The 70,776-nt window shown below is 42.5% G+C and overlaps 2 protein-coding genes across 4 annotated transcripts; one reads left to right on the top strand and one right to left on the bottom strand.

Annotated features, from left to right (window-relative positions):
* Positions 1-22,338: 22,338 nt before the first annotated feature.
* APEX2 (apurinic/apyrimidinic endodeoxyribonuclease 2) lies at positions 22,339-39,847 on the top strand. 2 transcript variants are annotated; one of them, XM_074203943.1, is made up of 6 exons: positions 22,339-22,463; positions 22,885-22,968; positions 26,248-26,428; positions 35,929-36,075; positions 37,151-37,220; positions 38,725-39,845. In XM_074203943.1, the coding sequence occupies exons 1-6, from the start codon at positions 22,349-22,351 to the stop codon at positions 39,577-39,579; spliced, it is 1,452 nt and encodes a 483-aa protein (XP_074060044.1). In that variant the 5' UTR covers positions 22,339-22,348; the 3' UTR covers positions 39,580-39,845. The 2 variants fall into 2 exon arrangements, with proteins under 2 accessions (XP_074060044.1, XP_074060045.1); XM_074203944.1 differs by lacking the exon at positions 22,885-22,968 and having other exon boundaries at positions 38,725-39,847.
* Positions 39,848-43,135: 3,288 nt separating this feature from the next.
* On the bottom strand, positions 43,136-57,874 carry ALAS2 (5'-aminolevulinate synthase 2). 2 transcript variants are annotated; one of them, XM_074203940.1, is made up of 11 exons: positions 57,789-57,874; positions 54,226-54,401; positions 53,886-54,008; positions 52,297-52,419; positions 51,267-51,492; positions 49,190-49,374; positions 48,341-48,520; positions 47,147-47,311; positions 45,458-45,726; positions 44,291-44,453; positions 43,136-43,564 (listed from the first exon to the last, which is right to left on the bottom strand). In XM_074203940.1, the coding sequence occupies exons 2-11, from the start codon at positions 54,392-54,394 to the stop codon at positions 43,401-43,403; spliced, it is 1,767 nt and encodes a 588-aa protein (XP_074060041.1). In that variant the 5' UTR covers positions 54,395-54,401; positions 57,789-57,874; the 3' UTR covers positions 43,136-43,400. The 2 variants fall into 2 exon arrangements, with proteins under 2 accessions (XP_074060041.1, XP_074060042.1); XM_074203941.1 differs by lacking the exon at positions 52,297-52,419.
* Between the last annotated feature and the right edge of the window lie 12,902 nt (positions 57,875-70,776).

Below are 70,776 nucleotides of genomic sequence, written 5' to 3'. Positions count from 1 at the left end.
AAAATACTAGCTAGAAGACTATAGCAATATATCACAAAGATTACATACATTGTGACCAAGTGGAATACAGGGCTGTTTCAATAAAAGGAAAATTATTAACATTACTGATTATATCACAATATCAACAAAAATAAGAAAAATCATTTGATTATCTCAACAGATGCAGAAAAATTGATAAATACTTATTCCTATTAAAATACTTGAATGCATAGGTATAAATGGATTTTTCCTCAAAATGATAAAAAAAGTATTTACCTAAAACTATTAGCAAGTATTATCTGTAACAGGGATATATAAGTTGGAAGCCTTCCCATAAAGAACAATAGTGAAACAATTATACCCATTAGCAGCAATATTTATTCAATATTGTACTAGAAGTATTAACAATAGCAATAAAAGAAAAAGAAATTGAAAAATCAGAATAGGCAAAATTAACTCTTTGTAGATGGTATGATGGTATACTTTTTTTTTAGGCTTTTGCAAGGCAAATGAGGTTAAGTGGCTTGCCCAAGGCCACACAGCTAGGTAATTGTTAAGTGTCTGAGACCGGATTTGAACCCAGGTACTCCTGACCCCAGGGCCGGTGCTCTATCCACTACGCCACCTAGCCGCCCCAATGATGGTATACTTGAAAAATCCTAGAGTTCCAACTAAAAACTTTTTGAAACAATTAATAATGCATCAGGATAGAAAATAAACCCATATAAATTATCATCTTTTCTATCACCAACAAAGCCCTGAAAAAAGAGATAGTTCATTTAAAATAACTGTAGACATTAAAAAAAATACATGGGAGTATACCTCCCAAGACAAATCAGAAAACTATAAGATTATAATTGTAAAACATTTTTATACAAGTAAAGTAAGATTTAAATAACTGGAGAAGCATTATTTTTTTATGGGTGGGTTGAGTTAATATAATAAAAATGACAATGTTACTTAAACTAATCTATTTATTCAGAGCCTTCCCCATTATACTACCAAAAATTATTTTGTTGAACTAGAAAAAATAATAAAACTCATTTGGAAGATAAAAGGTCAAGCATACTAAAGGAATTAATGAAAAATGTAAAGGAAGGAGGTCTGGTAGTGCCAGATCTTAAAATGTATTATAAGACAGTAATTATCAAAACTATCTGGTATTGGCTAAGAAACAAAAAGGTAGACTAGTAAAATAAAGTAGGTATACAGAGCACAGTAGTAACTGATTATAGCAACCTTGTGTTTGACAAATGTAAAGATCTAAGCTTTGGTGATAAGAACTCACAATTTGGTAAAAATTGCTGGGAAAACTGGAAAGTTCAAAACGGATACATGACTTAGACATAAAAGGAGATATCATAAGTAAATTAGAAGGATATAGAATATAATAGCTACCAGATTTATGAGTAGGAGAATATACAAGAAACAGAAAGTACAGTGAGGTGTAAAATGGATAATTTTGTTCACATTAAATTTGAAAGTATTTTGTATAAATAAAAACAAGGCATCCAAGATTAGAAGGAAAAACAGGAAATTAGGGGGAACAATTTATAACAGACCTCAGATAAAGGCCTCATATCTCAAATATTTATAAACGAGTAAAATTTTAAGAATTGAGTCATTCCCCAATTAATAAATTGTTAAAGAATATGAACAGGCAGTTCTTCAATGAAGAAATCAAAACAAGAAATCATCATATAAAAAATGCTCTAAATTATTATTTATTAGAGAAATGTTAAATTAAAACAACTTTGCAATACCATTTCACAAATATCAGACTGCGGACAGCTAGGTGGCTCAGTGGATAGAGCACCGGCTCTGGGGTCAGGAGTACCTGGGTTCAAATCTGATCTCAGACACTTAACAATTGTCTAGCTGTGTGACCTTGGGCAAGTCACTTAAACCCATTGCCTTAAATAAAAATAAAAATAAATGAATATCAGAGTAGCTTAAAATTACGGAAGAGATAAATATTGACAGGGATGTGGAAAAATTGTGACAGCAATATACTAGTGGAACAGTGAATTGATCCAACCATTTTGGAGAACAATCTGAAATTATGCTCAGAGTTATTAAACAACGTACATGCTCTGACCCAGCCATACCACTATTAGTTCTATTTCTCAAGGTAATCAAGGAAATAGGGAAATAACCTATGTGTTTAAAAAAATTAGGGGTGGCTAGGTGTGCAGTGGATAGAGCACCGGCCCTGGAGTCAGGAGAACCTGAGTTCAAATCTGATCTCAGACAGTTAATAATTACCTAGCTGTGTGGCCTTGGGCAAGTCACTTAACCCCATTGCCTAAAATTAAAAAAGATAAAAATAAGTAAATGAAAAATTTAAAAATAAATTAAAAGGTAGGAAAAAATTTAAATTTCCATGTCAAAAAAATAAACAGATCAGTTAAATCAAACTCAGAGATCATAAGAAATCTCAAAATTTATTCTAAAGACATTTTTCCAATTTACAGGCATCTCAAGTTCCTCATCTTTGTGTGGTAATGACTTCAAAAACCTCCCTCAAACCTTTCTTTCCATAAAACAAACTAGTACTTCTCATTGCCATTTTCTTGTGCCTCTCATTCATACCATATCAGTATAAACAGATTTCAACTTCCTTTTTTTTCCATTCATTCTCCTTTAAACTCAACTTGCTCAGACTTTCTCTTGTTTAGTTTTCCCTATGGACTTTGATTAAAGCCCTACAAACTTTCACATTGCATCTCTCCTTTTACACTCTGATTTGATCTTTCACTTCTCTTCACTGTCGTCCCTCTTAGTTTTATTCCCCAATCTCACACTCCACTGAGTTTCTCCTTTGCAAATTTAGCACAGATTTTCTTATGTAATACCAATCAATTGCAAAACGTTTATTGGGGGGCGGGGTTCTTAATATAGTCTATTCCCATTTCTTTTGGATGACTTTCCTTTTAATTTATCTAAACAGGTAACTACTGTTAAATCGTTCATGGAAGAAAATATTGCGGTAAAGTAAAACCTCCAAAGATAAAATCTTGCTCTATTCAAGTTACTTCTTGATTGAAACAAGAATCTTTCTTTTCCAGGTGGAGAGAAGAGTTCATAACAGGTGATTCTGAAGCACCAGGTTAGTTAGTAAACTTCAAATTGCATTTACCCCCCCCCCCCAATTTTTACTGCTTTAAAGTTTTCTTAGCATTTGCACACAGTGAAATCATCTTCTTCCCTACACTCAAACCATGAGTCTTATCACTGTCAGGGACAGAAGAATGCTTTAAACATTAAAAAGGGTATAAATGCTGTTTGCAGAGAACAGTCCTGAAGGCTACACACCTTAAAAAAACAAACTCTAGGACGTTTGGATGCTTAGAAAAATATTCAAACCATAATTTGGAAGGTACAGAAAAGATAACACATTTTAAATTCTAGTTTAGTCTCTAATTCATTTAACAATTCCATAAATTTCTCCAAATTTCTCCAATTCTCCAAAATGATTTTTGTTTTATCTTGCCTGTCTTTATCTCTATGATCATAACCTGGCCAGAATCAAAAAGACAGAGATGAGACTATCTTTTGAAAGTTATGGAACATTTGATAGTTTTTCTTGCTTATTTTAATACCTTATTTCCTAACTGAAAGTCAAACCAAAAGGTCACTGGAAGTCTGTTTTGGGGGGGAAGCATTTACTATCAGTTGCAGTAATTGAAGACATTACATAAAGCTTACTTAGATATAGTTTCATCAATTAGCCTAAACTTATGCAAGTTTTTAATTTTAAAATATCCTTCCCAGGGTCAAAGATATTTGGTCCCATCAGTTGTTCTGTCACTTAACCTTATGCTTAAAACCACAGAGGTTTTAAACTGTGTCTTAAACAATTTGGGCTGCTTGCAAGAAATCTTTTTTTCCAATTAGCTAGGAGACAGCCCAAAGCAGTCAAAAAAATGGACTGACCAGCTCCTATGTTTGGGAATAACTTTTTGAAAAACAGTTATCATTGGACCAAAAATTCTGGAGGACCCAAAAGCAAAATTATGTGGAATCAGATTTTTATCCAGAATGATTGAAACCAGTTCAATGAACCCTTCAAAATAAAATGTTTATGTCAGGCCAAAGAAAAACTTTGTTGTAATCGGGAACAATTTTGGGCTGTCTGCAAAGGAGAGTACCATCTGTATCCAGATAAGGAGCTGTGTAGTTTGAACAAAGTGCAAGGACTATTCCCTTTAATTTAGAAAAAAAACCAGATAGCTTATTGTCTGATCTTGTTACCTCCTAGACTTCGCTTCTCTTTAAGGATATGATTTCTCTCTCATCACACCCAATTTGGATCAAGGTACAACATGGAAACAAAGTAAAGACTGACAGAGTGCTTTCTGTGGGGGGGAGGGGGGAGGGAAGCAAGATTGGGGGAAAATTGTAAAACTCAAATAATATCTTTAATAAAAATAAATTAAAAAAAGAAAAGAAAAGAAAGAAAAACTTTGTTGTTAGCTGCAAAAATGCTGCCAAACAAACAATTGAAACAATAATCAGAAATAATGCGATCCCCTGGGGATTTCTGACTCTGAGGTTTATAGTATCAGAAGCAAAATCACACCTAAAAGTTGATCTCTGATTAAACCCATTACAATGTCTCTAGCAGATCAGAGCCACTTCCCAGTGTTCAAAGCAGAAACCAAGGTGTTCAATAATTAACAAGACCAGGACTGCAGCCAATGTGTTTGAATCAGAACCACAGCAAGACCCTATCGAGCTCCAGTACTGGAGACTCAGAACCAGAGGTTAAAACCCAAGTTGTTTGGGGGGTTTTTAACACACAGGCTCAGGAAAATACCTCTGACCCTTGACTAGGGATCTCACCAAGCTTGAGGAGTTTCCAATTATGGAAGAAAGACAAAGAAATCTTTTTTGTTTTATGGCCTTCACAAGGGAGACGGAATCTCTCACACATTAACCAAGGGACGGAGAAATAGTTGTACAGAGATAAATTTAAGGAAATTATTTTTCAAGGTTAGGCTGATTTGATTTACTCTGTTGAGTTACATTTATAATGGGCTCATTGAGAAGGGAGCTAGGTACAGGTGGAGGCCACTTGGGGTCCTTCTAGGAAGAAAGCTTGTCTGAGCCCCCCAAATGTTCACACCCCATGGGACAAGTTTTAGCCAGTCTCAACAGGAGAGGTGGCCATGAATCCCAAATGATAAAATTCAATAAAAAGAAATCTCAAGTTCTTATGACAGTCATTCTCTCTGCCCTACACAGAAGGATTACCTGCCTCCCACCCAAAGTGAGGTGCAGGTGAGTAACAGCTCCCCCACCACCATGTTACCTAGAGGAGAGACACTTGGAAAGATCCTGACTATCTTCCTGCAGTGGAGGCTTGTCACAGGGATCGGCTGCCATGACTGGAGGGCTGGAGGCTGCCCCCCCTTCCAGTTGCAGCTCACAGCCCCTCCCCTAGCTGGCCTGGGGAGCAGCAGGTGTAGGGGTAGGGGTGGAAGCCTGGCCATGTGACAAATGGAGATTGCGGGAAGCCAATTATAATAGTTTGAACTAAAGGCCTAAGCTAGGATGGTGGCTTAGTGAGAGGCAAGAAGGCGAATCTCTAAGAGATGCTGTGGACCCAGAAATGGAAGCATTTGGCAGCACTTGAGGCTGAACCTGAGGTAGCAATGCTGGCCAGCTTGGGGGTAGGGGAGTCTGGGGGAGAAGAAACCAGTTGTGTTTTGGCCTTTGCCTCCAGGCCATGAAGCTGGCAAGAGTTAAGGGGCAGTTGGTGATGAAGAACTAGAGGAAAATAGGGCAAGGCGTCAGTCGAGAGAAAACAAGAGGCCTGGGAAGAGCTTTGCAGGGGTTCCTGAGCCCCAAGCCCGTGCACTATGCCAGGCTCTATTTGAATGCTGCCTTTTGAGAGTCCCTGGTTTTCAGTTGGGTCTGACTTCTCCATGACCCCATTTTGGATTTTCTGGGCTGAGCTACATAAGGGATTTGCTATTTACTTTTCTAGTTTATTTTATAGATGAGGAAACTAAGTCAAATAGGGTGAAATGACTTGCCCAGGGTCACACAGGAAGTGTCTGAGACTGGATTTGAATGCAAAAAAATAAATTTTCTGATCTCCAGACCTGGTATTCCATGCACTGTGCCATCTACTGCACTTAATGCTTCCTTATTAGCACCCAAATAAACAATTGTTCTTTTCTTTAAAAAAAGGGGGGGCATGCTTGGGGGCAGCTAGTTGGCACAGTGGATGGAGCACCAGCCCTGGAGTCAGGAGGACCTGAGGTCAAATCCAGCCTCAGACACTTCATAATTGCCTAGCTGTGTGACCTTGGCCAAGTCACTTAACCCCACTGCCTTCAAAAAAACAAAAACAGGGCGGCTAGGTGGCGCAATGGATAGATCACCGGCCTTGGAGTCAGGAGTACCTGGGTTCAAATCTGACCTCAGACATTTAGCAAGCCACTTAACCCCATGGCCTTGAAAAATCTAAAAAAAAAGGCACCATTTTGTTTTTTCTCTTCTCTACGTTCTTTACATATCTTTTCTCTATGTTCCCTACATTGAACTAGAACAATTTAATAGATATCCCCAAGGTAAATGTTACCTTGTCCTTCCACTCCTAGACAGTCAGATCAGGCCCAGGATAAATTAAGGAGATCTTTACCATAAATACTTATCAACGTTGCTGTCTGGCAGTCAGTAATAAATTAAATTCTATTATGTATCAGATACTGTATTAAGGGCTGGGGATGCAAAGAAAGGCAAAAGACTGTGTCCTAGACAAGCAAAATAAGAAATAATCAGCAGAGGCAAGGCCTGATGTAAAGAGGGGTTGGAGAGGCTTCTGGGAGAAGGAGGGATTTGAACAAGGGCTTGCAAGAAATCCAAAAGCCAGGAGGAGTAGATGAGGAGGAAGGCCATTCCAGGCCTGGAGCTGAGAGATGGAGGAACTTGGAATAGCCAGGAGGTGGGAGGAGAGGTGAAATATGCCTAGAGAAGGGAGGTTGAAGAAAGCTGGGAAGCAAGGAGGGGGCAGGAAAGCCATGAGAGGGGTTTGAACAACACAGAATTTTGCATTTGTTCATAGAATGGTTAGGGAACCACTGGACTGGAAGTTGGGGGAGGATGGCAAAAAAACAAGTAATTTTGATGATGATGTTTGTCCTTCATTCTCAAAGAAGACATCAGGCAGATGAAGCCATGATATGTATGTGACTCTAGAATCAGGATGACTAGAGATGGCCTGGGCTGTGAGGCGACCAGGTTTAAATGACTTACCCAAGGTCAAACAGTTATGAAGTGTCAAGTGTCTGAGGTAAGATTTGAACTCAGATCCCCCTGACTCTAGGGCTGGTGATCTATTCATTCACGACCTAGCTGCCCTAAGTGGTTCTAATGACAAGAGTGATCTGCCAATTTCCATCCATTTCCTGGGAGAGAGAGTGCCGTAGACTAATACATTTTGACCTATGATTGATAATGGGTGTCTATTGATTTTAAGAAAAGGTACTATGCAAGATGTTTAAAGATATAAAGAGGTCAGCCTCTGCTTTCAAGAAACTTCAAAGTCTAGGTTTTCAGTGGTGGATTAGATGATAAGAAACTGTTAAAGAAAGGCAATATAGGTCTTTGTTCACTTAATTATCCCAGTTATATAGAGAGCTAACAACTATTTATCACCTGATTCATTGTGGACCCTGAAGGACTATGGGGCCAGTGAATAGATATGGACATTCAGATCCTGTGAACAGTGAGAATGCGAATATTACTGATATATAAGTGTTCATGTCCTGAAATCAATCAAAGTCATGAGTTAAGGAATAAAGTGTTTGAAACTGAGATAACATGATGGGAAACCTGCCACCCTAGAGGATGTCCAGTGGATTTCCCAAGCAAAGAAACTAATGAGAAAGTTTTTATAGTTTTAGAAGGAGGTCAGGGGAGGAGGTAATGAGTTAGTAAGGCCTGGTCGTGTGATTCCAGCCACCCTCAATAGTCCAAGGAAGGAGAACCACTTCATCCTGGCTGTTTTGCCCTTCGTGCCATGAATTCCAATGGAAGGGAGCAAGGACATCAGAGGTTTAGATCTAGCTTGAATTTAAGAACCTGTGGGTTCTTCCATATCTGGGAGCTGGGTTCCCCAGTGGAAGAAACACAGCTTTATATGGGCTGTGATGGGGTTAAGCTTTGGACAGGTGTACTTACTATCTCTCTCCAAGAAGGGAGATCATTAATCCTTGGAGGAAGCACCTCTAACTGCCCTCATCTTGAAAGGATTATTATAAACTATGAGAATCATATGTATTGGATGTCCTCCTACTGGTCTGATTGCTTCTCCTCCCTCTCCCAGTTTCTTCAGCATTTGCTCAATTTATATGTATCTGTTGAGGGTCAAGAATTTGCATTCTATCACATGACAGCTAGGTGTTGCAGCAGTACATAGAGCTCTGGGCCTGGAGTCAGGAAAACTCATCTCAGACACTTTGTGACTCTGGGCAAGCCACTTCACCTCTGTCTGTCTCAGTTTCCTTATCTGTAAAATGAGCTGGAGCAGGAAATGGCAAACCGCTCCAGTATCTCTACCCAGAAAATCAAAAATGGCATCACAAAGCATTAGACATGACTGAGTAACAAACAAATATTTACAGGACACGGGGGAGCAACCAGATTATAGGGGTGAACAAATTAGTGTCCATTGGAAAATATGTGCATTTCAGACTTTGAAAAATTAATGTGTGTAAAAGTTAAGTTTTTATAGCTTTACAATGCAGATCAAAATTGGTTTCTCAGCTTCGAAATAAGGTTTATAAGTCTGAATGTAAGTCATATATCAGAGAACAGGCAAGAAAGAGTGGAGGTAAATACAGCTACTAATAGCGACTGTGGGAAAAATATTGAAGCAGTTTCTTTAGCAGACTTATGATAAACAAGGCAACTCATCCCAGACACAGTCATTGGAATCTGAACACAGACCAAAGTACATTTTTTTTTCACTCTAACTATTCTTGAGGTTTCTCATCTTCTTGGTGGGGGAGGGGGTTATGGTTACTCTCATAACAAGATTATTGTAATAATATAAAATAAATCAATTACATCTTTAATATAAAAAAAGAAAAAAGATTATGAGACTACCTTCTGTGGGGGGGGGGAGGGGGAAGGACAGTGAAGGGGGAGGGGATGTGTAAAATTCAAAACCTTACCAAAATGATAGATAGAAACTACTATTGTATATAATTGGAAAACAAATAAAATATTTATATAATAAAAAAAGAAAAAGAAAATCATACCCTTGGAAAGAGGTCTGTAACTTTTCTACTCCCTGCTCTATTTCAAACTGAACCTTTGTTTCCTAGCCAATTTGGATGGACAGATGCCTTCAAAGAGGTAGACTCCTTCCTAACAATACCTCAAAAGGATCCTCAGAGTTAGGACAGATTTTGAGCCTGCCAAAAAATATATAGTAGTCTTGAAAGGAGACGAATCTAGCACTTTTCAACTCAATTGTTTTATTTTTGAACCACTGTTTTGGTTGAAGGTGAAATATTTTCAAGGATTTTACTTCTGGTTTTCTGGTGCCCTTCTGGCTGGTTCTGTAGTAATTATTTGTCTGCTGTGTCTCTGGGACCCCCTAGTGTGAGAGCAAATCAGGTTCCCCTGTTTGGGTCTTTTTTTAAATTGTTTGTTTAGTTGTGTTTCTGGAATCCTCTAGGTTGAGGGTAAAGTGGGCATCCCCTGTGGATTGTTTTGTCTGTTGGTTATTTTTTTGTTTAATTAATAATGATGGGTAAATCAAAAGTTACATTAAAGATCCAGCAAACACAACAGCAGCTTTTCATCTAGCCCTACTGGCCTCTTCCCCTTTGGGGGAGATATTCTCTGTCTCAGCAAAAAACCTGGCTCTGCTCAGCTCAGCTAACTTTCTGTGTTAAATGCTGTCACTCACCTCTGGATTCTCATAACCCTCTCTGTCACTATGAGTCTAAAGTTTTAAGAGCAATCAAGATTTAGCATGAAACAGCAACTCCTTCCCCACTCTTGTTTGCAGAAGGCTATTGTGCTGCCCAAACAGGCTAGGGGTTTTTGGTTGGATATTTTTAAAAGTTATGAATGTAAAATGTACTTAATGTTGTTATTGTTTACTCACCATCCAAGGTGCTGTAAATTATATGGAACTCTCATCCATTTTAAATACTGATTTTTTTTGATCATTTAGAATCTTAGGAAATGTCTTGGTCCCATACAATTAATAAAGTAATTTGAAAATGTTTTTTGTTGTTAGGCTTGTGAATATTTTAAAGGGTTAAAAACATAATTAAAAGAATTTGGCTGTAATTTTTATCTTTTATGGGATATCTGAATTGTAGCAAAATTTTTAAAAGATTGTATATTATGGTGTGATAGACAAGTTTTAAAATGTAATTACTGTTTGGCTGTAAAAGTAAGATTTATTTAATAACTATATTGCTAAAATCATAAAAAGGAAAAATCAAAGGAAATAGAAGGCTGGGTTTTCTGAACCATGATGTATGAAAGATGGTCTTAAGCATATTAAAGAGAGTATAAAGGTTTAATTTTGTTTAAATAGAAAGAATGATTATGAAAGTTGCGTTAGTTGATTTTTAAAGTAAATTAAAAATATGAGAAAGAAGTTGAAAAGATGAATAAAATCTTAAAGAATTTAGATATATAGACCTCTGGAGAAAACTGAATGGGGATAGAAAAGAATCTCACTTTTTCTCTGCAATACATGACGCCTATACCAAAGATGACCATGTACTAGGGCATAAAAACCTTACAATCAAATGCAGAAAAGCAAAAATAATAAATGCATACTTTTCAGATCATGATGCAATAAAAATTACATGTAAAAAGGGTCGGGGAAAGATAAGCCAAAAATTATTTGGAAACTAAATAACTTAATTTTATAGAACGAGTGGTTCAAACAACAAATCATAGAAGCAATCAATAATGTCATCCAAGAATTTATGTGATGCAGGCAAGGAAGTTTATAGGAGAAATTTTATATCTCTAAAATGCTTATATATGAATAAAATAGAGAAAGAGGAGATCAATGAATTGGGTATGCAACTAAAAAAGCTAGAAAAAGAACAAATTAAAGATCCCCAATTAAATATGAAATTAGAAATTCTGAAAATCAAAAGATAGATTAATAAAATTGAAAGAAAGAAAACCATTGATGTAAGAGTTGGTTTTATGAAAAAACCAATAAACTGGATAAACCTTTGGTTACTCTGATTTAAAAAAAGGGAAAGAAGATAACCAAATTACCAGAATCAAAAATGAAAAAGGTGAACTAACCACCAATGAGGAAGAAATTAAAGAGATAATTTAGAGCTATTTTGCCCAAATGTATGCTAATAAATTTAATAACTTGAGTGAAATGTATGAATATTTACAAAAACCATCCAGATTAACAGAAAAGGAAATAAAATACTTAACCCCATTTCAGAAAAAGAAAATTCAAGAAACCATCAATAAGCTCCCTAAGAAAAAGTCTCCAGATCCAGATGGATTTACAAGTGAATTTTACCAAATATTTAAGAAACAATTAAGTCATATTCTACATAAACTATTTTTAAAAATAGGAAAACAAGGGGTTCTGCCAAATTCCTTTTATGACACCAATTTGGTACTTATACCTAAATCAGGAAGAACCAAAACAGACAAAGAAAATTATAGACCAATTTCCATAGCGAACATTAACACAAAAGTCTTAAATGAAATTTTACCGAAGAGATTACAACAAGTTATTACTATAATAATACACCATGATCAAGAAGGATTTCTACCAGGTAGATAGAGATGATTCAATATTAGTAAAACACTGAGTAATTGAACATATAAATAACAAAAACAACAGAAATCATATGATTATCTCAATAGATGCTAAAAAAGCCTTTGGCAAAATCCAACATACATTTATATAATAAACACTAGAAAGTATAGAAATAATAAGGCGTGTCTATCTAAAACCATCAATAAATATTACATGCAATGGGGATAATTTAGGAGTATTTCCAATAAGATCAGGGTGAAATAAGGATGCCCATTATCACCATTACTATTCAATATAGTATTAGAAATGTTATGTTAATCAATAAGAGAAGAAAAAAATCAAAGGAATCAGAATTGGTAATGAGGAAGCAAAGCTTTCACTCTTTGCAGATGAGATAATGGTATATTTGGAAAATCTGAGAAAATAGTCTAAAAAACTACTTGAAACAATTAACAAATTCAGCAAAGTAGGATATAAACTAAACCCACATAAATCATCAGCATTTCTATAAACAACAAAACCCAAGAGCAAGAGATAAAAAGATAAATTCCATTTAAAGTAACTACTGAGACAACATGAAATACTTGGGAATCTACCTCCCAAGACAAACCCAGAAATTATAGGAACCCAATTACAAAGCCCTTCTCACACAAATAAAGTCAGAGCTAAACAATTGGAAAAATGTTAATTGATTATGATTAGGTCAAGCTAATATGACAATTATACCCAAATTAAATTACTTATTCAGTGCCATAACAATCAATCTACCAAATAACTCTTTTACAAAGCTAGGGAAAATGGTAACAAAATTCATTTGGAGCAAAAAAAGGTCATGAATATCAAGGGAACTGACAAAAAAATGTAAAGGAAAATAGCCTAGTTGTACCAGATCTTAAACCATACTATAAAGCCACAGTCATCAAAACTGCCTGGTCCTGGTTAAGAAATAGCATAATAGACCAGTGGATTATCATAGGTTCAAAAGAAACCACAGTAAATGACTACTGTAATATACTGTTTGACAAACCCAAAGGCATCAGCTTCTGGGTTAAACAATCACTATTTGAGAAAAATTGTTGGGAAAACTGGAAAACAGTATAGCAAAAACTAGGCATAGACCCACATCTCACACCCTGTACCAAAATAAGTTCAAAATGGGTACAGGATTTAGACATAAAGTGCAACACCATAGGCCAAGAAATACTCTGTCAGATCTTTGGAAAGGGGAGAAATTTATGACCAAGCAAGAAATAGATGGGGCGGCTAGGTGGCGCAGTGGATAGAGCAGTCAGGAGTACCTGAGTTCGAATCCTGCCTCAGAAACTTAATAATTATTTAGCTGTGTGGCCTTGGGCAAGTCACTTAACCCAGTTGCCTTGCAAAAACCTTAAAAAAAAGAAAAAAGAAATAGAGTACATTATAAATTGTAAAATGGATGATTTTGACTAAATTAAGTTAAAAAGCTTTTGCACTAATAAAACTAATGCTGCTAAAATTAGAAGGAAAACAGAAAGCTGGGAAACAATTTCCACAGCTAAGGGTTCTGATAAAGGTCCCATTTCTAAAATATATAGAGAATTGCATCAAATTTATAAGGTTACAGGTCATTCCCCAATTGATAAATGGTCAAAGGATATAAACAATTTCAAAATGAAGAAATTAAAGCTATATATAATCATATGAAAAAGTGCTCCAAATTATTACTGATTAGAGAAATGCAAATTAAAAGAACTATGAGGTTCCACCTCACACCTTTTGGCTAAAATGACAAAAGGGGAAAACGATCAATGTTGAAGAGGTTGTGGGAGGATTGGGACATTAATACATTGTTGATGGAGTTGTGAACTGATCCAACCATTCTGGAGAGCAATATGGAACTATGCCCAGAGAGCATTAAACTGATCATACCCTTTGACCCAGCAATTCCAATACTAGGCCTATATCCAGAAGAAATCATAAAAATGGAAAAAGTCCCAAATGTTCCTAAATATTCTGAGCAGCTCTTTTTGTAGTGGCAAAGAATTGGAAATTGAGGGGATATCCATCAATTAGGGAACAAGCTATGGTATATGAATGTTATGGAATACTATTGTTCTATAAGAAACCATGAATGGTCAGACTATAAACAAGAATGCAACAAATTAAAGGAACTGATGTTGAGTGAAGGGAGCAGAACCAAGAGAACACTGTACACATTAACAACAGCATTGTGAGATGATCAGCCCTGATGTTTATAACTGCTTTCAGTAGTTCAGAAAGTTGGGACAACTGTATTAGAGCAGCTACAGTGTTATCCCTATCCAGAGGAAGAAAACAAAACAAAACAAAAACCTACAGAATCTGAATGAACACTACACTTACTTTTTTGAAATTTCTCTTCCGTATTTCCTATCTCATGGTTTTCTTTCTTTTCCCTTAATCCTAATTACTCTTACCTAAAATGACTAATTTTTAAAACATGTTAAACACAATTGTAAATGTACAATATTCACCTGACTGTTCACCACTGAGGGGAAGGGGGGGAAGGGAGGGGGGAAGGAAATTATGTAATTTAAAAATATGCACATGGGGATGAATGTCAAAAACCTTTCATAACATGTAATTGGAAAAATAAAATATCAATTAAAAATATGTGATATCCTAGTTGTGTGACCTTGGGCAACTCACTTAAGCCTATTGCCTAACAAAAACAAAAAAATATGAGAACTGTAAATCAAAGCTTATATATTCTTTTTGGAATCTAAATTTGAATGGAATTAAGTTATGCTCTGATGTAATAAATAAGGTAAGATTAAATCCTAACATCAGACTGCCATTTTTACAAATCTCTAGTAATGAATCAGCTGGGAAATAATGAACCCCAGGAATACTGAATGCTTGGGAAAATGTAACTTCTAAAATGTGAAATAGCCTTTTAACCTTTGGGGCTTTTAAAAGACTAATTTGGAACTGATGATCAGTAGTATATTATTATCTGATTTTAAGATTTTAGGATCTAGTCCCTTGCTAGAGTATAAAAAAAGAATCTAGTGATTTGACTTCAGTAGGAACCTGCAGAAAGAAAAGTTTGGGGTCTATGGTTCTTTTTTGTAAAGAGTTTTGGTAACTAGGCGTGATTTTTTCAAACTGTTCTTATAAGGAAGAAAGAAATACTACATTAGAAATTAAATTGTTATAAATCTAGATCAAAATTTAGTCCTGAAGGGTACAAGAATAGGGTTACCTAATAATTTTCATATTTGACATTAAGACATTTAGAATCTATACAAAACAAAAAAGTTCCCTCTACTTTAGGTTCTTTTTCTGTAAGGAGAAAATAGACCCATATTTTTAGGTCATAAAAGTATAAAATGTGTGACTTGAAAGCAAATGTTAACTTCTTTATTATCTCTTCACAGATAACTTTATATATATGGGCTGATGTTCTGTGTAATATAATCTGAGAATACATTTTAACTAAATGAAGGAGATTTCAAGTTTTGAAAGTGAATAATTATGATTATGATGTTATAATGTTCCTAAATGTTCTAATATTAAGAACTATTGCTCAATAGTTGTATCAGCTATGATTATTAGAATAAATTCTCTTGTAAACGAAATATTGGGAGTTTAAAATTGTGCTGTTAACAACAAACAGAATGAATGAATGAAGAAAATTTAGGTAAAATAAATATGAATATTTTTTAAAATAATTTTTATAATTATTGCTTATTTTAACTAAAGATTTTTGGTTATAACTTATGAATTTCACAAGACTGTTAAGTGAAGTACACAGAAAACCTTGTAATCCTCAAAAGGGATTTTAGAACCATCTGGTCATAAAGCTTTATTAAGAATTTTCTGTGCAGCAGAATTTCTACCAAGGAAAGGGAAAATATAAATAAATAAGGGAATTTTTCCCATTTCTTATGCCCTTGGTCAGTGTAGTAAATTGCTGTAAACATGTCAGGTGATCAATTTAAAAGCAAGTATAGAATTTAAGTCATTTGGCCTACAGTTATCCAAATTCTAATAGGCAGCCTAGGCAAGTGCATAGTTTTGGCATATGTTGTCAGCTACATGTTCCTGTAATAATTAAGATCTTTTAATTTTTCAGATTGCTAAAGATTTTGTGCCATACAGATACAATTCTGTATTATAACAGTCTACATTTCTGTTTTAAGCAAAGGAACGCTAGTCAATTAAGTATATCAAAAGAAGGATGACCTGTGGTCTATTTTTAAAATATTTTAAGAGAAATCCAATTCCAGGTAAGGGTTTTTGATTCATTTTTAAACATTAGCAAAAGGTTAAAACTTTAATTTGTGAATCACTTACTGCATCCATTCCGTTCTAAAATGATTATCACATGTATATGTTACAAGTGCAAGTTAATTTTGTGATTTTTAATGAATTCACTTATGTATTAGAACTCATTTACTTATATAATTGATGTATTAGTGGAATCTAAGTCCTCCAAATGGGTGAATGAATAAATCATGCCAAGCATAAAACTAGTTTTTAAATTTCTATTTATAACTGAATTTTCTATGCATATCAGCATGGCAATTGGAAAATCAAATTGTAAATCTTCATGATCTAAGGGGTTCCCAAATGTCATTTTAAACACAAGTTTTGACTGATTAAAATTTGCATTGAGAAGTTCTTTGACCAGAGAAAAAGATCTCTACAAGTAACCTGGATTGAAGAGGAGATCTGGAACAACATCCAAAGCTACAGAACTGCATCAGCTGGATAGGAAGCTGTGCTTCCTATCTGTATGGTCTATAGAATCAAAAGTTTTGCCCCCTTTTGATTTCTGCAATTTGCCCCTTTGACATTGTAAATGCATCACCCACCTTCATGTACTGTTATGGACCTTACATTGCCAGATCATAGCTCTTGGTAACTCTAGGTCCCCAAAATATGTCATTCTGCTTCCAATATGCCCATTATCTCCCTACATCTTTATTTGATTGATCTACAATTGACACCAATGTGTCAAACTTTGATCAAAATGGGGGGATGTAAAAATCAAGTTTTTATAACTTATATTGCAGATAAAAAGTTTTGGTTTGTCAACTCCTAATTAAGGTTTAGAAGTCTGAATGTCATACTCTGCCCTTCTAAGATTTGTGTCTCTCTAGTTATAAATCTGAAGACTGGCTCTGTCTGTGTAAATTAGCCTGATCCCCCTCAAATTGCAGCTAGAAGTTTAGCTTTCACAGTTGTGTCAGCAATTAGAAAAATACTATTCTGAGAATACAGGAAACTCTTCTGTTTAGTTCTATGAGAAAACTTAAATAAATTCCTATATTTATATATTTATGACATTTTGGAAAGGGAGAAATCCCAATGTGCCAAATGTCTATAATGTTTGATAACAACATAAAATATCAAATCAGAAAAGTAGTCACTAATCTTGCTGTCAGTTGGATCTTGGTCAGTTCTGACATAGAATAGACCTTATGGGTAGGCAAGAGGATCGTAAAGTAATTGAGGTCAACTTCATGCATTAATGTATAACCTGATTGGTTGGTCACCAAAATTTTATGACTCTTTATGTGATATTTATAAATGCTCTTCTATTATTAGACTCTGGGTAGGCACCTTTAATGATGTCTTCCAGCTATAGGCTTTTTGGTAAATCATAGAGAATAAATTTCATGCATAACCTAACTTTTTGTTTGTCATTTTTAGCCCTAAATAATTAAGGTTGAGGGGTGGCTAGGTGGCGTAGTGGATAAAGCACCAGCCTTGGAGTCAGGAGTACCTGGGTTCAAATCTTGTCTCAGAAACTTAATAATTACCTAGCTGTGTGGCCTTGGGCAAGCCACTTAACCCCATTTGCCTTGCAAAAAAACTAAAAAAAATAATAATTAAGGTTGATTTTTGTCTAAAAAGTCTTCTCCTGCTTTCTATATCGTATGTGAAAAATTTGGACCCTAAAATGGTTTGAACAAGTTTTCTGGAGAAAAAAAAATTGCTCTGTATAAATCTCTTGGAAAATAAGACAATGATATTTTTGAGCAGTGGATACACCTTCATTCATGCAGAATGAGTACTGTCTTGGCCAATACTTGGAGGGCTGCCCCTGTGGCATGGGTATTGTAGAAGACCTGGAGCCAGGTGCTAAATCACTTCCCAAGTACCACCCTTGGCTAACCCACTATGGAAATGCATTTAAGTAAGGGGCCCCAAACTTTCTTCTTCCTTCTTTCCTTCCCTTTGCAAGATAGCCACTTTCTCTAAGCTAGAACCACATGCTCTGGCCTAGGTCACTGGAAAACTACATTCTCTATTCCCTTCACTCTCTCCTGTGGGCACTTTGTCTAAACCTTTGTTATTCAACCTGTCCTCAAGCTGCTTACAAGTAGCTTGCTGTCTCTTCAGGAAAAGGTTTTAACTTGTGAATTTTGCAGACTTGTGAAATAAAGTCTGTGAAATAAAATTTTTTTAACATAGTATTTTTCCTTTGTAGCAGTTATAATGGGAAATTAAATGTACTCAAGCCTAATATGATTATACAAAAAAGCATGAACATATTTTATATATTAGCTATTGTTACAAATAACTAAATGATTTAATGTTGAGCTTTTAAATAATTCTTCCTCATCAAGTACAAAACACTGAATTATTATACTTTTATCAATTATAGATAATATGATATTTCCCTTTAAACTCAAAGCAGCAGACAACTGATCATTGATTTCATTTTCTGCTTCAAAAGTTGTGGATTATTATGTCATTATATTAAATTAAAATTGTGCATAAAAAATAATTAAATTGATGTCCTGCATCTGAAATGGTATTCAGGAAGAAATGTTATTGGGGGGGCGGCTAGGTGGTACAGTGGATAAAGCACTGGCCCTGGAGTCAGGAGTACCTGGGTTCAAATCCGGTCTCAGACACTTAATAATTACCTAGCTGTGTGGCCTTGGCCAAGCCACTTAACCCCATTGCCTTGCAAAAATCTAAAAGAAAAATGTTATTGGACAAAATATAAGTTATCTAGATACCTCCTTCTGAGAAGTGATCCACCATTCGTTGGTTCTTGTACTTTGTTATTGAAGAATACCAAAATGACATCACTACGAGACAAATTGCAGTGTGTCTGACTGTGGCTGATCAGACCAATATGAACTTTCATTGTTCTCAGAGGAAAAGAAATGTTGGGTTTTGGGGCTATAACCATTGTTCACACACTCTTTGCCAAGGTAACTGAAGCTGGGAGTGGAACAAATGCCATGACCCTTTGGCCTCAGCCTTTTAGAGATCATGGTTTCCTTTAGAGGGTAATTGAGGCCTCAGGTGTTTATGATCCTAAGGAAAGGATTTACTTCCCAAAAGCTAAAACTGGATCAGAGACCCACCCCTTAGGTTGTCATTTTGGGGTTTCAGATCTTTAATGACCATAGAATCCTTTCTATTGTTTTAAACACAAACCCAGGCCCTGATTTTGAACAAGAACATTGAGGAAGAAATGTTCTCAGGCAAAGTAATAATAAATCTAGGAGCACTGGGTCCAGATGGTTTCCTGCTAGAAGTAATCTAGTATTATTAGAGAAATCAACATAGAGGAAAGATTGAATGTTCAGGCATTTCTCAGGAAAACAGGCTATGAATGAAACAATTACCCTGTATGTACCCTTTGAATTTCTGGCTGGAACTAAATCCTTTGAGACAATAGTTTCCCATTTTTTGAAGTACGGTGATGAAATGAAAGTACAGGAATAAGTATTGAAGTGAAGAGGGAAAGATGGAGTACACTTTAGTCACTTGTATAAAGGAAGTTCAGAAATGGAACATTTGTGGTCATGGCAAATAAATTTAATAGTATAAGCATCCCCTGGGAGCAGGGGATCATGGGAAATAAGTAGGTTGAGATACTGGGAAATTAGTGTATTTGGTGGAGCTTTTACACAGATGTTACAGTTCAGTTGTATGAAGGCAGGAGATGGGGTAAAGATTGTCAGGTAGACAATAAATGCATTGAGGGAGGGAGAATATAAAAATTTTAAATAGGAAAGAGAACATGGCAAAATATCTTTAAAACATTAATTATGACTAGGTGAGATGAACCAGGGAATAGAAAGGTAGATGAATCTTAGGAAAGCCATTACCATAATTGATCATTTTGTTGTCAAGTCATATCTGATTCTTTATGACCCCATTTAAGTTTTTCTTGGCAAAGATACTGAGAGGTTTGTCATTTCCTTCCCCACTGTGCTGCCAACTGAGGCAAACAGGGTTAAGTGATTTGTTCAGGGTTTCACAGAGTCGGAAGTCAGATTTAAACTCAAGAAGATGAGTCTTCCTGACTCTAGGCCCAGGGCTCTGTTCTCTGCAGTGCTACCCAGTTATCCCTAATGAGTCATAAGAAATACAAAAAATATGTAAAACACTAATGGTTGTCCATTCTTTTTTTTGCAAGGCACACAGGGTTAAGTGGCTTGCCCAAGGTCCCACAGCTAGGTCATTACTAAGTGTCTGAGGCTGGATTTGAACCCAGGTACTCCTGACTCCAAGGCCGGTGCTTTATCCAGTATGCCACCTAGCTACCCCTTTGTCCTTCATTCTTGAAGAAGACTATGACATCAGGAGAGGTGATGCCATGACAAGTACATGAACTGGATTTAAGAAAGGGGAGCTGTGCTAAGTCAGCTGCCTTACTTTCTCCTGCAGAGCCATTTAAGTCCAGTGACCAGAGAGGAATCAGGATGACTGGAGATGGTCCTGGATGTGAGGCCATCAGGGTGAAGTGACTTGCCCAAGGTCACATAGCTAGTAAGAGTCAAGTGTCTGAGGCTGGATTTAAAGTCCCATCATCCTGCTTCCAAGGTCAATACTCTATCCATTATCAATCTAGACAACTTATGTAAAATAATGCAGAAAATGCCATTGCTAGTGCTCATTTGTTTGCAAATTACAGAGATTGGGATTGGGATGATCTTTCATATTAAAAGTACTACTATGGACTAAAAACTTGGGATAATGACTGAAATGTCCCAGCCCTTCTTAAGGAGGGAAATGATGACCTCTAATCATCAGAATGGTTACTGGGTAAAGCTGATCCTGGAGATCTTAGCATTACTGAAGAGGCACAAAGATCCTGAAATTTGGTAGGGTCAGCTTTCCTGACATAGCCTTCTGTTCATACCTCCTTAGGAGGTATATTTGATACCCAGTCCCATCCTAAGTTGAGGGTCACTCCCTTCATAGACTAAGTCAAAAGTAGTTTTTCAGGTCTCACCTCCTGTCAGTAAAATTGTATAAAAACTCCTTCCCAAGCCTCCATTTTTGGGGGTCTGGTTTTCTGACCAGATCCCCTCTGCATACCTGTGTAATCAGTGAACTTAGAGAAATATTAACGAAAGTGTCTATCAACCTAATTGTTTTTGTTCTTTCCTGAGGCCAAACTCTGGAAGTTAATGTTTGCCCTTGGTTGGGACAGACTCTGAAGGTGAACAGTTTCATTATTCTTTTAAGGTCAAACTCAGAGGTTGTCAGAGATGACAAATGTACTTATGTCCAGAGCAAATACAAGAGCGTTTAGTGAAGAAAGGATCTGACAAGGACAATAAGTAAAGTTTGGGAAGTGCTTTCCATCTACTTAATCTTCATAACAAACCTGGAGGGAGATGCTAAGGTTATTCCCATGACAGATGAGGACACTAAAGCTTCCTAGTACCACAGAGCTACCAGGCATCTGAGGCTCAATTGGAATTCGGGTCTTCCTGACTCCCAAATCCAGCTCTCTGTACAGTGTCACCTAACAGATGGAGACCACCTATTCAGAAAGCCTCTCTGGAGCTGCGATATGGAGCTGAATGTTGACAGACCGTATTCGGAGACAGCTGAGGAGGTTATGCACTGGGGGCATGGGCATGAGATAGGAAATGCAGTACCTTGCGCATGTTGCTGGGACTAACCTGGCCTCGCTTTCCCAGTCTGTACAATACAAGGTTGAACTGAATGCGTAACCCCCAAATATCTTACAGGGGCAACACTGTACAACTTTTGAAAAGAAGCTTCATGACTTGCACACAAAGGAGTCCAGCAGGATGCTGGGTAAATTCCAAGAAAATGTCCACCTGGGGAGGTGGGAGCAGCAGGTGCTAGGGAAAGGGGCAGGACGAGCTCCAGAGGGGTGTGTGGAGGTGGCAGGGCCTGGGTGGGGGGACTTGCACAGTCACATTGGGGTGCTCCGATGCTCAAAGGAGATCATGCAAATGCGGTGCTGGAAAACTGGAAAAAGAAGTCTGGCAACTAACGTTATCAGTAAGTTCCTTCTGAGCCTGAGTCTCAGTTTCCCCCTATATTAAAGGAAGACGTAGGGGTCAAAGGGCTGCGGTGAGAGCTAAGAAAGACGGCAAAGAAAAGCGCGGGTGGCTGCTACAGCGGCTTCCGCCGCCGCCGCGGCCCCGCCCCCACGCCCGCCAAAGAAAGCCCTCCTCGCAGTGCGCCTGCGCTTGCGGCTGCGCCTGGGCCTGCGCCTGCGCCCTGCAGCCAAGCCGGCTCTCTTTTCCCCCAGCGACAGGCTCCGCCCTGGCCAGCCCCGCCCCTGCAACCTGCGCGCGCTCGCGGCGGGGCCTGCCGGCCGACATGCGGCTGGTGAGCTGGAACATTAATGGGATCCGCCGCTCGCCGGGGGCCCTGAGGCACCTGCTCGAGTCCCTGGGGGCCGATGTCACCTGCCTGCAGGAGACCCGAGTCACTCGTGAGAACGCGGCCCCGCCCCACTCCCAGGAGCCCCTCGGCCCTCCCCCATCTGAACCCCCGGCGGGAGATGCCCTCCCTAAAGCATCCCCCTCCCCTGCCCCTCCGAGCCGACCTCCAAGGGATCCCCTCTAATAGCCCGCCCCAAAGCACCACCCTAATCTCGCCAGCGCCTCCCCGATCTGGGTCCACCTTCAGGGCATCCCCTCTTCTGGGCATCCTCTCTTCTAGCCCTCCCCAAAGCACCACCTTGATTCCCCCCCATCCCAGCAGAGTCCGGTTGGGCCCCCCCAAAGAATTCCTCTCTCCCCCCACTCCCCCAGTGGAGACCCCATTTCAGCAGGGCTCGGGGCTCTCTCGATGGGTCGGGCTGAGGCTCCCAAGCCTGCACCCGCTCAGACTGTCCCTTCTGTGTCCCCCAGGGGACCTGCTGGAAGAGCCGCTGGCCATCGTGGAGGGCTACAGCTCCTACTTTAGCTTCAGCCGAGGTCGCAGTGGCTACTCAGGTGGGTGGGGGGCCGGGCAGGCCTGGACATAGAGGCTTGGACGTGGGGCGGCCTTGATTTCCCCAACTAGCTATGGCCTAGCCAGAAACAGAAGCTGGGCCCCGAATTCTTGCCTCCATGTTGACAACAATCACAGTTTTAGACAAGTTGAAACAGTAGAAGGAAACACAGTGGCAATGGGGGCCTAGAACCAAAAATTGGTGTGGAATTTTTTTTTGATCTGAGTAATACGGGTGACTCTAAGTCATTGCTTTTGCAGGTTGATGTTTTTCCCTCTAAAACGAGGAACTTTAGGCTAAATTGTTTTTAACATCCCTATCCGCTTTTGATACTCTGTGACTCAAATCCCTTCCCCTTTTGTGGGGCTCACTTTCCATGTCTAGATTTCAAAGGCTGAATGAGATGGTCTTTGACTTCCTTTCCCCTCCTTACAATCTATGTCACTAAGGTCCTTCCCTCAGCCTCACTTTCCTCCTCTGAAATGAAGGAGGTAGAACTACACAATCTCTTAAGGCCCCTTTCACCTCCAGATCCTATGACTCTTTGAAAGCCCTTGGTTAGATGAGCAGTAAGATTGTATCATATATAATTCAATTTCCTCCTTAAACATCTCAATTGGACTGTTTAGATAATAATAGCTTGCTTCTTACAAATATAATCTCATTTGATCCTCACAACAACCCTGGGAAGTAGGGGCTGTTATTACTATCCCCACTTTACAGAGCAGGAAACTGAGGCACAGAGAGGTTCAGTGATTTGCTCAGGGTCACATAGCTAGTACGCATCTGAAGCTGGATTTGAAGTCCAGGCCTCTATCTATTTCAGCACCTGACTAACCTGGATTTGCTTCCCAGCTCTGCTACCTGATAGCTACATCATTTCAGGGAAGCTTCTTCCCTTCTCTGGACCTGAGTTTCCCCTTTTATAAAATGAAGAGCCTTTCCATTTTTCCATTCCCATAATCCTAAGAACAGAATTAGGATTCTCAAACTTTTTGGATTCAGGACCCCTTTTGACTCTTTTAAAGGACCCTCTAAAGAGCTTCTCTGGAGTTGTCAATTGTTGTTAGAAACTCCCTACAGTTTCCAGACCACACTTGGAGAATCTTTGGTATCAACAAGATAATCCTAATCAAAGGCCATCCTCCTCTGACATTCACCTTTCCCCTCTCTAAAATGGGGATAAAGAATCCTCTTTGCCCCCCAAAGTTGAGCAAAGAGCTCCATGCAAATTAAAGCACTAGATATGTCATGATGCCAAATTAAGTCAAAACACCCCTTATTGATTCTGGATGAGGACAACTGGCTATTCTTTTTGTACAGAACCACTTCTTAGAAAGTATTTTTTGGGGGGCACCTAAATGGCACAGTGGATAGAGCACCGGCCCTGAAGTCAGGAGTACCTGAGTTCAAACCCAGCCTCAGAAACTTAATAATTACCTAGCTGTGTGACCTTGGGCAAACCACTTAACCCCATTTGCCTTGCAAAAACCTAAAAAAAGGTATTTTCTTTAGCCTAAACCTGCCATGGAGGTGTGTGTGTGTGTGTGTGTGTGTGTGTGTGTGTGTGTGTGTGTGTGTGTAATGCCACAGAGAGCATTGGGGAAAAAAGCTTTATTTGAAGGCAGAGGTGAGGATTTGAATCCTGATTCTAAATCTAAATTTACTGTTGTGAGACCTTGAACAAGTCATTTCCCTTCTCTAGACAGGAATTTCCCATTCCATAAAATAAAGGGGTTGACCTACAACAATCTAAATGCAAAGAACAACAAAACAATTAAACCTGAGAAATTAGAATGACTAAGCTTGACCTAAGAAAAACCATCTTCTTCCTCCCTCCCTTCCTTGCCCCAGGTGAGGAGGTATGGGATCAGAACACACAGAGTTCCTGGAAGATTGTTTCCAATGTGATGTGCTTCATTTTGCCACTTTAGCCCTTCCTGGCTTTCTTCTAGACTCTGCTCCAATGCTACCTTTTGGAGGAGGCTTTTCCATATGTCCCTAAATGTTAGCAACAAACACTTATTAAGCATCTACTATATCTCAGACACTGTACTAAAGGGCTTTACAAATATCACCTACTTTAGTTCTCCCAGGTACCCTATGGTTTTGCCCATTTTAAAGAGGAGTAAATTGAGGCAAGCAGAGATGAAGTGACTTGCCCAGGGTCATACAACCAGTAAGTGTCTGTGCGCAGGATATGATCTCAGATAGTTCTGACTCCAGTCCTAGCACTCTTATCATAACCATCTGACAGTTTTCTTCTCTTAAGAATACCTTCCATCTACTCTGTAAGACATCATGTCTCCCCACACTGGAATGTAACCTTTCTTGAGAGCAGTGTGGGAAAGAATCAGGTGTTTTGCTTTCCAAAGGGTAAGAAAGGTTATTGCCAGGATCTCACAATTGTCTGTGAGGATAATACATTACAAAAGCCAGGAGGTCTGGTCTTTGTGGAAACTCAAGAGTTGCCAACCTGTTTACAGGATGGAAAGAGTTAAGACAAAACGAAAAGGTGAAATAACTTTGCAGGGGTTGAATGGGAGTCTGTGCTATTGTCCTTTGCACCTGGAGAAGGAAATAGCTGTTCTTGCTCATTAGTATAAGGAGCAGGGTGGGGAAAAATGTATGGGGGATGAATATATCAATTAGATTTGTGACCCCAGCCAATGATTGGCACAAAGGGGCAGGAACAAAACCTTTGAAAGTGCATGTAAGGGGGTGGCTAGGTGGCATAATGGATAAAGCACCGGCCCTGGAGTCAGGAGTATCTGGGTTCAAATCCTGTCTCAGACACTTAATAATTATCTAGCTGTGTGGCCTTGGGCAAGCCACTTAACTCCGTTTGCCTTGCAAAAAAAAAGTACATGTAACATCTAGCAGATGTTTTATATATATATATATATATATATTGGGGTTTGGGGGCCCCTCTCCCCTTGAGAGCGGTGTGCTTTTTTATTAAAATGTCTTAATTAAAAAAATCATTTTAATCACTCTGGACATGCAGGAACTATTTTTGCCTTTCTCCCCAACTCTTAGCACAATGCAGAATGCAAACTAAGGACTTCATGCTGATTGATGGATTGCCTGCCTCTCATGTCCTCTTTTGGAGCTCTTCTGCTCATGGACAGGTTCCTTCTCTTTTCTGTATATCAGTCTCCCTCCCTTCTCCAAAATTATAAAATGATAAACCTGGAGCTGATGACTTCCAAGCTGATTTATCATTCATTCTGTGACTCTTTCTTTTCTGTGTCCGCCTGTTGCTCCCCCACCCTGCCAGGTGTGGCCACCTTCTGTAAAAATAGTGCCACTCCCAGAGCAGCAGAAGAAGGCCTGACCAGCCTGCTGACAAATCACCAGGATACTGTGGGCTTTTATGGGAACACGGAGGAATTCACTGAAGATGAGTTGCGGGCTCTGGACAGCGAGGGCCGGGCAGTCCTCACTCAGCACCAGATACGGTAACCATTGATACTTTCCTGACCTGCTGCCCAAGGCCCCTTTTCCTTATACCTCCCTTCGTGGCATGGGATCAGTACTAGAGCACTACTGCCTCCTAGATTAAATGGGTTGTTGTGGTGGGAAGGGAACTGAAACATTTGTCAACTGACCCCAGTGAATAAAAAGACCTATTCCAAATTTCATTACTTTGATACATCTATTCTCTCAGCAGTGTGGGTCTTCCCTTCACCTGTGCATCCTAGAACACTTTTGTCCATGATCTCTCATATCCACCCAAGAGGCCCACCCGATGTATTAAAGGCTTTTCCCTAGATAGCCAGCTTGCCAATGGAAACTTCTCTTTGGCATATATCTCTTGGACTGCAGCCTATATACCACTTATTCTATGCAATTATGGGCTGGAATTTGAAAAGTATTGTTTTCTTTAGTGATATCTTTTGTTTTTTCTTACATTAATTTCTTTTTCCCAAAAATTTATTATCTATTTTTAGCATCATTTAAAAATATTTTTGAATTTTGAATTCTCTCCCTCCTATTCCTCTCCCACCTCTTGAGAGAGCAAGAAATGTGATATCGGTTATACATATGAAATCATAGAAAACATTTCCATATTTGCCATTTTGGAAAAAAAGCCAAAAAAAAGTAAAAAAAATATGCTTCATAGTTTGTTCTGCAGTCAGATTCCATCAGTTCTCTGAAAGTGGATAGCATTTTTCATCACAAGTCCTTCAGAATTGTCTTGGATCATTGTATGGATCAGAAAAGCTGTCATTCACAGTTGACCTTCATATAATATTATTGTTACTGTAGACATTTGTTCTAGTTCTTCTCACTCACTTTGCATTACTTCATACAAGTCTTCCCAGATTTTTCTGGAACTATCCCCCTTATTTTGTATAGCAAAATAGTCCCCGTAACAATCATATACCACATCTTATTCAGCCATTCCCAGTGGATGGACAACCCTTTGATTTCCAGTTCTCTGCCACTCCACAGAAAACTGCTAGAAATACTCTTGGACATAACCTTTTACTTTGATCTGTTTAGGATAGGGACCTTATAATGTAATTACTGGACAGTGGGTATAAACAGTTTTATAACCCTTTGGGCATCGTTCCAAATTGTTCTCCAGAATGTTTGCATCAATTTACAACTCTGTACATTAGTTTCCAAGTTTTCCCATATCCTCTCCAACACTGATCGTTTTCCTTTTCTGTCATGTTAGTCAATCTCGTAGGTGTGAGGTGGTACCTCAGAGGTGCTTTAACTTGTATTTCTCTAATCAGTAGTGATTTAAGGCATTTTTTTAATTATGACTATAGATAGTTTTGACTTCTGAAAACTGCCTATTCACATCTTTTAACCATTGATCAGTTGGGGAATGACTTGTATTCTTAAAAAATTGACTTCATTCTCTATATATCAAAAAATGAGACTTTTATCAGAGAAACTTGCTTTAAACTTTTTCCCAATTTCCTTCTAATTTAAGCTATATTGATTTTCTTCCTTCAGACCTTTTTTTAATTCCATGTAATCAAAACTAACCATTTTCAACCTAAAATATTTATCTCTTGTTCTGTAATAAAATTTTTCCCTTATCCATACATCTGACAATAAATTTTTCCTAATTCCCCTAATTTGCTTACAATATTACCCTTTATATGTAAGTCATGTGTACATTTTCAACTTGTCTTCTATATGATGTGAGATGTTTATTGGTATATGCTTTCTTTCTACCAAACTGCTTTCCTGTTTTCACTACAATTTTTATCAAATAGTGAGTTCTTGTTCCCAAAGTTTATATCTGGGGTTATCGAAGACTGGATTACTATGGTCATTTACTACTGCATCACAGTAATTTCTTGTTTCTTCCCCCTGCACCCGAGTCAAATTATGTTCCTTAAAAAATAAAAATAGTTGAGCAATAAATAATAGGCTAATTATGAGACATAGGCCCCCAAGCAAGGATCTCTGCCAAGAATAAGGAGACATATTTCAGTATTTGCTGTGATACCAAAGTGGTTATTACAATTACTCACTCTGATTTCCCTCTGGTGAGCTACTCATTTATTTTATTATCATTTTCATATATATCATATAGTTACATTAATGTCTATATTGTCCTCTGTATTAGTTTATTATACTTCCCCTGTTCCTCAGAATGCCTTGCAATTGTGATTTCTTACTGAATAATAATAATAATCTATTATATATTTATACTCCCATTCAGCTCTTTCCCAGTGAGATTTCAAACTGGACTGTGTCACTTTGGTCTCTGATGCCCCAGGCTTCTTTGTACCACAGCCAGTCTTGCTATGTGTTTTTGTATTCTTCACAATTGCAACAAGATTAAATTAATAAACCATACATTTAACCATTTCCTCATCTTTGGACACATAGGTAACTTCCAGTTCTTTGGTTTTTTACAAGCAAAGTTGCTCTGAGTGTTGAGATGAGGGGAGAAAAATGAAAAGGATGCATACAGGAAGAAAGTTAGAGTGAGAGAGATGGGAGAAGGGAAGGGGAGAGGGATGGGGAAGGCGGTAAAGAAACGAGAGCTGGGAAGAGTGATGAAGAAAAGAGATGCAGGGGGAGATGGAAAAAGTGATGGGGAAGATAAAGAAGAAAGAAGATGAAGAAAAGAAAGGAGAGAAGAAGAAAAGAGATAGATGGAGAGAGATGGGAAAAGAATGGGGAAAGAGATAAAGAAAAGAGTAAGAAATGGGGAAAGAGGGGTGGCTAGGTGGCACAGTGGATAGAGCACCAGCCCTGGAGTCAGAAGTACCTGAGTTCAAAGCCAGCCTCAGACACTTAATAATTACCTAGCTGCGTGGCCTTGGGCAAGCCACTTAACCCCATTGCCTTGAAAAAAAGAAATGGGAAAAGAGAAGGGAAGAGATATAGGGAGAACGATGAAAGACAAAAAGAGGGAAATTGTATCAACATTGCCTGATGATGTTTGCACACCCTTCTAACATTTATTACTTTATATTTTGTCTGTTTTGCCAGTTTGCTATGAATGAAATGAAATGTAGGGTTGTTTTGATCTGTCATTTTCTCATTATTATTATTATGTTATTATAATTATATTAGTCTATTATTCTATTATTATACATTCTTTCCCCAGGTTGTTAATCCTAGCAGTTGTTTTGAGAAAGTAATATTCTTTAACCTCACGTCTCTGGAGGGATGATTCACACATAGAGACATACATATTTCCATTTTCTCTACAGCTTGGCTATTAGGACCACATCAGAAATATTTGATACAAAGATTTTCTACACCTGAGTGCTTCGATTTTTTACTTCAGTTGTATTAATTTTGATCATGCACATGCCTTTTGATTTCAGTTAATTGAAGTTGGTTGTTTTCTCTTTCATAATCACTGTTCTTCTTTCCTTGTTCTATTTAGAATTCAGCCCCTAGCCATGGAGCTGTGGAAATGCTCCCTGATTTTCTTCTAATCTTTTGATGGTTGATCCTTTATTATTCAGGTCTTGTGGGTGGGATGCAAACATCCTGAACTGTTAGATGAGGGAAGGCAACATGGTACTGTGAAGAGAACAATGAATATGGAGGCATCTCTGCCACTGATGACCTAAGTCAAGTGACCCCTTAGAACTTCACCTTTTTTTGTATAATGAGAGACTGGACTTGGAGGCTTCGAGGACTCTTTTATCTGATCCTTTACTAAAAAATTTGTCTTTCCAAAATACCTCTCCTATCTGTCCCTCCTTTCCATTCACCTCATAAGATTTCCAGACCCTCATAAGATTTCATTTGGAATAGTACAAAAAAAGTTTTTGTTTCTCTGCCTGAATCTTTTCCCACTCTAATAATAGCCTCCATACAGCTACAAAAGTGAGTTTCTTAACCTTAGTAAACACCTAAAGTTTCCTGTTACCTTTCAGATTAAACTTCACCCCCCATATATTCCTTTTCTCCTCCTTTTCCTTTCTTCTTTGTAAGATCATCAACAATTAGAATATTACTCTTATTAAGAATTCTTGTTAAGAATAGTAACCACCTTTTTTTCCCTTTTTTTCTTTTTTTTTTTTTTGCAGGGAAGTGGGGTTTGGGTGGCTTGCATGTCACACGTCTGGGTGATTGTTGGGTGTACGGGGCCAGATGTGGGCTCGAGTACCCGTGGCTCCAGGGCTGGTGCTCCGTCCATTGCGCCACCTGGCCATATCTACAATTATTACTATTATTTTTTTTATTTTAATTTTTTGTCTCCCCTTTACTTTATCGCTCAAGCAAGTCTATATTTATTGGGGAGGGGTATTTCGTTTACTCTTAAACAAGAATATTTTATTACTGTAAAAACACATTTGTACAAAATGAGAATAAATTTTAAAAAAAGAATAGTAACCACTTGGAAGTTTGCCAAGTACCTCACAAATATTTTCTTATTTGATCCTCACAATAGCCCTGAGAAAGTAGGTGCTGTCATGACCCCTATTTTACAGTTTAGGAAACTGATGCAGATAGAAGTTAAGTGAATTGCCCAGGGTCACACAGCTAGGAAGTGTTTGAATTCAGATCTTCTTAATGAACACTCTTCATTACAACATCTAGCTGTCCAATGACTTCCATACCCAAGGGAACACATATATCATCTCCCCATATTAAACTGCTAACATTTCATCTTTCTTTAGCCCCTTAGGATTGCTTGCCTATTATTGCCTTTCTTGTTTTACCTGACTCTTTTATTTTTACTTCAAAGATTCTATATGGCTCTGGTCTTTTCATAAAGAATGCTTGGGGAGCACCTAGGCGGCGCAGTGGATAGAGCACCAGCCCTGGAGTCAGGAGGACCTGAGTTCAAATCCAGCCTCAGACACTTAATAATTACCTGGCTGTGTGACCTTAAGCCACTTAACCCCATTGCCTTGCAAAAAAACCCTTAAAAAATAAAGAATGCTTGGAAGACCTTTGTTTAACTAAAGGGGTAATATCCCCTCAATTTCTAATTCTTTGCCATTACAAAAAGAGCTGCCATAAGTATTTTTGTACATGTGGGTCTTCTTCCCTTGTATATGATCTCTTTGGAATACATAGTAGTGGTATTTCTGGATCAGAGTATATACCGTTTTATTCCCCTTTGGGCATAGTTGCAACTTGCTCTACAGAAAGGTAGTGCTTTAGTGTCTTAGTTTCCCCATATCTCCATTCTCATTTTTTTCTGTCCTGTTAGTCTGATAGGTGTGAGGTATTGCCTATTATAATTTACATTTCTCTAATTGGTGGTGATCTAGAATATTTTTTTCTTAAGACTTGAGATAGCTTTGAAAATTACTTGTTCATGTTCTTTGATTATTTATCAGTGGAATGACTTATATTTCCTTAAATTTGACTCAGTTCTCTATATATTTGAGAAATGAGGCTTTTATCAGAAACTTGCTGTAAAATTTTTTTTTGCTTATGTTTACTGTGTATTTCTCTCTATCCTATTTTCCCTCATTTTTCCTACTCTTTCTCCTTTCACCCTACGCCTCCTCAAAAGTATTTTGCTTCTGACCACATCTCACTCAGTCTGCCTCCCTTCTGACAGCCCCCACCCCTCTTCTCTAATCCCCTTACCCTCCTACTTCCCTGTACCCAACTGAGTATATATGTTATTCCTCTTTGAACTGATTCCAATGAGAAATAAGGTTCAAGTATTTTGTTCACCACTTCCCCATCTTCCCCTTCACTGTACAAGCTCTTTTACTCTTTGATGCAGATCATTTAATCCTTTCTTCCTCTCCCCCTTCTCTCCATGCATTCCCTTTTTCTCACCCCTTAATTTTATTCTTTTAAATTTCATCCATTTATAATCAATTCACATCCTCTATATGTCTACTATACCTTCTAACTGCCCTAAATAATGAGAAATATCATCTTCCTATGTAGGAATGTAAACAGTTTAACTTTATTGAATCCCTTATAATTTCTCTCTACTATTTATCTTGTTATGCTTCTCTTGAATGTTGTATTTGAAAGTCAGATACTATATTCAGCTCCCCCATTGAACCCCAGCCTCCTGCATGACAGGCAGTGATACTTATCACTAGATGACATAGTGGATGGAGCACTGGCCTTGGAATCAAGATGGGAACTTGAATCCAGCCTCAGATACTTGATACTTAATAACCCTATGACCTTGGACAAGTCACTTAACCCTGATTACTTCGCATCCAGGAACATCTCCAGTCATCCTGATTCATATCTGGCCATTGGACCCAGATGGCTCTGGAGGAGAAAATGAGACTGGTGACTTAGCACAGTCCCCCCTCACTCCAATCCAACAGCTCCCTGATGTCATGGTCTACTTTGAGAACAAAGGTCAAACGTCGTCATTGTATTCAGTTTTGCTGTTTTTTTATTAGGAATGCATCAAAGTCCTCTATTTCAGTAAATATCCATTGTTCCCCTGAAAGATTAATTTTGGTTTTGCTGAGTAGGTGATTCTTAGTTGCACTCTTAAGTCATTTATCCTCCAGAATATTATATTAAAATCCCCCCAGTCTTTTAATGTAGAAGCTGATAAATCTTCTGTTATCCTGACAGTGGCTCCACAATATTTGAATTGTTTCTTTCTGGTTACTTACAGTCTTTTCTTCTTGACTTGAGAACTGTGGAATTTGACTATAATATTCCTGGGAGTTTTCATTTGGGATCTCTTTCAGGAAGTGATTGATAGATTCTTTCGATTTCTACTATACACTCTGGTGCTAGGATATCAATGCAATTTTCCTTGATAATTTTAAAAAATATAATGTCTAGGCTCTTTGATCATGGCTTCCAGGTAGTCCAATAATTCTTAAATTATTTCTCTCGAACTATTTTCCAGGTGAGCTGTTTTTCCAATGAGATATATCACATTTTTTCATTCTTTTGATTTCATTTTATTGTTTTTTGATGTCTCTTGGAATCATTATCTTCTACTTGTCCAATTCTAATTTTTAAAGAATTCTTTTCTCCAGTGAACTATTATAATTCCTTTTCTATTGATCAATTCTACTTTTTTCTTATTTTTAAGATAACATTTTTTTTAATTAAAGGTCTTTGGTATTTGTTCAAACTCCACAATTCTTTCTCTGGATACAGATGGCATTCTCCATCACAGATAGCCCCAAATTGTCCTTGATTGTTGCACTGATGGAATGAGCAAGTCCATCAAGGTTGATCATCACCCCCATGTTGCTGTTAGGGCTTACAAGTTCTTCTGGTTCTGCTCATCTCGCTCAGCATCAGTACATGCAAGTCCTTCAAGGCCTCCCTGAATTCTCATCCCTCCTGGTTTCTTTTTTTCACATTTTCACATTTTGTTTTCCAATTATATACAATAGTAATATGTACCCATCATTTTTTGCAAGGATTCTACAATTTTCCCCCCTCCTCCCTTCCCTCCCCACCACCACAGAAGGCAGTCTGACAGTCTCTACATTGTTTCCATGCCATACATTGATGTAAATAGAATGTTATGAGTAAACATAAACCCCTTCCCTCCCAGCCAGAAGATGAGAAACTTCAAGGAGAGAGAGAGAGAGAGAGAGAGAGAGAGAGAGAGAGAGAGAGAGAGAGAGAGAGAGAAATTGTACTTATTGTACTTCAGTCTCTGCCTCTGGGGTGGGTTGCTTTATTTATCATAAATCCACCAGAGAAGTTGCTTCAATATTTTTCCCTCAGTTGCTATTACTAGCTGTGCCTCCACTCTATTTCTCCCCATTCTCATTTATTCTATTCTCTCTCCTTTCATCCTGGCCCTGTCCAAAAGTGTGTTGAATCTGAGTAACCTCTCCCTCAATCTTCCCTCTCTTCTGTCACCTATTCCCCCCTTCCCTCCCCCCATTCCCCCTCATCCTGTCCCTTTTCTCCCATCTTTCTCTAGGGCAAGATAGATTTCCTCACTCTATTAAATATGTATGTGATTTCCTCCCTGAGCCATTTCTGATGAGAATGAAGGCTCACTCATTCCCCCTTGCCTCCCCCCTCCACTCCATTAAAAAAGCTTTTTCTTGACTCTTATGTGAAATCTCTCAGCGTCTTCTTCATCTCCTTTCCCTTCCTCCCAGTACTTTCCTTTATCACCCATTGACTCCATCTTTTTACTATATTATACCATTAGATTCTGCTCCTTCCTATGTCCTGTCTATATATGCTCCTTCTAACAGCTCTTATAAATGAGAAAGTTCATATGAGTTATCAGTATCTTCTTCCCGTGCAGGAATACAAACAGTTCAGCATCATTAAGTTCCTCATAGTTAGTTCCTCTCTCCACTCCCTCTATGGCTCACCAGAGTCCTGTTCTCGGAGATCAAACTTTCTGTGCAGCTCTGGTCATCTCAATAGGAAAGTTTGAAAGTCCCTTGTTTCATTGAAAGTCCATCTTTTCCCCTGAAAGAGGATGTTCAGTTTTGCTGGGTAGTTGATTCTCAGTTGTAAACCAAGGTCTTTTGCCTTCCAGAATATGTTCCCTGGGGCTATAAGGAGAGATCCAATTTGGTTCTTTAGTTATGGAAACCCAAACTGCAACCTGGATCTGAGTGTAAGCTAGCAGCAGAGTCCTACCCAGGAGAGCAGAGAAATCTCTGCAAACTTCCCTTACTATCTCTGGGGGTGCAGGATGCTTTCTCCCGATTCTCACTGCATGGGTGTTCCTCACTCCACACTCACCCGGGTGCAGCAGAGTTCTCTTACCGTACCTTCAAGCTGTTGCCCATGATTTCTGGGCTGAGCTGGGCTGGGCTGTGGCTTTTTTTTCCCAACTCCCCAGTCCTGTTGAAGCACACCTTTCCCGCGGAACTTCTAAGTTATCTTGGACTGGGAAAATGTATCACTCAGTCTTTCTGAGGGTTCTGCCCCGCTAAGTTTTGGCTAGTGCCATCCTTTGTTTTTGGAGGGTTTGGAGGGGGGGTTGGAGTTCCTGGGATATACTGCCTTCATGCTGCCATCTTGGCTCAATTCTACTTTATAAGGAGTTCTTTTCCTTAGTAAATTTTTGTACATCTTTTTCCATTTGGTCAATTCTACCATTTAAGGAGTTTTTCTCTTCATTGGATTTTTTGTGCCTCTTTTACCATTTGGTTTAATCTTTTTAAGGTATTATTTTCTTTGGTATTTTTAGGACCTCCTTTACTTATGAAGCTGTTAACTCATATCTTTCTTGCATCGTTGCCATTTCTTTCCAGTTTTTTTCTTCACTAATCATGGGGGGGACTGAGACTTTGCATGTAGCAGTTTTGACTTTGTCATCTTCTGAGTTTGTTTTGACCATCCATGTCACCATAATAGCTTTCTTTGGTCATATTTGTTTTTTATTGTTTGTTCATTCTCCAGACTGTTTCTTGACTTTTTAACTTTATGTTAAATTGGCCTCTGCTCCCATAATGGAGTAAGCACTGGCCCTAGCTTCAGTTTTTATTATTATTGTTATTGTTATTATTCCAAATTTCTCCTCTTCCTCCTCCTCCTTTTTCTTCTCATTACTATTATTCCTCTTCTTCCTCTGTAGCACTTCAGATGGGGAGGAAAAGACCTTGACGATAATAAATGTCTACTGTCCTCATGCGGACCCAGAGAAGCCAGAGCGGTTGACCTACAAGCTGCGTTTCTACCGACTCCTGCAACTTCGAGCTGAAGCCCTTCTGCAGGCAGGCAGGTGGGAACCACTCAGTAGTAAGAGTTAGTAGGAAACAGAATAGGATGCATCAGTCTCTCGACTTGGCTTTCTTCCTTAGTCCCCTGGTAACCTTGGTTAAATTCTTTCTATTCTCTGGAGCTGTTTTTTTAATTTATAAAGAAGGGTTGGTAGATGGTCTCTCAGGTTCCTTTTTTTTATCTAAGGCAATGGGGTTAAGTGACTTGACCAAGGTCACATAGTAGGCAATTATGAAGTCTCTGAGGCTGGATTTGAACTCAGGTCCTCTTGACTCTGGGTCCAGTGCTCTCTCCACTACACCACTTAGCTACCCCTTCTCAGGTTCCTTCTGATGAGGAATGTTGACCGAGGAGCTGCTATGGGCCTTCCTAGTTGGGGGTCCTTCCCACATAAGAAAAGGGAGATGTCCCAAGCTTGGCCATCATTCATTTTTTCCAGCAACCTTTATAATGTGCTCTACACTGGTGGAAAGTCACTGCCAATAAGAAGTATCCCCTCATGAACCTCAGAGTCTTGAGGCAACAATATTAGACACTGCATCTGAGAGTTGAAAGAAAGGATGGTTCCCACCTGGGGAGAGCAGGGCAGACTTCTTGAAAGTAGTGAGAGACTGGAGGTGGACTTTACAGGAAGAGGGAGGAGGGAAGGCATTTGAGGTCCAGGCCTAGAGGGCCTGAGGAAGGCTGAACCCCCCCCCCCGAAGATTTACAAAGCACTTTGTTCCCAATATTGGTGGGGGTGGGTCCTGTCAGAGGGAGTGGGGGGTTGAAGACAGTAGGAGTTGTTTTCCTCAGTTGTCTTTGGTGAGGGGAAGGGAGTCTTTAAGAGTCTCATTCTGTAGGGTGAGGCAGAAGGCAGAATAGGAGGAGGAAAAGGGAGAAGATGAATTTGCCCAAAGCCACATTGCTAATAATGAGTATAACCAAGCCTCTGCCCCTTGTCTCAGAACTCCCTTCCCAAGGCTCTTCACCTGCCCTGCCCTGCCCTGCCCTGCCTGGCCCTGCCCCATGACTGCCTCCTTTCTACAATCTCAAAACATCTCCTGAGGCTGACAGGGCACGTTCTTCTTTCCCAGCCATGTGATCATTCTGGGCGATGTGAACACGTCTCACCGGCCTCTGGATCATTGTGAGCCTGCTGATCTGGTGAGAATTGCCTTTCCACTAACCTTGCTGCCTCTGCCTTAATCCACATGTGCAGACACACCGTTGACCCTCTGGTTCTGCATTTACACTGTTAGCCTTCTGTTTCTTTCTCTCTTCCTTCTGCTGTGTTGATCATAGAAGGGATGAATTAGAGTTGGAAGGGGCAGGCTTAAGAAATCATCCCTCTCGGCTCAGAAAGGGTGCCCACAGCTGAGGAGACACAGCCAGGATTGCAACTTTGGCCTTGTAGGGATCTCTAGTGAACTAGTACTTGATCTCTCGGGACTCGAAGGCCTCTTCCAGCTCTAATATTCCTGACCTCTATGAGGCTCAGTTCCCCTCTCTGTAAAATGAGGGGTTGTATTTTAATTGCTAAGAGGCCTGTCACCTCTGACATGCAGTGTGCCTAAAAAGTGAAGCCACATGGAATCAGTATTTGTGATGTGGGCCAGCACTGGGGTTTTCTCACAAGGCCAGAGGCTTAGGAACCTGTCTGGTTAGGGAGTCTGGAGGGCACCGAGCTCCCCAGTAAGTGCTAACAGGCATCCTTGGCTTGCAGAGAGGTCTGAGCCACAGGGTCATTCAGCAGCCAGTGAAATTGGACTGAGACAGAGGCTCTTTCATTATAGGAATTGGATGAGGAAGCTGGGGATGTAGGCAGGGACCAGACTGTGGAGGTTCTTGTGATTCCCTGAGACAGAAAGGACCCCAGGGGCCGCTGAGACTAACCCATACCCAAACAGGATTCCCCTGTACAGTGGCCTTGTGGGAAGAATCTGCTGTCCCTCTGGGAGAGAATGTTAGGGACAGAGATCTCACTGTCTCCTCAGGCAGGCTGTTTTACTGTTGGGCCCTTCTGGTTGATTGCTTCTCTTCAGTCTTTACCTATTGTTCCTAGGCCTAGAATCTCATCTCACATTCATTTGTTCAAGCATCTATAGCTAAGGAGCTGGCTGTGTGCAGTGCTTCAGTTTGGGGCTAAGGGGGCAGGGATTCAAAGATGCTAAGACTGTTCGCGGGATCACGGACCATGTCAGGTTAAGGTTTTGGGAGTGAAAAAGCCTCACCTCGTAATTGAAAAGAAGGCCAAGAGAACCCTGGGATTGCTTTCTAGGTGAGACTGAAGACTAGAAATGTCCATAAGCTGTTGTTCAGCAGTCCTGGGAAGTAGAGGGTGAACTTTCTGAGTCTCCCTTTTACAAAGGAGGAAACGAGGGTGCAAAGAGAATAAGGGATTTATGTGACAAGTAGAGCCTGAGAGTCTGAATACCCATCTTAAATGGAGCCTTCTGGGACCTCAAGCGAGTCTCCCTGCTCTTTTGCTTCATTTTCCTCCTTTGTGAAAAAATGCATTGGATTAACCATCCTTCAGCTTTGACATTCAGTGACTCCCCCAATACTCTTCTGACTTTTCCCCCCCTTTTCCAAATAGGGGAATCATACTTGGGGCTTCTTTTCGTTTTGTGGGCTCTGACATTCTTTGGCTCTCCATTGCCTACCCCAGGCGTGCTTTGAAGAGAACCCCGGGCGCCAGTGGCTCACAGAGTTCCTGTGGCAGCCGGACAGGGAGAGTGGGCTGTTTGTTGACAGTTTCCGTCACTTCCACCCAACCAAAGTTGGTGCCTTCACCTGCTGGTCGACTGTTACAGGGGCACGCCTCACCAACTATGGCACCCGACTTGATTATATCCTCGGTGACAGAGCCCTGGTGCTAAAGGAGTTTGAGGACTCCTTCCTCATGCCTGAAGTAGAGGGCTCAGACCACTGTCCTGTTGGGGCCACCCTGAGGGCTGAGTTCATCCCTGCCCCCCGCTGTCCCCCCCTCTGTACCCGGTACCTACCAGAGTTTGCTGGGCGGCAGCAGAAACTCTCCCAGTTCCTGGTCAAAGTAGACCCAAACCTTCCAGAGCCCACCTTGGCCCAGCCCCAAGAAGAAAAAATTGGGGTTGGGCTGCCCAAGAACCGAGCCAAGAAAACCTGTGGGGACCCAGGCCAAGGCCAACTGAGCCTCCTGAGGTTCTTCCACGCAGACCGTCCTATAGAAAAACCCCTCCTTCCTGGAGCCCAGGAGGCTAAGCCTGAGTCGACTGGCCAGGCCCCCAGAGCAGTGGTACCCTCACCCCCTAAATCAGGTGAGGGCCAGGCAGCATTTTGGAAGGCGGTTTTGAAAGGGCCCCCTCAACCTCCCCTATGCAAAGGACACAAGGAGCCCTGTGTGCTGCGAACAGTGAGGAAAGCAGGGCCCAACTTGGGCCGGCAGTTCTTTGTCTGTTCGCGGCCTATAGGCCACACTAGCAACCCTGCCGCTCGTTGTGATTTCTTTCTCTGGGCCTCTGAGAAGAGTCTGGCCCCTCATTAAGGGCCTACAGCTGGCCTATTCCTCTTTGTCCCCTGCCTTGGGAGGCAGGGGGATGATCCTAGGTTATAGAGGTCCACATCTTTCCGGTGCTGTTTGCCAAGGTCCATGTAGGGGCTCCAGAGCAGGGGAAAGAAGGAAGCTGTTGCTGCTAACCTGGAGTTTGTTGAACGTTTTAAAATTTCACATGAATAAAGTTTGACTCATTTTTTAGTGTTTTCTGAAGCTCCCTCAGTAGGGGAAATTGGCAGTCACTTTCAGACAGACTGAAGCTCCGCTGGATTCGGGGCTCTGATAGAGAGGGAGGAAGGAGGCAGGGAGGAGGGAGGGAGGAAAGGCTCTTTTGCTGCTTGGGGCTTTGTTGGGTGACTTATTGAATCTGAAGGGCCCTTTAGTAGCATTGAAGTCATCTCTGATTTCTCAGGAAAGGACTGGCCTACATCATGTAAAAGATACTGATGATAGAGCCAAGACTTTGATCAAATGGAGGCTCACTCTCACCAAGCTCTCTCTCCAATCTTTAGTATGCTCATGTGTTCTAGGTGTTCTTGTCTGACTGCCTGGGGTAGGGAGCAGGGAGCCCAAGAGGGGCTGGCATGCAGGGGCCAGCATGAGGGAACTGGCAGCAGCAGAAGCCATCATTTGGGTCAGTTGTGTCATGGTCACTAATGTCACTGTCAGAGACCTGAAGGCCATCTTGGGGATTGCCCAGAGACCAGTATGCCAGCCGGTGATTGCCCTTTTTTAGCTGGCGGGCCAAGTCTTCCATCTTCCATGTCTGGTAAGGCCAGACTGGCTAAGGCCAAGCCCAACAGCAACCATTGTGACTCTCATGAGGGTGGATACGTTGAGTTTGAAATGCCTGTTGGGCCATCGGAGGGGAAGCATCGCCCTTGCTGGGCATCAGCATGCTCTACAAAATGAGGCTGTCAGATCAGATGGACTTATAAGGTCCCCTTGGGTTCCCTTCTTTCAGCAGGTGCTTTGTTCAGGGCATCTTGTGGATGCAGTCTTATTAGAGGGTGAAGAGTATACAAAACAAGTAGAAGGTAAGGAGGGAAAGGACAGCAACTGGAGGTCCAAGAAAGGCTTCAGGAGTTGGCATCAGACCTGAACCTTCTGAGAGGAGGGAGGTACCTGGGGCAGCATGTGTGTGGTTCTGGGGAATAGTCTGTGTAAAGGCAAACAGGTGAGAGGGATCACGGAGTGGTCCCTCATGAAGGGCAGAGAGGAGAAATCAGACTGGACAGGTGGCTGGAAAGCAAAGTGAGATCATGGTGCCAGTGAGAGGATCTGAGTAGGGTGGTGCTGCATTTGAATGTGACAGCTATGAGGGAGGCTATATTGTCCAGGGGACAAACAAAAAGGCAGACATTGTTCCCTAACCCCCAAGAAGGTTGCTCCAAAGGCCCTTATGTGCCAAGATAGTTATAGTTGTTCTGGAGTAACAAAGAACCAGAAGCAAGTCACACACTCTCAATTTGAGATTGGCCAATGAGTGTGATAAACACATTTCTCTGTAGGCCTCAGAGAAACTTGGGAAGCCTTGAATGAACTGAAACAGGAAAACAATTTCCATGATGACTCCCGTCACATAAGGGTCAAGCATTTTTGAAGATTAGGCCAGGGCCGCTGATAATTATTGAACATCTGTGGTTGCAAGACTCAATGGCCACAGCATGGATCTCTTCCTAGTCCACAAAGAGATAGCTTGATGGACAACAGGCCTTGGAGTCAGGGATGCATTTTCACACACCATCCATGTATTGGTTTTGCTCAATTGGAATTATTGTATTGGTTACTCTTCAACTGAAAGTCCTTTGGTTGGAGGAAAGGAAATGTCGGTAGAAAGCGACAGTGATATCTTTAAAAGATCATCAATAGAATGTTCTTTAAAGAAAGGCTTTAGGGGCAGCTGGGTGGTGCAGTGGCTAGAGCATCGGCCCTATAATCAGGAGTCCCTGAGTTCAAATGTGGCCTCAGACACTTAATTACCTAGCTGTGTGGCCTTGGGCAAGTCACTTAACCCCATTACCTTGGGGGGGGGGGGGCTTTAACAGCAGTCCAAGTGACAAGGTGAATGCAGATGAAGGGACTCTTGTGAGATCAACTCATTGACAAGGGAGAGAGGGAGAAGCAGAAGGGAAGGATAGCTTCTAGATTATGGACCTGGCTGAGTCAAAAAATGATGGTCAGGGCCTCAATGGAAATGGAAAGGCTGTGGGGGGGGGGGGTTGGTGGTGGAGATTTGGGGATCTTTTCAGTTTGAAATGTCCACGACACCAGGTGGAGGGGCCAAGCAGGTATTTGGTGATACAGATCTAAGCTTCAGGACTGGGGCTTTAGGGATTTAGGAGTCACCTACATAGAAGGGAGAGTCCAATCCAAAGGATCTGATGAGATCCAGGAGTGTAGAAAGAGAAGGTCCAAGATGGAGTTGTGGGGATATCTACACTTGGTGGGTAGGAAGAGAATGTTGAGCCAGCCAAGGAGATTGAGAAGGTGCCAGAAAACAGAGAGGAAGAAGAGTGAAGGGCAGGAGGCTGTTCAGTAGCAGAGAGTGGCGGGCAGGACTGAGGGAAGGTTGATGCTTGGTTTCCTTTGAGACATAGGCAGTGAGATCTTGCCACCTTGAGGCTTGAGGACCATGGAGGAATTCCCACTTGTTTTCCTGCTCCATGCTTCAGGGACTCCACAGTCTTAACCATGTGGCTATGCCCCCCCCCATTGGTATGTTCTTACCCTCTCTAATTCGTGGTACTAATCATTACAGAGCTATGCAGTGTATTGAGGGTCTTTCTCTAGGTCTTTGACCATCTTTTGGCTGTCACTGCAGTTCTTAGGCTGTTGAACTTCTTTAGCCATGTGATCAACCCATCTCACTTAGCATCAGGAATTCCCTGGGTATCCTGAGCTCCATTTCTTGAGTTTCTAATATAGCTTATCATTGGTACCATGCTATGGTCTACTTAAGCTTGTCTTGGATCTCTCACTTTGGAATATAGTTGTGCCACTAGGTGGCACTGCAGTGCATAGAGCCCTGCACCTGGAGACCAGAAGACTCCTCTTCTGAGTTCAAATCTGGCCTAGATGCTTCCTTCCTAACTGTGTGACTCTGGCTAAGTCACTTCACCCTCTTTGCCTCCATTTCCTCATCTGTCAAATGAGCTGGAGAAAGAATTGGCAAATCACTCTTGTATCTCGGCCACGAAAACCCCAAAAGGGGTCACAGAGAATCAGACACAACTGAAATAACTGAACAAAACGATGAAATCTCATTTCCAATAAGCCTAATTCTAGAATTCCCCTGACACTAGGTCTTAGTTTTTTTCCTGTGTAAAATGAGTTGTTTAGACTGAGTGCTCACTAAGCTTCCTCTGCACTCTGGCCTTCTGTCTCACAGAAGACCCAAGGCAGTCCTTGGGATCCATCTGGTTTGAATGTCCCCTTGGTCCCCTCCCCCTCAGGCCCATTTGGTGCTAGCTTCCAGATCCTGCATGAGTGTCTCCATCACTTCAACCTCCCCCCCACCCCCACATTGAATGAACAGACATCTGGCTATAGGATGCAATTTATTATTTAGGAACTATCAAATGCGTACATGAATTCTTCCATGGTTTCTTCTCCCTGAATACCGTCAGGGAAACCCACTGCAAATCTTAAAGCATTTTAGAGGAAACAAGTGTTGCTGATGAGAGACTGAGGTGGGGCCATGGGGCCAGGAGTAGGCCGCTTCCTCTGAGGGAGAGCCAGTCCATTCGGCCTTGGCAGAAGCAGGGAGGCCAGAGCGCTTCTGGATCTTCCCTCCTCCCCATCCTAGGCCATCAGGCCAACACTGTGACATAGTGAGGACCCATGTTTCCAAAGTAGGAACGTTCCCACTCGCTCATGAGGTCAAAGTGTACGGGGCGATGGCAGAAGTTACAGGAGGCAGAGGAGACATCCTGGAGGGGCAAGCCCACTTCAGTCCAGGTCTCAAGCAATTTCTCTGTGGGAAAGATAGCAGGTCCTCAGTTAGACATTGGTAGACCCGTGTTGTTAGACACTGATAGACCCGAGTTGTCACAGCAGGAAGGGAGCTTAGCCAATACCAAGTACGATCCTCCCTTTTACCCCTAGGCCCATCCCCCTAAATCCCTCTGCCAGCCTCAGTTAGTTTACTTTTCCTTAAACAGCCTGCTGGGCTTCACCATCCCAATAAACTCTGGCCTTCTCCTAGCTCACCACTCTATTGATTGTATTTAAGGCAATTGGGATTAAGTGACTTGCCCAAGGTCTCACAGCTAGGCAATTAAGTGTCTGAGGCTGGATTTGAATTCAGGTCCTCCTGACTCCAGGGCCAGTGCTCTATCCACTGTGCCACCTAGCTGCCCCTATAGATCACCACTCTAAAACTTGAGCAATCCACTAACTTCAGTCTCTCTCAGAAATGTGCCCTAATTTTTCCAGATCAAGACACAAGTCTAGAGCAGGGAATGACTTTGGGTCACAGTATCAGCCCTGGAAAGACCCTTAGAAACCATTTTCCATGTTTGATTTTACAGAGAGACAAACTGAGGTTCAGAGAGAAGGCTCCACAAGTGACAAGCTGTATTCCAATCCAGGGCTGGCACTCTTTCTTAAACTATAGCTGTTATTTTTTTCAATGGTCAAGTCCTCCCCCTCCTCCATCTCATTGAGAAAAGGAAAGCCTAGGTGGGGAGGGGAAACTTACCCACAAAGTAGTCCATCATCTGGGGGGTGTGGTGAGGAGAGGGAGCCAGCCTCAGCAGCTCCTCACCCCTAGGCACTGTGGGATAATTGATGGCCTGCACATAGATGTTGTGCTTGGTGATCAGGAGATCACAGACTTGGCTGTTGAGGGAAGCATTCCCAACCTGAGAGCATAGGAGATGACAGACAAGCTCAGTCCCCCTAGTCCCTTCTGTCATCACACCTCAGACTCCTGGAGCAGGCACCCCCACTCTAACAGCCCCAAGAAGTAGTCTTCCAAGTTTTGCTTGGAACCCTCTATGGATGGGGAACTCACTGCCTCTCAAAGGTAGCCCATTCCGCTTTCAGAAAATTTTTCCATACATTGAGTTGAAATTGGCCCCTTCAGATTCACCCATTTCTCTTAGTTCTACCCTCTTGGGTCAATGAGAACAGGCCTTTTCCCCACAGGAAGGGCCCACAGAGAGTTTGGCAGTGATGAGTGGGGCAGTTGTGTCAGTGAAGTCTGCCTCCCTCTACTTCTACCTGTTGCTCTTGGTTCTCCCCACTCTTTACAGGGGAAGAAACTGAGTTCCACAGATGGGAAGTGACTTGCTGAATTCAGACTAGGAGTTTAGGGTCTGAGCTGAGAAGAGAAATTGGGAGTCCCAATGCTCTGGCCCAAGGCTACCTCCCTCCCCTGATTTGTTAGCTAGTTATGACCATGGCAATGTGAATTTTTGTTCTCCTTTCACTTACTTCCTGATTCATTCACTTGCCCCTTCATTCAGCCATTGCCCCTTTTTCCTCATGAATTCAATCGCTATACTCCTTGTCCTGGGTGCATTCATTCACATACTCATTTATCCATCCTTTTAACTCATTCATTCACTACGTCGAACAATTTACTCAGCCATCACCCATTTTGGGAGCACCTTCTGTCCCTTGCCTAGGTTCTGGAAGAGTCACAAGGATAACTATGATTTGGGGGGAGAGTAGCCCAGAAGACTTTGCCTCTCTGACCCCTTTTTATGCCTCGGACCCTCAGGTCAGAAGAGTAAAGAACTTTTGGAGGTGGAGGATGGTCAGACTTCTTAGAAAGAGGATAAGGCAGGTACCCGCCCTGAGCCTCAAAGGCAGAACAAGGGCTTGGGGAGAGAGGAGAAGGGTCAGCTGGGGCTTCCCTCACCCGGATAGGGATGATGTGACTGGGGCAGACGATGACGGGAAGACCCTTGTCCATGAGCAGTTGGCGCATGTGGCGGACGTTGCGCTGGTGAGCACGTCGCAAGGCTTGGCCCTCCTCACTCTTGAGGATGCGCACAGAGGCCAAAGCTCCAGCCAGCACCATAGGAGGCAGTGAGGTAGTAAAAATGAAGCCAGCAGCAAAGGAACGCACAGTGTCCACCAAGTCATGGGTGCTGGCGATATAGCCCCCGACACACCCAAAGGCCTTTCCTGTGAAAAAGAAGGGGAGAAGATGAGAGAGGAAGGAGGCCATGCCTCACATCTCCTTGACCACCATCATTCAGAATTGTTCAAGGCTCCCTCCAAATCAGACTTTCCACCCTCCTCCCCCCATCAAACCCCACTTGATAATTAGCCATCTGTGTAGACACAAGGAGCAGGGGGAAATGGCACAAATGTGTCTCGTGAATGAATGAGAGTTGAGAGAGGTAAGAAAAATGAGAAAAAAGGAATTAGGCAAGACGAGATGAGGAGGAGAGAGGAAGATGGAGATGGCTTGCACAAAAGTCAGAAGGTGTGAAAGAGCAAGGAATGAGCCCCTCTTTACAGGCTCTTTCTCTGGTGTCTGGATGGTGTTTCTTTGAACCCTAGGCAGGGGACTGGGAGTTATGATAAGGACATGTGTAAGGGTGATTAGGTACCCTGGGCCCCTGGGAGTTCATTGCCTGTGTCTGCTCAGGCCGATTGGAGCAAGGGGCAAGGGTGGGGCCCAGCCAGCTGTTTGATGAGCCATGAGGCCCTAGAAGCTGGTGTGAGGCCGGGAAACAGCTGAAACTGGTGGAATCCCTCTCACACCCTCCCCTCCTTGGCCAGTCCTTTAAAGCTTAGACCGGGCTTCCAGCTGCCTCACTTGGACAATCCATATGCAAACACAGTAGAACGACAGAAGTATGACACTATGATTCTTCTCGAAGGCCTCATAATCCCCAACTCAAGTCTGGCTTCTCTTGTAAATTTTTGAAATTTCCAGTGAAATCCTTTAAATTGCCATTTAACATACCCAGGAAAACCCTGGTGGCCCTGTGCATCCCTCCAGATCGCTAACAAAGACCTCACTGAATACTCAGTGAATGAAACCACATGAATCACTAACTAGTCTCTGAATCTTTAGCTCGGTCCTCTGGATCTTCAGCTAAACCTACCCAAATTTGAAGTCAGAGGCTCTGGGTTCAAATTCTGCCTCTGCTGGTTACTTCCTAAATTCCCATCTTTGGGTCTCAATGTCCTCATCTAGAAAATTGGGGGGGAGGTTGGTCTAGAGACCCTGTAAGGTCCTTTCCAGCTTCTAAGTCCTTTGGTTTCTAGCAGTATCTAATAAATTCCCAGCTAAGCCATCCACATCCACAGGTGGCATCTGGTAGGCCAGAAATAGGAGATATGGGAAAGTGAAAGGAGCACCTTCATTAGCTGAGAATTTCTCAGTAAGCCTTGGGAAAGAGAGAATGTCTGTTTGGGGGCAGCTTGGTGGTGCAGTGAATAAAGCAATGGCCCTGGAGTCAGGAGGACCTGAATTCAAATCCTACTTCTGGCACTTAATAATTACCTATCTATGTGACCTTGGGCAAGTCACTTAACCCCATTTCCTTGCAAAAAAAAAAGAGAGAATGTCTGTCCCCCCCAAGCAGCTCACCCAGGGTCCCGGAGACAATGTCAATCTTGTGCATAACGCCATCCCGCTCACCGATTCCAGCCCCCCTGGCACCATACAGGCCAACAGCATGGACTTCATCCACAAAAGTCAGGGCCCCGTACTTGTGGGCTATATCACACATCTCCTCCAGGGGGCAGATAGCACCTGTAAGGGGTGGGAGAGAAGTAAGAAGATGGATGATGCACAAAGACAGGGGGAAACCAAAGACTGGGACCCAGAAAAAAAAATAGGCTCAGAGAGAAAGCAGTCCAACCAGAATGAAGAGGGAAGGGGGGAGGGAGAAGGTCAGAGAGAACTAAAGACTGTCAGAGGAGACTCTCAGGGATGCCCAGGAGTTTGGCCAGATAAGATTCCTCCCCCAGTGCCCTTTCATTCTGTTATCTAGTGACGAGAGCTCAGCCTCTACTGCCAAACAGTCCAACAGAGATTTTTCCAGGCAGTGGGATGATGAGGGCCTCTTTCCAGTCCAGTTCAACAAACATTGATGAGCTGACTGCGCTACACCCCACACCTAAGAAAGGCAACAAGACAAATAAGCCCTGGCTTCTCCATTCTACTGAAGGAATCTAGTCTGTGGCAGAGCTAGGAAAGAAAATACAGAATAATGGGACAAGGAGGCTTTCTGTAGGAGGGGACATGGGAACTGGAGAAAGCTAGGAGTGCCAGTTGCAGAGATAGGAGAGAGAATGTTCAGACGTGGGGCAATAGACCCCCTCCAAAGTGTTGGAGCCAAGTGATGGCATGCTGAGTTGGCAGAGCAGCAACAGAACCCAACTGGCTGGAACAGGGAGTGAAGAGCCTGGAAAAGGAAACTGGATCAGATTGTGAAGGGCCTTAAATGTCAAACTGAAAAGTTTGTCTTTTGTTCTAGAGGCAATAGAGAACCACTGAAGCTTCCTGAGCAGGGCAGTAACATGTTTGGACTTTTGTGCTTTCTGGATTAAAGAAATGAGATAGTAGGATGGGTAAGAAATGTCTGTTGGGGAAATATGGCAGTGGATGGTTTGAGCATCTTTCTTTCAGAGAAATAAGGAAGTGGGATGGTTTAAGACAACAATGGAAAAACAAGACAGTCAGAATGTGGCCTCTGGGAGGCTACAATCTGTCTCTTTTAGGGAAATAGGGCAGTGCAATTTGATACCTCTCTTCCTCTTGCCCCAGCCCCACTCTTACCATCCATGGAGTGGACTGTTTCAAAGGCAACGATCTTGGGTGTCTGAGGGTCTGATTTGCTCAGGAGTTCCTCCAGATGTTTAGGATCATTGTGGCGGAAGACAAACTTGGGGACCCTGCTGTTGCGGATGCCCTGGATCATGGAGGCATGATTGCCTGCATCTGAGTAGATCTCACATCCTGCAGCCAGGTGAGAAAAGCTTTTCAGTCCTCAAGTCCCTGGCCCATCCCTTGGCTCTCCCTGGCCCCTGGCAACCTATGAGGGAGGCCAAGCCAGCCTAGGGCAGAGCTGACCCAGCTTTGAGGGCCCTGCTTGAAGCCCACTTATTCCAGAAAATCTTTCTAGAATCCTCAACCATTAAAGCTAAGAAGATACTCTGAGATCAGTCAGTCCAAGCCTCTCATTTTACAGATAAAACAGACTGGGAGAGAAACAAGGCCTTTCTTTCCCAAAGTCCTGGAGATAGTAACTAGCAGAGTCTGCATCAGAACCTTACTTTCCTGTTCATGGGCCAGTTCAGGTCTCACTATGACTGCTTCTCCTTGGTGACTTAGCAAATTCACCCCTTCATTTACTCACCAATTCACCTAATCATTCCTTCGACAAATCTGTATTTAGACATCTGCTATGGCCAGGTTCTCTTCTAAATTCTCAGATTATTGAGACAAAAACAAAATTGTCCCTACCGTCAAAAAGCTTGCATTCTACTGGGGAGAGTACAATACGGATGTGTGTTCATTCACTCATTAATGTATTCTTTAATTTAACGGATAGGTGCTCGCTTTCTGCAAGGCCATGGCAGTGATGCAGGGTCCTGAGCAGCCTGTGCCAGCCTCCCAGAGGCTCACCTGGGAGGGTCCTTGCAAGGGTAAACAAGGTTGAGTCATTGGCCACAAAGCAGGAGGTGAAGAGGAGGGCGGCATCCTTGTGGTGGAGGTCAGCCAGCTCTCGCTCCAGGGCCACGTGGAACTGACTTGTCCCAGAGATGTTACGGGTCCCACCAGCCCCAACTCCAAGCTGCTGCAGGGTTTCCCTAGGGAAGAAAAAGAGGAGTGCAGAGCCTTGGGGGAAGAAGCTTCCAGGGAGGAGGGGATGCACAGCCAAGACACGAAAGAGGGCCAAGGAAATCTCTGCTGAGGAGGTGGGCCTTTTAAGTTATGGTGTCCTCCAGAAAGTTCTACTCTAGGAAGGTTTCCCTCATGTGCCAGTAGGGAGGCACAGTACTAAGGACCCTAGGCTCAAAAGTTAAGAAGAAATGGATTTAACTCCATTTCTGAGTCCATTTTCTGAATCCAGGAATCAAATGTTCTAAGGATTGTAGATTTTAGAACTGGAAGGGTGGGGCAGCTAGGTATCAGTGGACAGAAACGGCCTGGAGTCAGGAGGACCTGAATTGAAATCTGGCCTCAGACATTTGACATGTACAAGCTGTGTGAACCATGGTTAAGTCATTTAGTCCTATTGCCTTGCAAAAAGGGGAAAAAATGCAAGGGACCTTAGTGCTTCCCTAGTCCAACTCTCCTCATTTTACAAGAGAAAACTGAGATTGAGTTGGCAAGGGACTCTTCCAAGGTAACAGAGCTAGTCCTTGAACCCTGCCCCTTGCCACCAAATCGGCCTTCTCAGGGTTGGAATCTTGTTCTCTGGCTCTGCCATCTGAATGGTCTCTGACTCTCCCATTCTGGTGTTCTGATGTTCTCTGGTTCAGAGCCTGAGGATATTCAGCTTGGGGATGTGAACAGCCTTGGAGTCTCTCCTGAGGGCTTGCCTATTATGTCCCTACACGGTTGTTGGAATCATCTGGTTCTGTCACCCCTTAGGACAAGGACACAAGCAGGGGCCCCAGAGGGAGGGGCTCAGCCAGGATTTGAACCTAGGTCCTGACTCTAATTTCAGCTCTCTGTCTACTGCCCCAGGGTTCTCAAATGCCAAAAATCCTGGGTCCCAAGTCCAGGGTCTGTTCTCCTTCCATTCGTTCCTGGGTCTGTTCTCTACTTCTCGGGTAACTGCCTTTCAGACATCTTAAATTCTCTGTCTAAGAAATGTCTTAGACTCAACATGTCCAAGACCAGAGTCTTGTCTTTCCCTAAACCCTACCGCCCTCACCTCCCTATTATTGCAGAGGGCAGTCCCTAAGAGTCATTCTGGACACCCCACTCTCTCCTGCCCCCTCCCATATCCAAACTATTGCCAAGGCCTTTGATTTCACCTTTGTAATATCTCTTGAATAGGTTCCCACTTCTCTCCTCTAACCCTTCCCCACCATGGTGCGGACCCTCACCCCCTCCCATTTGGACACTTGGAATGGCTGCTGGGGTGGGGCTACCTGCCTCAGGTCCCCCCCCCCATTCCAATTCATCTTCCATTCAGTCACTAATGATTTTCCAAATGCAAAGACCGGACCACATCGTTCACTCCCTATACTCAATAAACTCCCGTGGTTGCCTGTTGCCTCCAGGATCACCTTACAGAGTCCTGCTCCCTCCCCCTTCCTTTTCCAGGCTTCTGCCTCCCTCCCTGCACACACTCTTTGGCCCTGTGGCCTCAGTCTTCTGTCTTTGCTTCCAACAAGACCTGCCATCTTCTGATTGGATAGTTTTGGTGGTGGTCCCTCATGAGTGCAATGCTCCTCCTCCTCCTCTGTGCCTCCCGGCTTCTTTCAAGACCCCACTAAAATCCCACCTGGTGCAGTAAATCTTTCCCAGCCACTCTTCATTCTCATAGTTTTGAGCTAGATCATTTGTACCCAGTTCTTTGGGTGCCATTTCTCCCATTAGTTTGGCAGCTCCTTGAGGGCAGAGACTGGCTTTTGACTTTTTTTAGATGTGCCCAGCCCTTACTTAACCTAGGCATCTATTGGGTATCTAATCAATGTTTCTTCAGTGATTTTTCCTGTTTGGTGAAAGGGGTCCCATCAGTACTCACTGGGTGGCCTGCAGCACGCTGGGGTGGCGGCTCATGCCCAGGTAGTCATTGCTGCACCAGATAGACACCTCCTTGGTGGCCAGGCCTTCCCCTTCTGAGAAGTCTTGGGCCAAGGGATAGGCATCTGCCCTGCGGTTGACAGTCTTGAACACACGGTAAGTGTGGTCTCTCTTCTTCTCTTCAATCTTGCTGTTGAAGAAGGCATCATAGCCAAAGGTGCCACGTCCTGTAGGGAGATGGGGCAGGTGAGGAGGCTGTCCCTCCAATCTAGAATCTCTCCTTGCTCTTCCAGGTCTCTGGTGAGGCAGGGGCCTCCTCTACCAAGCTCCTCACTTACATCTTCTCAGCTTCCATTCATCTCTTCTTTCTCTTCTCATCTCTCTCTCCTCTCTGCAGCCCTCCATGTCTCTCACTCTCCTCCCACTCCCTCCCATTTTGCCTTCTCTGTCTCTTTCCCTCTCTTTGTCATCATCTCAAATTCTTTCTCTTCCTCTCTCAGTCTCTGTTTCTTTTCTCTATTAGGAGTTTGTCTTTTTCTCTCCATCTGGCTTCCTTTTTCCCTTTGTCCCCCTCTCTCTCTGTGAGTCTATCTCAGTTCACCTGATCTCCCTTTCTTCCCCCATCCCTCCCTCCTCTGACTCAGTTTCTCTCCCTCCATCTTTCATTTTCTCAATTTCTCTCCCTCTCTGTTCCCCCCAAATTGTCCCTTGCTTTTCTTTCTGGCCCTCCTCTCTTCCCTCTGTCCACCTTTGTTGTCCATCTCTCACTTGTTTTCCTTCTCTTTCCTTCTACCTCACACCAGGTCTCTTTCTCTGCCTCCTTCCTCTATGTCTCTCACTAGTCCAGGGAACCTGGAGATGCTGAGGTCTCAGACAGTACAATGCATTTGCTTCACCCAAGTCATACCAGATTGGTACAAGGGAAGCCTGGAGGTCTGGAGGGTCTTTCTGGGGTTCTGCCTCTTCCCTCTGAAACCCTTTTAGGTACCCCTTCTTTACCCTTTCTCCCCCACCATTTGTGAATTGCCTACCAGGCATGTTATCCTGGATGAAGTGGGTGATCTTGTTCTCAAGGGACAGTTTCTGTTCCCAGGAGCCCCGAAATTGCTTCCTCAGGCTGGACTGAATCTCCTGGACCAGGCAACTAATTGGAACTAGAGAGGAAAGATAATCTAAAGAATGGACCCTGCTCTAGGCCATAGCAATATAACAAAAAGGAAATAAAGACAAACGAAAAGACAAATCTAGTTTAAGGTGAAAGATGTGTTTGATCTGAAGAGAAACTAGAGTTTACAAACAAAAAGTCCCAGTAAGGATTGGGTGGAGGCAAGCCCTGGATGAGGGGTTAGGAGGTATCTGGGTTCAAGTGTTGTTCCCACCATGTATTGCTGTGTGACTTGAGGCAGTCTGAACAACCTCTCTGAACCTCTTCTCTCCTCTAAAGAGTAAGAGGGTTGGATTCCATGGATCACCATGACCTCTTCCCTGTTTTTCAGATGAAGGAAACAATCTCAGAGTGGCCCAGTAATTTGCCCAGAATTTCATAACTCATGAGACCCAGATTATTCTGAGCCCAAGGCCAGTGTTTTGCCCATTTAGGGCACTGACATTGGCCTAGTCTTGGAATGCCTGCTGTTTCTACTCAACACTTGCTTTTTCCCCTCTCAGCCATTAGCTCCCTGAGTCACCCAGCCTCACTAAGCCACACACAGAATGTTAATTCCATCTTTTCTCCCCACAAAGGAAGGGGATTGCGCTAGATGAACCTCCAACCCCAGATCTTCCTCTCACTACTTGTGAGATCCTCAGCAAGTCCCTTCACCTTCTCTGAGTCTGTTTCTTTTTCTGTTAAATGAGCTTGTTGGACTGAATGCCCTCTGAGGACTTCAGTGTGGCCATTCAAGGATGCCAAGGCCCCTCCCCTTTTTTGAGCCTTAGTTTCCTTTCCAACTTTGACCCAGCTAAGTTCTTGTTAGACAGGTCTCTTAGAACAAGTCATTGTCACCCAGGTGCAAGATGAGCTCCCCTGGAAGCAATCAGAAATTAGATGACCACCTAAGAGACCATCTAGTCCCACCCACTCATTTCTTTTGACAGAGAAGGAAACTGAGACTCAGGAAGAGGAAAGAACTTGCCCAAGGTCAATCTTGGTTCTTGAGGTTTTTTTTCAGTCAGATATTCTATGACTTTCCCCTTCCCCCATATTCTATAATCTGATAGGGCTCAACTCGGGGGTCACTGTCAGCTCTGAAATTCTAGGATTCTCAAGTCTAGAAGTTTTGAAATATTATCCTAGCAACAGCCCTGCTAAGCAGCTTGAGCTTTAGACACCTTATTTTGTTTGAGTCTCAACTCAAGTCTACCCAGATGCTACAGTGATTCTCAGCATCTCTTTGGGGCAGCTGAAGCTTAAAGAGGCTGCCATTTGGCCAGGATCCTGCCACTGCTGAGTCTCAGAAGCAGCCTTTGAACCCAGGTCCTCCTGATTCCATTGCCATTGTCTCCCTCTTAGGGATTCTGTGGTTCTTATGGTGGGGATGGGGGGGGCATTGAAAGAGTCTCTGGTTGTCCAGGATGATTCTGAGACTCTGGGATTCAGAGAGGCTAAAAGTCTTCTTACCTGCTTTAAATGTCTTGACATCCTCCTGGATCTCAGGCCCAGCCTTCAACACAATCTTGCTCTTGACATCTTGGAGCTCTGTTCCCATGAAGGGGCAGTGATTTGTGGCCAGGGAAGAGGCCCCTATCCCAAAACAACAGAGAAAGGACTTCTGAGGAGGGGAACCCAACCCAAAGGAGGGAGGGAGGTTTGCTCTGCCAGGCTCGGACAGACGGCCCATCACATGCGCCAAGACACCCAGGCTGGCAGCACTGGCCTGCCCTTTTCTAGCTAAGTCCTCTGGACTCTTAGGTATTTGGGAATGGGGGTTGGTGAAAGGACCTCCTTCCTCCCTTCTTACCACAAGCCTGGACTTTTGCCTCCTTGCTCCTTAGGCTGGATGTGACTAGGCCTCGGGCCACCATGACAGGACACTGACGAGCACTGAACAACATCTGGGGCCTTGTTTTCTTCAGGAATGTGGCTCTGTCCCAGGCCATAACTGGGCAACGCTGTAAGAAGGAAGCCATCTTGGGCCTGCATGAGAAAAAGTTATAGGGCTAGAACATTTCTTGACATGGATCATCCCAATTTTGTCTGCATTCCTCCAATAATGGAGAACAAATTCCCTTCTGTACAGTTGTCTCAGATGAAAAGAATGAAGCCTTGATTGGAGGAAAGCCCTTGACTCTCATCTAGATTCTGACCTTCAAACTTTACATGACCTCGGCCAAGTCCCTTCCCTCTCTGGGCTTTAGTTGGTCTTTCAGTACAATGATGGGGCTCTGGGGTGAAAAGCTTGTGTGATTACGGCCAATATGGAGTGAGATTTGCACGACTGCACCTATATAACTCACATCAGATTGGTTGGTTTCTCAAGCAACAGGGAGAGGAGGGTGGGAGAGAAGTTAGAATTCAAAATTTTCATAAAATGAATGTTAGAAATTGATTTTACAGGAAATTGGATAAAGAAAATATTATTCAAGAACCTCAAAAAAAAAAAAAGAAAAACCCCTATGACTGGAAAAATCCCCTCCCCTCTGGTTGCAACTGGTAGGAAGAATGCAGAGAGCCCTGAGCCTGGAGGCAGGAAGACCTGAATTCAAATCCACTCATGCACTAACTAGCTGGGTAGCCCTGGACAAGTCATTTAATCTCTTGATGGCCCTAGTTTCCTCATAATAATAGCACCTGCTTTGTAGGATTGTTGTGAGGAGCATATGAGATATTGTTTAAGTGCCCAGGACATAGTACACTCGAGGGAAATGCTTATTTCGCGCCCCCCCCCCGAGCCTTAGCTTCCCCTTCTACAAAAGGAGGGGGTCATTCATCAGGGCAGTATGGGGCTAGGAGACGAGTCTTTCCCCCTTCAGAATCTGGAGACAGACAGAGAGACAGGGACAAAAATAGGGAAGAGAATCCTGAATCTAGGAAGGGAGATCAGGGTAAGAGACAAGAGCAAGGATAGGTAGAACGAGAAAACCATCAGAACCACAGAGAGAGAGGGGAAAGAGAAAGAAAGACACAGGTGACAGAAAAACCAGGGATGAATAGGACAGAGTCAGAAATTCTGGAGAGATTTCAACCCCTCCCCAAGTCTACTGGTTCCCAAACCTCATAAAAGTCTCTGGGGGAGGGACCTCCAGCTCCAGGGTATCCTGGGTCCAGGGTGGAGGGGGCAGATAGTTCTCACCCCAGAGCTTATCTTCCTGCCCAGGCTCATCCAGTTGCCTCACCCCAACAGGGCCCAGGAGAAGAGGGAGGCCTACATCCTTCAGACTTCTTGGAAAACAAATCAGCTGTGATCAAAAATGTTTCTTTTAAAGAGATGACTTAAAGAGCATCAGACTTCAGAAGAGGACTTTGAAATCATCTAGTCACACCCTGTATCTTAAAGAAGGGGAAACTGAGACCCAGTCAGAAAAAATGATTTGTCCAAGGTCATGCTGAGTTGGTGAAGAGCAAGGATTTAAACTCAGATCTCAAGATTCCCAACCCAAGTGTGAAAAGTTACTGGTTAACATGATTCCCCCTCCCAAACTGAGCAGCCCTGTCAAGAGCTAAAGCCTAGAGAATGAATTTCTTAATGGTCAGAATGGCAGTCATACATTCTGGATTCCTATCTCCATCTTCCCCTAAGTCCCCAGGCCACCAAGAAACCACCAGGCTCCTTTTTGCAAGAATCAGTTGGGCCTGGGAGGGGAAGTGGTCAGTACAAGTCAAGATTGGGAAGCTTTAGGCTTCCCCTGTCTCTTGCTCCTGTCATCCAATCTTGGGGTCCTGAAATCTTTGAATCCTATCTTAGACTCCTATTTATAATCTTAGTATCTTGTCTTAGATTCCTGAATTCATCTGACCCTTTGGATTAAGGGATTTTTCAGTCTTCCAGTCTTTGGAGGCTGGCATGGAGAAGGGGCATTGGCCTCCCAGGGCAGATCCTGGATGGAGGAGGAAAAGGTTCAGAAAGATTTGTTGAGACTGGAAGTCAGGAAAGGTTCCTCACCAAAGGAAGAGGAGCTGTCCCTGGAGGTGGAGGTCTCAAATCAAAGTCAGGTGGGTTAGAGGGAGAATTCTCTTTAGGTACAGCTTGGTCTTTCTGATTTCTGAAAGTTTTTCAGCTCTGAGAATGTCAGAACTAGAAGAGACTTCAAGGGGTGGCTAGGTGGCACAGTGGATAGAGCACCAGCCCTGGAGTCAGGAGGACCTGAGTTCAAATGTGACCTCAGACACTTCATCATGACCTAGCTGGGTGGCCTTGGGCAAGCCACTTAACCCCACTGTCTTGCAAAAAAACCAAAAAAAAAAAAAAAACCCTAGAAGAGACTTCGAAAGACCTCCATATCTCCCAGGGCCCTGTGAGGTAGTGAACTGAGCACCAGCCCAGGAGTCTGGGAGAGTCTTTCAGATCCTTCCTCGGTGACTCTGAGCAAGTCACTTCTAACTTCATTGAGCCTAAATTTCCTTCTCTATAAAATGAGGGGGTTGGGCTTAAGGATTTCTCTTTCTAAATCCATGACCCTTGGAGATGTTAACTGTAACCCTTTCAGCAAAGAAGAAAACTGAGAGCAGAGGACTGATTCACCCAATATGAGTTAGAAGGGACTTTCATGACTACTAAGTTTAATCCTTTTATTTTACAGAGGAGGAAAGTGTGACTGAGACAAAAAAGGACTCAACCAAGGTCCCACTTACCAAGGCCTCCCAGCTCCTAATCCAGGGCTCTTTCCCTGGCACCATAGGGATTGCCTTTCCAATTTCCCCCTCTCTCTCCCAATCATGAGCCAGTGCCCCTAACTGCCCCATGTACCCCATTACTTAACCCCCCTCCATCTCTCCTTGATCTGGGATCCTCAATCCCTTTCATTCCCCTCTCCCCCCCCCAAAAATCTCCCATAGAAACGTTCCTCTTAATTAGCTGTTAGCTTTCTGGGTTTCCCCAGGGTTATCTAGGCAAAGAGAGCCGAATGATTAGAATGGGTGAGAGGAAAATCGAGAAGCAGGAGAGGAGTGGGAAAGAGATGCAAGCACCGAGAGAAGCCGGTAGGGATGAGTTAGTACCAGGACAGAGGGGAGAGATGGAGACCAGGTGTAAAGAGAAGCAGTTAGCCAGGGCGACATCAGCAAGCACTGCGAGAGACGACTTGTCAGAGAGCATTTGTGCGGGAGAGCTAGAGCCAGAAAGGGGAGACTGGGAACCTGGTGGCCAGGAGCTGAGCAACGGGGATCGCCGGCCAGTGACTGGGGAGAGAAAGAAGAACCCAGGGAGAGGGCAGAGATGGGGCACCCCGACAGGCAGAAGCAGCGATCATCAGCCCCGGAGGCCACAAAGGAAGGCGGCCAGAGAAATGCCCTCCGAGCCTGGCAAAGACAGTGACCAAAGAGCCGGGCCGCCCAAGGGAAAGTCGGGGCCCCGAGTCTGCCTACCTGTTGCCCTGCACTGAGGACGAACGGTGAAGCCCTCCGGCCCAGAGCCCTTCTTTATGGCCAGCCCCGCCTCCCAGGCCCGTTCCCCCGCCCATTGGCCCATTGGTTCTCGAACTCTGCGGGCAGATAAGGGTGGACTCGGCCACCACAGCGGGGGGGTGGGGGTGGGGGGGGTTGGCTGGCCCGTGGCCCCTGGCCTCTTCTCCCCTCTCCTTCTGGCCTTTGCCCCTGGCCCTTTGCAGTCCTCTCTCCTCCATTTTCTGGGGCGACCTTTTTTTTTTTTTAGGTTTTTGCAAGGCAATGGGGTTAAGTGGCTTGCCCAAGGCCACACAGCTAGGTCATTGTGAAGTGTCTGAAGTTGGATTTGAACTCAGGTCCTCCTGACTCCAGGGCCAGTGCTCTATCCACTGCACCACCTAACTGCCCCTGGGGCTACCTCTCTCTAAATCTATTCACTCCTCCTCCTCCTTCTTCTTTTCTTCTTCTTCTTCTTCTTCTTCTTCTTCTTCTTCTTCTTCTTCTCTCTCTCTCTCTCTCTCTCTCTCTCTCTCTCTTTCACTCTAAATATTTCTGTCTCTGAATATTTCTCTCGTTCTCTCTCTCTGTGTCTCTCTCTCTCTTTTTCTCTTTAACTCTCAGTCTTTCTCATTCTCTCTCTCCATCTCTCTCTCCTTTCTGTCTCGCTCTCTCTCTTTCACTTTCAATCTTTCTGTCTCTGTACATCTCTCTTTCTCTCTGTCTCTCTTTTTCTCTTTAACTCTCTGTCTGTCTCTGTGAATCTCTTCTCTCTCTCTCTCTCTCTCTCTCTCTCTCTCTCTCTCTCTCTCTCTCTCTCTCTCTCTGTCTCTCTTTAAGGATTTTGCAATATTCCTCTCTGCCTTTTCCTCTCACCTTTGCCTTTTGCAAAGTTCCTCTCTGCCTTTTCCTGTCACCTCTCTCTCTGTCCCCCCTTCTTTGTCTCCCTCTTTTTCCTGCCAGTTTACCCCATCTCACTCAGCCTTCTGTGTCACCTTTTCTCTGCCCCCTCTCCATCTTCATCACTCCATGTTTCTCTCATTCCCTTTCTTCATCTTTCCCAATCCAGTTCCCATATTCTGAATTATTTTGCCTTGGGTATTTGGAATTTCTTCTTTACCTTTTTCTCCTTTTATGCAGATTTTTCCATCTCTGTTAGGAAATCCTGCCTCTGTTCCTTCCCCTCCACCTATTAGAAGTCCCCCTAGAAAAAGTTTGCACACTCAAGCAAACACTACCTTCTTCAATGTTTCTTCCCAAGTTTACCACACATTGCTCCCCTTTGGACTCTCCCTGCTCCCTGACCCCCAAACCCAATGTCCTACCTCCCTGCCTTGGCTGAAATGTCTGTTCTTCTCTGCTTGAAATGCCCTTTCTCCTGGAGGGTTCCTCTGGAATTGCAAGCTTCCTTCAAGGCTAAGCTCCTGGGAAGCCTTTTAACTCCTCACTTGACTTTGGAGCTGCCTTATTCTTGTCCTTGGATTATCATGTATCTTCTTTTCTGTTTGCATTCCTCTCACTGAAAGATCAAGGACTTTTCATTTATCTCTGCTTCCCCCACACCTAGTCCAGACCCATAATAGAGTCTTTTTTTAAAATAAAAGATTTTATTTATTTTGAATTTTATAATTTTCCCCAATCTTGCCACATAATAGATTCTTGTTGAATTGGGTTGTGAATGGTTTTCAGTATTTTCCCAGATTATCTATGTAAACTGAGTCTTCTGAATAGTTCATGTGACCCTCTTCTTTTTCCTACAGTCCCTTAACAGTGGCCTAGGGTCCCCTTGGAGGAGACATTCAAACTGGAAGAAACCCACCCAGCAGATAAAAACCTCCTTCTCTTATCATGCTCTGCCATAGAAATCTGACAGTCCCCCCCTTCATGACTCCATCACAGAGAACCAGCAGACCACTTCCCTCTGAGACCAATAAAGCATTCCAGTGATCTCTGCAGCAATGGGGCTTCCATGAGCTCATCAGATAGCAGTGTACCCCCTCCCTCTCAGCTCTCTGCCCCCCGCTGACTCCCAGCATCTCCAAACTGGAAGGGACCTTAGGGACCATTTCAAGGCTCTAGGGTGGGGATCACCCTACCAACTTCCCAAGGCAGCTCAGTCTACTTTCCACATGCTATGACACCCTCCTGACCAGCCTAAACATATATAACTTCCACTCATAGCTCCTGGTTCTGACCTCTGGGATCATACAGAACACAGCTTATTCCTCTTTACAGTGATAGATAAAGATATCTGTAAACAGTGATCAATCCCCCTTTTCCAGTCTTCAGTAGGCTAAGCCCATCTTCCCCCATCACATTCTACAACTAATCCTCCTATATCATTGTTTTGGAGCTTTTTACTTTACTGCTCACCCCATCTGATCACTTGCTAAGGTGCACCCCCAAGTGTCTGTGTCTGTGACTGTATCACTTTCAGGCTCCCTCTGGGTGTGGGTGCTCACTCCTGACTGATTTAGGCCTTTCTCCTTTTCTCCGACTCCCTTTCTTTGCCAGACTTTTGTGTGATTCATTCTCTCTCTCTGTCTCTTTGTGTCTCTCTGTCCCTGTCTCTCCCATCTACTTGCTTCTGTCTATCTCCTCTATCCCTGTATCTCTATCACCCCATGGATCAATGGCAAGCCCATAGCTCTGGAGTCAGAGAACCTGGCTTCACACATCCTGTCTCTGACACTGTGTGCGCCCCCACCCAGGGCCTCAATTTCCTCAACTATCAAATTAGACCGATAAAAAAAACCTAAAACTAAACAACAAGTGCAACTAGGTAGCACAGGGGATAAAGCACCAGCCCTGGAGTCAGGAAAACCTGAGTTCAAATCCAGCCTCAGACACTTAATAATTACCTAGCTGTGTGGCTTTGGGCAAACCACTTAACCCCACTGCCTTGCAAAAAAACCTAAAACAAATGAGAGCAATAAATCTGGGTGTCTCTGAGATCCCAAATCTGAATTCATGATGCTTCTCTGTAACCTCCTCTGTTTCCTACAATCTCCTCTCCATCTCCATTTCTCTTTCCCTTCCCTGGAGTTTTTCTCCTATTCTATATCTTCCCTGTCTCCTTCACACTTTGTCTCTCCTCTGACTTCTCTGCTTAACATATCAACAAACCCATATTAGACCTTTACTATGTTCCAGGCCCTGGGCACTAAGCCCTGGGGACAGAAATAAAGGCAAATAAGGTTCTTGTCCTCAAGGAGCTCACAGTCTTATGGAAGACACAACATATGAACAACTGTACAAATAGAGTTTGTTTCATTCAGTCCTTTCACAGTTGTGTATGTGCACATGGCAAATGGAAAAGAATCTCAGGGTAAGGAAATGCTTCTTGCAGAAAAGTGAATTTTAGCTAAGATGCAAAGGAATCCAGGAAGATCAAAAGGTAGAGGTGAGGCAGGAGTGCCCCCAAAGCATAGAGGGCTACCAACAAGAAAGCATGGAATCAGGAAATTTAGTTTCTCAGGTGAGGAAAAGCAACATCCACTAGATTATTGAATATGTAGAAGGAGACCAATTTTAAGAAGACTAGCAAGTTGATAAGGGGCCAGGTTATACAAGGTTTTTAAAGCCCCCCCCCCCAATAAAAGGATTTTATATTTGAACTAGAAATAATAGGGAACCATTATAACTTACTGAGTAGGATTCTCTCTGGGAAAGGCAAAGCAAAGTGGAGATGGAGAGGAGACAGTGGACTATGGAGGAATGAGGCTACAGAGAATCATCATGACTTTAGAGCTGGAAGGAAGCTCAAAGGCCCCCTAATTTATTCCTCTTATTTGACACTGGTCTCTGGTGACACACACTTTAGAAGGATCAGTTTGGTAGCTGAATGGATAGTAGATTGGAGTGCCCAGAGACTTGAGGCAGGGAGAACATGCAGAAGGCTCTTGCAGTGTAGTCCAAGTTGGAGGTGATAAGGGTTTTTACTGGAGTGATGGAATTGTTAGAGGAGAGAAGGGACAGTATCTGAAAGATCCTGGGAAAGTAGAATCAACAGGACTTGGCATCAGATTGGATCTAAGGGGTGGGGCTGAGAGAAAGGGAGCTTTATGAGTTCCATTTTAGATGTGCTGGATTTAAAAACATCTATAGGAGGTGCGGCTAGGTGGCACAGTGGATAGAGCACCAGCCCTGGAGTCAGGAGGACCCGAGTTCAAATCCAGACTCAGACACTTCATAATGACCTAGCCGTGTGGCCTTGGGCAAGCCACTTAACCCCACTGCCTTGCAAAAAAACCCAACTAAAAAACAAAACAAAACATCTATAGGACATCCAGTTTGAGATGTCTACAGAGCAGCTAGAGATGGGAAACTGGAGGTCAGGAGAGGGATTAGGGTTGAATAGACAAATCTGAGAATTATCTGTAAAAAGATGATCACTGAATTTATGAAAATTAATAAGATCACCAAGGAAAATCAAAAGGACTTAGAAGAGAGCCTTGAGGGTAATGGTTAATGAGCAGAAGCTAGAGGAAAATACAGTAAGGGAGATTAAGAAGGATCAGTTAAATAGATGGGGGAGAAGCAGGACAAACCTGGGGAGAAGAGACTGACCCCTGTGTCCACATCCCTCTTTCTCTTCACTTTTTTGTTCTAATTCTGTCTTCTATTTTTTCCTTCTTTTCTCTTTCTTTCCTCACTCAGTCCTCCCATTGTTTCCGCTTCTGTTAACATCTCTATTTTCATTTATCTTTGCTTCCCCCTTTATTCTTGTGGTCTTCTCCCCTTTCCCTTTATCTCCATCTTTATCTCTCCCCTCTATAGTTCTCCTATATTTCCTTCCATCATCTCCCCCTCTCTCATTTTCTTTCTTTTCTCTAGCTTTTCCTTTAGCTTCTGATCCACATGGAAACCAAACCTGTGAGAATTCATGAAAAAAATGGTCACTTAGCATGGGAAGGCAAAACATTCAAAAGAACTGGTAAGCAGCTTCAATATCTGAAGGGCCTTTATGGGGAAGAGGATAGACTTGTTGGTCTTAACCCCAGAGAGCAGAATTATGAGCAAGAGAGAATTTCCCAAGAGGCAATTTGGGCTTAATGTCAGGAAGAGCCTCCTCACCTGAATGGTAGACATGGGTTCCTTGCCACCCCCAGCCCCCCATCAAGGTAATGATGGCTTCTTGCTTGTTTTGGGTAGGGGGAATCTCTTTCAAATCATAAAGATCACCAGGATCATCCCTGAGTTCCCTTCTGGCCCTTCCAATCGCCAAGATCTTAATACTTCCAAGTTATTTGAAATTCCCCATATTAAGGGAGTTGCCAGAGAAATTCAGCTTCTTGGGGGGTTGATTTGGAAAGCTCATTGGACTTTCAGTGGCATTTGGAAGTCATCTAGCACAACTTCCATATTGTATATTAGGAAAAACTGAGTCTCCAAAAGGTGACAGTAAGAGCCAAAGTTTGAACCTAGCACTTCTGACTCTATTTGGGGACACTTTCCTGCCTGTTCTCACAAAAGACTAGGGAGGCTGCAGGGGGTACCTCCTAGAAAGATAGAGGTAGGTGTTCCCAAGGGCCAGGGTCTGGCACATTCTCCTCCCCCAATCCCCTCAACTCAATGAAAAAGAAGACCAGGGAATGACACAACACCGAGGAGAAAAGTCTTCCAAGTTGCCTAGAAAGACACTGGAAATACCAACAGGAGCTCTACTGCCACTTCCTGTTCAATTTCGTTTTTCTGTGGTGACCTAGTGCCCCCTGCTGGACCCAGCCACTGTCAGAAATTATAAAGATGATCTTTGCTACCTTTTGTCTTTATACTGCCTCTATTTCCTTTGCCATCCCTCCCCAGGGGCCAGCCCTTAGAACCAAGCAGGAAAAAGTTCAGTAAAACGAATCAACCCCCAAATCTGATTTTATATGCAGTGTTTCACACCAGTAGACCCCCACCTCTTCAAATGTTTTGGGCAGCTAGAGGTGGCTTCCCATATCTTTATTCTGGAGCCAAGCCTGGTCACTAGAAATTCACCTTGCTTTTTCAATTCTCTCTGTTTACAGATGAGAAAATGGGTTTCAAGTGAGTGACTTGTCCAAGGTTACTTATCCTAGGAAGTGACAGAGAAGGGAGACAGGGAAAATAAAGCTGGCCTGGGTTCAAGTCTCTCCTTTGACCCTCCCTAGCCTTATGATCCTGAGCATATCTCTGAAGAGATAATCCTCTAACAGACCTCTGGTCTGTTAAAAACAAAATTGTAAGACACAAACTCTGCTTAAACAGCAGCAACTCTGCAATCTTAAGGATACAGCTACAACTGTCTTAGTGAGACAGCTATACAGGGCCTGAGTGGAGAGGACACTGGGCCTGGCCACAGGAAGAACTGAGTTCAAATTCAGCTTCAGATATTTACTAGCTATGTGACCTGGGCAAGTCACATCACCTCTGCCTGCCTCAGTTTCCTCATCTATGAAAAAGAAATACTGAACATAGTGTCTGATGTGTTGGAAAAAATCTAATCACTACTATTGTTCAATTTTCCTCTACGTTTTTGTCAAGCACTCCAGACATCCTACTACTGGGGATTTTTATGCTTATTGATTAGTAGATTTTAAATGTTAGGTCTCTAGATTTACTTCTGTATGGTGTGTATCTCATCTGTTCCACTGGCCGATCTCTATTTTTTAATTAGTACCAAACTGTTTTTAATAATTACTGCTCTCTAGTACAATTTGAGATCTAGCATCATTGGGCTCCCTTCATGTCCATTTCTTTTCATGGTTTTTCTTGAGATTATTGATTGATTTTTTCCTCCATATGAATTGCTATTATTTTAGTTCTATAAAATAATTCTTTGATAGTTTGGCATTGAAGAAGTGAATTAGGTAATTGGTTGTTGGTTGGTCATACTTGAATATCAATGTGACATCACCATTTGGGGGTCAACATAGAGTGTGTCCAACTGTGGTTCATCAGTCCAATATGAGATTGAAAGGCTCTGCCACAGGTCGGACACAAAGAGTCCATAAATGCTCATTTCCTTGTTCTCTCCCCTGTGATTCCAGCCCCAGGTGAGAGGGAGAAAATCAAGGTAGGTGATTTGATCACCAAGCTAGTTGGTGACTAAGATGGGATCTGGGACCTCTTTTTCCAAAATTAGAATTTTTTTCCTTTTGACTTTCCTGTCACAGAGAAGTCCCTTGAGATCCAAGAGACTTCAGAAGCCATAAAGTCCAATTGTGACTGACATCCCTAAGAAGCTGCAATGCAAGCCCCTACACTATGCCAGATCCTGAGGGTACAAAGATGGAAAACAACAGAGTCCTTGGCCTCTCCAGAGCTACAATTCTACAGGGAGGTGCCAAGCATATACAGATAAGTAAACACAAGGTCTTTATGAGGAGATGGAAGGTATGTGCAAAGTAAGTACAAAGTCGCTTGGGCCCAGATTCTGCAGCTGTGGGTGGGACTCAGATAACACTTCTTGTCCTGTTCCATTGGAACTGATCCTTGAAGGGAGATCAAGGTTCCAAGAAGATGAGGTAAAGGGGAGGAGCAGGAATGACATTCCAGGAATGATGGGGGAGAAATCTGAGCAAAAACACAGCATCAAATAACAGAATGTTGCATATTGTTCACTTATTTCCATGGCGACCAACCCTTCATTGACTTACTTGGGGGTTTTCTTGGCAGAGATCCTAGAGTGGTTTGCTGTTTCCTTCTCCAGCTCATTTTACAGATGAGGAAACTGAGACAAACAGGGTTAAGTGGCTTACTGAGGGTCACACAGCTAGAAAGTGTCTGAGGCCAGATTGGAATTCAAGAAGAGGAGTCTTCTTGACTCCAGACCTGGTGCTCTCTGCATTGTGGCACCTCTTAGGTGTCCAAAATATTGCATATGGGAAACAACAAAAAGTCAACTTCTCTAGAATAAAAATAATAGTTCACAATTCTATAGAGCGTTGAGGTATGCAAGGTGCCTTATAAGCATTATCTCATTTAATCCCTACAAAAACTCTAGGAGGCAATTGCTGTTAGTTTTTTCCCCATTTGACAGATGATGACACTGAGAGGCAGACAGCAGTGAAATGACTTGCCCAGACAATGTCATAGGCTGAATTTAAGGCCTCTGCAATTGTGTCTCCATAGAACACAGAGTTCAGGCCAGGGAAGAACAGAATCAGCTCAGTCAGATTGGCTAGGGCTACAATGGGAAGGGCTTTAAATGCCATACTTTTTCCAAGAGTCAACAGGGAACCACAGAAGATCTTTGAGTTGGGGAGTATCAAGATTAAGACCTCCAGATAGCAGAACTCCCTACCTCCTAAAGCACCCCAATTTACTTTTTTTAAGGTTTTTGCAAGGCAATGGGATGAAGTGACTTGCCCAAGGCCACACAGCTAGGTCATTATGAAGTGTCTGAGGCCAGATTTGAACTCAGGTACTCCTGACTCCAGAGCCAGTGCTCTATTCACTGTGCCACCTAGCCACCCCTCCAATTTACTTTTGGACAACTTTACATATCAGAAAGTTTTTTCTTTTATCAAACCTAATAAAAATTTAATTCTTCAAAAGGTGGAAGAACCAAGTTGGGGAAGGACTGCTATTCCAGTGCTCCCCAACAATAGAAATGATGGAAAATTCAGGCAGGGAAGGGACCAGAACCTAGAGGATTTAGGAAAGAAAAGAGCAAAGTGGGGCATAGGCTGAAATGCCTCCTAAATTTCGGGAAATAAAGGAATCTAAAGGAAAGGGATGTAGGTTTCCATACCCTGAATTTCTCAAGGGTAAGTAATCTCAGGGTGGAAAGGAAATTTCTGGAAGGAAATTGTGAAGTTGCAAAAAAGATTAATGCCAAAAAAGAGGGAAAGGCAAGCAAGAGAGGGTAAAAACAAAAAGTCTGTAGTATTGTATTGTGTTCTGCTGTGCTGTATCTTGTTTTGTGTTGTGTTGTTGTACTGGATTGTATTGTACAGTGCTGTGTTTTGTTGTGCTGAGTTGTGTTGTGATGTGTTGGTTTTGATATGATTGTTGTTTTGGGTTGGGTTGTGCTGAATTGTGTTGTACTTACGCTTGTGCTGGGTTGCATTGTTCTGTGTTGTGTTGTGCTTTGTTGATTCATGCTTTGCTGTGCGGGGTTGTGTTGTACTGTGCTGTGTTGAGTTATGATTATTGTCTTGTGCTGTGTTGTGTTGTGAAGTACTGTGTTTTATTGTGTTTTTAGACTGTGCTTTATTGTGCTATGTAGGTTATGATGTGCTTGTTGTGTTGTGCTGTGAAGTGCTGTGTTTTGTTGTGCTGTGTTGTGTTTTGGGGGCTGTGCTTTGTTGTGTAATGCTATGTTGGGTTATGATATAATCGTTGTGTTGTGCTCTGTTTTACTATGCTTTATTGAGTTGTGCTTTGTTGTGCTGTGTTATATTGTGCTTTGTTGGGTTGTAGTTTGTGCCGTGCCATATTGGGTTATGATGTGATTGTTGTGTTGTGCTGTCATTATTGTATTGTGAAGTACTGTGTTTTGATGTGCTGTTAGATTGTTCTGTTTTGCTGTGCTGTGTTGAGTTGAGTTGCGATGTGATGTAATTATTGTATTGTAAAGTGCTGTGTTGTGTTGTGTTATAGTGTAATTGTGTTGTGCTTTGATGTATTGTTCTATGTGCTTAGTTGTGCTATGTTGGTTATGTTGTGATTGTTGTGTTGCGAAGTGCTATGTTTTGTTGTGCTTTGTTTCATTGTTCTGTGTTTCATTGCATTGTTCTTTGTTGCACTGCATTTTGTTGTGATGGATTGGGTTGGGTTATGATGTGATTGTTGTGTTGTTCTGTGCTGTGCTGTGTTGTAAAGTACTGTGCCTTATTGTGCTGAGTTGTGTTGTGCTATGTTGGTTATGATGTGATTGTTGTTCTGGGTTGGGTTGTGATGAATTGTGTTGTACTTTTATACTAGACTGTGTTGTGCTTGTTCTGGGTTGTATTGTGTTGTGTTGTGCTTTGTCGATTTGTGTTTTGTTGTGCTGTGTCATATGGTACTGTGCTGTGTTGGATTGTTCTGTGTTGGATTGTGTTGGGTTGGGTTATGATGTGATTGTTGTGTTGTGTCGTGCTGTGTTATATTGTGACATGCAATGTTTCATTGTGCTGTGTGGTGCTGTGTTCTGTTGGATTGTACTTTGTTGTGCTGTGTTGGGTTTTGATATGATTATCATGCTATGTTGTGCTGATTGTGTTGTGAACTGTTGTGTTTCATTGTTCTGTATTGTTCTTTGTTGGGTTGCACTTTGTACTGTGCTATATTGGTTCTGATGTGATTGCTGTATTGTGCTATATTGTTGTGTTGTGAAGTGCTTTGTTTTGTTGTGCTGTGTGCTGTGTTGGTTATGATGTGGGGTTTTTTTTGTTTTGTTGGGTTGTAAAGCACTGTCTTTTATTGTACTGTTCCATTCTTCTACATTGTGTTGCATTTTGTTGTGCCCATGTTGTGCTGTGCAGAGTTGGGTTGTGTTATGATGTAACTATTGTGCTGGTTGTGTTGTGAGGTGCTGTGTAGCATTGTTCTGGGTTGGGTTGTGCTTTCTTGTGACGGCTTGAATTATGTTGTGTTATGATGTTCTTGTACTGTATTGTAATGGTGAAGTGCTTTTTTCTTGTGTTGGGTTGTTCTAGGTTATGCTTTGTTGTATTTAACTGTTGTGCAGTGCTGTGTTGTGTTGTTCTGTGTTATGTTGTGCTTTGTTCTATTGTTTTCACTTGTGCTTTGTTGACTGGACTTTGTTGGGCTCTGTTGTGTTATGATGTGATTGTTTTATCATGCTGGTTGTATTGTGCTGCCTTGCATTGTTCTGGGTTGGATTGTGCTTTGTTGGGTTGTACTTTGTTGTGCTGGGTTGTGTGGTTCTATGTCATGTTGGGTTATGATGTGATTATTGTGCTGTGTTGAGGTGGGTGTACTGTGAAGTGCTATGCTGTGTTGCATTGTGTTTTATTGTGATGGGTTGAATTGTGTTGTGTTATGATATGCTTGTTATACTGAGTTGTGATATAAAGGGCTGTGTGTTGTACTGGGCTGCATTGCTTAGTGTTGGGTTTGCTGAGTTATACTTTGTTGTGTTGCTCTGGCTTGAATTGTGCTATTTTGTGCTGTGTTGTATTGCGTTAAATTGTAATGTGCTTATTGTGTTATGTTGTGCTAGTTTGTGCTTTGCTGTGTTTAGTGAGGTTTTGTTGCATAGTTCTGTGCTATGTTGTGTTTCGATGTATTGTGCTAAGTTGGGCCATGTTGTATTATAATGCTCTGGGTTGTATTGTGCTATTTTGTGCTGTGCTGTCTTGTACTTGGTTGTGTTTAGCTATATTGTGCTAGCTTGTGTTTTGTTGTGTCATGCTGTTCTATACTGTATTGTCTTGGGTTGGGTTGGGTTATGCTGTGCTGTGTTGTCATCTGTTGTGATGTGCTTGTGCTTTGTTGTGTAGTGCTGTTCATTGTGTTGTTTTGTGGTATTTTTTCACTGTGCTCTCTTGTACTTTGGCGTTTAGCTGTTCTGGGTTGTGTGGGACTGTTTCTTTTTTTGTGTTGTGCTGCACTATATGTGCTATTTGGTTATGATGTGGTTGTGGACTGTTCTGCTTTGTTATTTTGTACTTTGTTGTGTTTAGCTTTTTGTGTTGTGCTCTACTTATGCTCTGCTATGCTGGCTTGTGATGGACTTGTAATGCTATGCTATGTCATGTTGTGGGATGCTGTCTTGTGCTGGGATGTCTTTGACTTGGTTGTGTTTAGCTGTCTTTATGGTATACAGTGGTATGCTAGATGTGTTTTGCTGTGTTGTGTTTTGTGCTATTCCATGATGTGTCGTCTTGGTTTATGCTGTGTGCTATGTTGTGTTGTAATTTGTTGAATTGTTCTGCTTTATGTTTCATTGTGCTTTGCTTGGTTGTCTCATGCTGACTTGTGCTATTTTGTGCTGTGTTGTCCTGTGCATTGTTGAAGTGTGCAGTGCAGTGTTGCATTGTTCTGTGTTGTACTGGGTTGTTTTGTATTTTGCTTTGTTGTCTTATTGTGTGTTGTGTGCTATGAAGGACTGCATTCAGCTCAATGGTTCATTTTCTTCTCCTTCCTCTGCTAAGAAGAATGATGTCTAGACTAAAAAAGACAGAATGCAATGGCAACCGTCCCTCCACATTCTGCCCTGCTTTGGTTGCTGGTGTGCCAGTGTCATGTCAGCCTGGGCAGGCCCGTGACAATCCCAGCCTCAGAAAAGAGACAAAGTCGGGCCTGCTGGCATAGCTGGTGTCCTCCCCCATGGGAACCCTTCCAAAGTGGGCCCAGTGGCCTGGTTGGAGGTGGCAGTAACCATACATATGTCTTGGGAGTCTCTGTACTGAGAAGAGAGCAGGATCTAAAAAGGTTGGAGCCAACTGGCTGGGGGGGGGGGGTGGGGATGAAAAATCTGGTGGCTCTGAGTGTTGAGTGACTGTCAAGACATCTTTGAAAGATGGTGGAGGATGTTCAAAGAACTCCAGGAGGAGGGAGGGGATCAGATGAAACAAACATGAAGGGAGAGAGCCCCCAGACTGTGGAGGACTTTGAATACCAGGCAAAGAAATTTGAATTTTCCTCAGAGTAGGAAGCCATGGAAGACTTTTCAAGAGGAGAAATGACATATAGACTATATCTGTGTATCTTAGACAGACAGACAGACAGATAGATAGATAGATAGATAGATAGATAGATAGATAGATAGATAGATATAGATGGATGGGTGGGTGGATGGATGGATGGATGAATAGGTATAGTCTCCATATAAGGAAGATTATTTGGGGTGTTTCTGATATTGAGATTGGTGGGACCATTCAATGAAAAAAGGGAAGTCTATTAGGTTATTATAATAAACTAAGCAAGTGGCCATAGAGTGGTAAGTGAATTGATCTTTGTGAAATTCTCAGAACTGGCATGGGATGCTGGGCTCAGCTTCTAATTGGAACCGCCCCTTACAGTCCCAGTAGCAGCTAAGAACTGCATGGAG

The sequence above is a fragment of the Macrotis lagotis genome, chromosome X (genome assembly GCF_037893015.1).
Source record: "Macrotis lagotis isolate mMagLag1 chromosome X, bilby.v1.9.chrom.fasta, whole genome shotgun sequence".
Lineage (NCBI taxonomy): Eukaryota > Metazoa > Chordata > Mammalia > Peramelemorphia > Peramelidae > Macrotis > Macrotis lagotis.
Note: the sequence above shows the minus strand (reverse complement) of the source record. Positions and strands in the feature narration are given on the sequence as shown.

What these genes read in the sequence shown, in the direction of transcription:
- APEX2 (XM_074203943.1), top strand. Translation starts at nt 22,349, where the DNA reads ATGCGGCTGGTGAGCTGGAACATTAATGGGATCCGCCGCTCGCCGGGG. An exon ending in GCCCTTCTGCAGGCAGGCAG is followed by an intron (nt 36,076 to 37,150) that starts GTGGGAACCACT and finishes CTTCTTTCCCAG; the next exon opens with CCATGTGATCATTCTGGGCG. An exon ending in ATTGTGAGCCTGCTGATCTG is followed by an intron (nt 37,221 to 38,724) that starts GTGAGAATTGCC and finishes TGCCTACCCCAG; the next exon opens with GCGTGCTTTGAAGAGAACCC.
- ALAS2 (XM_074203940.1), bottom strand. Translation starts at nt 54,394, where the DNA reads ATGGCTTCCTTCTTACAGCGTTGCCCAGTTATGGCCTGGGACAGAGCC. An exon ending in CCTTGCAAGGACCCTCCCAG is followed by an intron (nt 48,521 to 49,189) that starts GTGAGCCTCTGG and finishes ACCTGGCTGCAG; the next exon opens with GATGTGAGATCTACTCAGAT. An exon ending in CATTGTCTCCGGGACCCTGG is followed by an intron (nt 45,727 to 47,146) that starts GTGAGCTGCTTG and finishes TCTTTTTCACAG; the next exon opens with GAAAGGCCTTTGGGTGTGTC.